Source organism: Hordeum vulgare, chromosome 2H (genome assembly GCF_904849725.1).
Source record: "Hordeum vulgare subsp. vulgare chromosome 2H, MorexV3_pseudomolecules_assembly, whole genome shotgun sequence".
Classification (NCBI taxonomy): Eukaryota; Viridiplantae; Streptophyta; class Magnoliopsida; order Poales; family Poaceae; genus Hordeum; species Hordeum vulgare.
Genome location: NC_058519.1, coordinates 385163948 through 385236036, shown reverse-complemented (window position 1 = coordinate 385236036; position 72089 = coordinate 385163948).

Here is a 72089-nt window from a genome sequence, read left to right as displayed (position 1 = left end):
TAATTATGTCTTCTTGGAGCTAAATGCGCTAATTATCTCATTTTAGAGGAAAACAAGCTAAGTTTGGAGGAGAAACTTACCGTAGTGGTCATCAAGGAGGAGAAACACCACGGTTGCTCGCGCCGGCTTCGTTTGGAGACGGTTTCCCTGGAGAAGGGTCGTGCGATGCCACTCGGGAGTTATTCTGCAGAAAGGATATTTTGCAATCTCAGTTAGCATGATGACACTCAATTATTAATACTAGTTTATAATGAAACTCACCGTGCCAATCGAAGAGAAGACGGGCATCGGCGGAGGGACTTGACCGCTCTTCTCGCACAGACCATGAAGAGTGGGTCGTATTAGTTAGTATTGAAACAGACATTACACACATGATTTGGCTAATGTGAAAAAACATACCACAAAAATCTCATACAGGGCCCGTTGACCCGCCTCATTCCGGGCCCTCTCCTCCTCAAGCAATCGTGCCGTGCTCTGGTCCCTCTCATCAAGAGCAGCCTGAAGAGCAGCCTGGCTTGCCAATCTCTCTTTCTCAAGAGCAGCCTGGTTTGCCGCTCTCTCTTTCTGAAGAGCAGCCTAAAAAACCATTCCTCGTTACCACAGTAATGATCTATGGTGACACACATAATGAAATGGATGAAAGTTTTCTTAGTCCGTACAACTAACCTCGATGGCAAGTTCGACTGGCCGTGGACGACGCGTTATCTCAGGACAGCTGCTCGACTGGCGCGCCTTGATCTCCGGAAGAGTGAGTGGACAACATATTATCCCATCTCCAATGGCTATCGAGCCATGGGGCCTCCCGCCACCAGATATCATCACCAGCTCTGGATCCAAAGGTTCCTGGCTAGGGTTAAAGTCATCCCATTTCGTAGCCTTCCCCGCGTCCCTGTATGCCACGAGCTTCTGGTGGGATGATATGTTGGTGAAGTTACTGGGATCATCCAGGTCAGACTCAGAGAATGCCTTCGCCTTCTTGTACGAGGCAGTATGGGCCATGCCATAAAGGTCGTACAAGTGTGGCATCTGAGTCTTATTGTGATGCGCCTAAAAGAGAGGAACAAAATATTAGCATCAAGAATGAATTGCATGAATCATGAAGCAAATCACATACCCAGTTTTGTCCAAACTGAAGTAAGTTGGCGCTGCCTTGATGGTGTGGCACACCAACCATTTGGCTACGCCGATCCTTCGCATTATCGTGGACGGATCGCCAGCTGCCTGTGCACCACTCATCAACCAACGCCTCCCAACAATCCATCTTATCCGCACACCATCTCGGGGGCACCTGTAAGTTAATAGAAAGAATTTTCAGCGCTACGCCTATGAATGAAATCAAGAAAACTACGTAGAAGGACTTAAGAATAGGTAATTACCTTCATGTATTGTTCCTTCTTCAGAAACTTTCTGCGGCAATCCTTCTTCTCCTTCTTAATACCACGCGTGGCGTAGTAATCTCGAATAGCCTGCGGCCGAGCCTCGTGGCGCAAGTTCTGTAGTAACCGCCTACACTCGACATCGAGAACCCTGACTGCCACCTCCTCATATCCATCCTCACACCTATAGAAGGTCTGCAATCAAACGTGAAAACACCGATTAGTACAATAATTAGGTATATTGTTAATTTTAGATTCTGTAAAAGGATAATTTACCCAAAAGCTCTTGATCACCATCTCGGCCCTCGTGTGGCACAAGACACCATCTATAATCTCCTCCGGCGGGGCCTGCGCAACATGGTAGTGCTCCCAGGTAAATCCTAGTGTAGGAACCTGACCCTTAGCAGGCAACGTGACAAACCCCGGGATATTTGTCCGGCAAAGCACACCAAGGACGGGGTTCGGCCTGCGGACTCCAAGAGGGTGTACCCATTCCCTGCGGTATGATAAGGTTAGCGCATTAGATATTTGAACAAACTTGAAGGCAAAAGCTAAAAAGGGTAAATGTACTTACCTATCTCCTTCAGGTTTAATCACCGGCCTCTGCTCGCGGGTAGCCGGGGCGACCGAGAGACGTGTACTACCACGCTTGTACACGGTGGCCCCGTCCACCTGCACATCGCCCTCGCTATTCGTAAGCTCATCCCCGCCATCCCCGCCCCCTGAGCCACCCGGGCCCTCGGTCCAATCCAGCAACTCGGTACGATTCGGCCAAGGCTCCCATCCGGGCCTCTCCACGTCGGGTGAAGCCTCAGGAACCGTAGTCTCCTCCGGCTGCTCCTGGGCCGAGTGCACCTCGACCCGAGGCTACTCCTGGACCGGAGTCTCATGGGACGAATGCCCGTGAACACCAGGCTCCTAGACCGGAGTCCCCGTAGCCTCCTCCGTAAACGGATCGACCATACTAGTCCGATGCTGGGGTGAATGAGCTGGTGGTGGTGGCGAGGACGGCTCAACAGTCCTCCTGGATCTTCCGCGGCCACCACCTCCCCTTGTACCCTTCCCCTTCCTCCCTACCCGACCAGCACCTCTCCCAGTGGGCAATGCCGCCAACGAAGAAGAACCCCCGGCTGGTGTCGAAAGACTGTCTGCCAAGGCTCTACGGAGAGACAGGGGTGGAAGGGAAGTACCACCCCTCGTGCGGGGCGCCTGGGAAGAACCCGTCGAGCGCTCTGGACCCGCGCCCACCATCTTTCAACACCTGTCATGATAAAGATTAAAAGAAATTAGTACAACATAAAAAAATTGAATGACTGACATGAATAATAATATGTACATGAATAATAATGATTCGAATATATATAATTTAAGTTGTGAATCTTACAAACTAATAATCATCATCAATAAATGCATCATCATCATCACTATCACGCATGTCTTCATGAATGACGTGCTCATCGGGTTCAACGGTGTGAAGTTGTGAAAGGCCTTCCTTTAATCGTTGAAGCATTGACAGGTCATCCGCATCAGTAACCTCTACGAGTTCCAGGTCTTCTGGTTCTGGCTCAGGGCTGGAGTCGGATTCATTGTCGTTGTCTACTTCCATGTTCTTGGATGAAGCACGGTGGTTCTTGAAATGTTTCTTGGAAAGACGTGCTTCCTGGAAGAATTCTCCATCATATGTGTCTGGGTTAATGTGAGGTTCATAATCCTGTTCATTTGGGAGAGATGGTCTGACATGTGGCGGCACTTCATAAACAACATACCAACCTTCCAGATTCTTATCCGTTTGGCATGCCCACGGTAGATAGAAAACTTGGGTCGTCTGTTGAGACGCAATATAGACATCGGGAACATCTAAATGGGTGTTTGGATTGATTTCGACTAGTCCTATATGTTCATGAGTCCTTCTAGTCTTTTTCGGCTGGAACCAATAACATTTGAAGACTATGACGTTCGGTGGGTTTTCACCATAGAATTGAAGTTCATAAATTGCTTCAACTCGTCCATAATACTCGATAACACCTTCGCCGATAGTAGAGATACCACAATTTGTAGATTTCCGGTCGGGCATAGATAGCTCTTTGCCAAAGGTACGAAAGAGATACCCGTTGATGTTGTATTTCTCAAATGAACGGACCTTATAGTCAAAACCATTAACGAGTTGTCTCAATTCGGCGTCCATAGACTCTGAATTAGCCTACAAGTTTAATACGAAATGGTTGTTGCATTAGCCGCAAGTTATACCAAGAATGAAATGGTCCATTATTGATAATTACCGTTTGTTTGAACCAAGAGACGAAACCGGGATAGCCGCCTCCTGTCTTTGACAGAAGCTCATACTCTTCGACGGAATCATTTTTGATCATCGCTCCATCCGAGAATTTGACGACGTAACGGCTGTTTGAAATATCCAGGAATAAGAGCAGTTCAAATGAATTAGAAGTTACGGGAAAATGTGCCGAGAACTCACTCGATGTACGGCCGCACTTCTGTTAGGTTGTTGAAGATAGACAACGAAATTTTCCGCCATTCTTCGATATCCAACGTTATTGGTTTCGAAGCACCGGCTGGTGCGAGCTACCCTTTGAATAGGCTGAGGTTGGACCCACCTTTTTTAGGGTCTCCATCATTGTGCCGAGGCTTCGGATTATGCAAATGATGATTTTTGGCTTCGTAGTGTGCTGTCACAAAGTTTTCCACCTCCTCAGTAATGAATGCCTCAGCCATCGATGCTTCAATTCTACACTTATTTTTACATTTAGCTCGAAGGGTCTTCTGCATCCTCTCAGTTGCATAGCACCAACGATCTTGCACGGGCCCACCCAATCTTGCCTCGGTCGGTAGATGTAAAATCAAATGCTGCATTGGATTAAAGAAGCCCGGTGGAAAGATCTTCTCTAACTTGCACAACAACTCCGGTGCAAACTCCTCCATGTCTTCTACCACGCCAGGCAACAATTATTTCGCACAAAGAACACGGAAAAAATAGCTCAGCTCTGCCAGTACTAGCCATTCATCCTCAGGAATAAGGCCACGTAACATCACCGGCATTACCCGCTCTAGCCATATGTGCCAATCATGACTCTTGAGACCAAAGATCTTTAATTTTTCAAGACTCACTCCCCTCTTTAGATTCGCTGCATACCCATCGGGGAACATCAAGTTCATTTTGACCCACAAGATAATTTCCCTCATAGCTGGCCTTCCAAGATTGAACCAGGCCTTTGGCTTCGACCACTTCTGCTTTCCTTTGCCTTCTCGCATGTTTTGTAACGGTCTATGACATAGTGTCTCTTGATCGACTCTAGCCTTAATATTATCCTTTGTCTTCCCATCTATGTCGAACAATGTACCAAAAATAGCCTCTCCGATATTCTTTTCAGTGTGCATCATGTCGATATTGTGTGGAAGAAGGAGGTCTTTGAAGTAAGGCAGATCCCAGAAGCATGGCTTGTGAGTCCAGGCATGTTTAGAATTATACCCCTTGAAATACCCTAGACGCTCTGGATCAGGCTCGAGGGCATTTAACTGATCCAGGATCTGTTGGCCTGTGAACGCAGGTGGTGCCATGTTTTTGACAACTTTACCTTTGGTAAAGTTCTTCTTGTCTTTTCTGAACTGATGGTCAGGATCCAGGAACTGTCTATGCAAGTCAAAGCAAGAATACTTCCGACCCTCCTGCAACCAATGAAACTGAAGAGCTGCCTTGCATTGGGGGCACGGGAACCTTCCATGCACACACCATCCAGAAAATAGCGCATACACTGGCAAGTCATGCATAGAGTACATGTACTACACATGCATTTTGAAGTTTTCTTTTCTAGCGGCATCGTATGTCTTGACCCCATTTTCCCAAGCTTCTTCCAATTCATCTTTAAGCGGTTGCAGGTACACATTCATATTCTTTCCGGGATAATTGGGCCCTGGAATTATCAACGTCAGAAATATGTTCTTTCTTTGCATAATCTGCCCGGGGGGGATATTCAGTGGAATGACAAATACAGGCCAACAACTGTATTGGGTTGCCGTCATGCCGAAGGGATTAAAACCATCCGTGGCGGCACAGACTCGAGGATTCCTTGGATCTGCCACTTTATCCTGATGCAATCCATCGAAATGTTTCCATGCTTCCCCATCCGATGTGTGTACCATCATCTTATTCCCATACGCATCTAGTTCGGTTCTTTTGCCCAATTTGTGCCATGTCATCTGTCTGGCTGTCTCTTCGACCATGAAAAGACGTTGAAGTCTTGGTACGATTGGCATATACCGAAGAACACTAACTGCGATTTTGGTCTGCCTCTTCTCACCCATACCGTTGTCTACCACAAGATACCTGCAAGACTCGCAATTGGGACAATAGTCCAAGTGTGCATACTCCTTCCTAAATAAGACACATCCTTTCTCACATGCATCTATCTTCTCATAGGGCATCTTAAGTACATGAAGTATTTTGTCCGACTAGTACAGGTTTGCAGGCATGACATGGCCTTTGGGTAGGAAATGTCCAAATAGTGTCATCATCGCGTCGTAGCATTCTCTTCCCAAGTTGAACTGAGCCTTCAGAGCCATTACTTGTGCAATTGCGTCCAACTGAAAGAGCTCAGTGTGCTCATGGAGAGGACGTTTTTAAGACTCCAACATTTCATAAAAGGCCTTTGCAGATTCCTCCATCTCATCTTCCGAATCCCGAGCATCATCAAAGTCTTGCACCATGTCTTCGATCCCAGTACCATGCTCGTCCGTGCGACGATGGACCACCTCAGCTCTTGTGCGTTGTATAGACTCACCATGAAATGTCAACACCGTATAATTAGGCTTAAAACCCCTCCTCTGCAGGTGTTTAATCATTACAACCTCTGTCGTCTTTTTATAGTTGTCGCATCCAGGACAGGGGCAATAGTTTCTTTCCTGTCCATTTGCGAATGCGACTTTCACAAATTCCTTTGTTTTTAAAAACCATTCTTTCGTCATCTCTTTCTGACTAGGGTGACCGGTATACATCCACGCACGATCACTCGTCTTGCGTAGCTACTAAAGACAGAAGAAATATATTTATATACAATTTGGCATTTATATTCATCGGTTAATCAGGTTCGCCATTTTTATTACGTCCAGGCAACCTACACGCTAATAGGTAAAGATAGGTCCTAATCCCACCCGAGTATGTGTAGATTTGGTTCGTTTTCCCATGCTCTGCTCCGGATCCAACACAAAATTTCGGCAGCACCTCCCTGCTGTTCTCCTGATACACGTCTCTGCAATAAACAAAGAGGATGTGTATCCGAAGAACAACAGGGAGGCACTGACGAAATTCCGCATCGGATCCAGAGCACATCATACGGGAAAACGAACCCAATCTACACATACTCGGGCTGTCCATGGATAATGTTGGACAATTCGAAAGGATGGCGGTTATAAATATGCAAAGACATGCATATTTATAGATGTCGCCCTTTCGAACGGGAGACGCATACTGGTCACGCATACTGATAAATTAATTGAATTACCTAAATTTAGAAAGTTTCATCCGGAAACCAAGCCAGAGTAAATGAAGGGGCGGGGACGAGATGAAATTTGTACTGACCCACGAATGCAGGGGTGGAGCTCGTACAACGCATGGGCAGGTCTCCGCACAGCAGACCTCACAGCGACGAGACAACTATCACATGTAAATCCACCCGATCAACACAAATATTCCAATTATATCATTTTAGAGGAAAACAAGCTAAGTATATAATTTTCATGAGCTAACCAAGGTTTTTATGCCATTTTGAGCTTATTATGGTATTTTGGAGCTAAATGGGCTAATTATGTCATTGTTGGGTTAATTAAAGCAAGGATAATATGAAAGAGGAGAAGAAAGAGGAGGAGGAGGAGGAGAAGAAGAAATCAAGAAGAAGAAGGAGGAGGAGCAGGACTAGAAGGTCCTTGGCCTTCTCCTCCTCCTCCTCCTTCTCCTTCTTCTCTACTTCTTCATCTCTTCTTCTTCTTCTATCTTTTCATTTTGCCTATTTCTTCTCCTCTTCTCCTCTTGTTGGAGCTAAATTACCTAATTATGTCTTTTTTGAGCTAAATATTCCAATTATGTCATTTTAGAGGAAAACAAGCTATGTATATAATATTCATGAGCTAACCAAGGTTCTTGTGCCATTTTGAGCTTATTATGGTATTTTGGAGCTAAATGGGCTAATTATGTCATTGTTGGGTTAATTAAAGCAAGGATAATATGAAAGAGGAGAAGAAAGAGGAGGAGGAGGAGAAGAAGAAGAAATCAAGAAGGAGGAGGAGGAGGAGAAGGACTAGAAGGTCCTTGGCCTTCTCCTCCTCCTCCTCCTCCCCCTTCTCCTTCTCCTTCTTCTCTTCTTCTTCATCTCTTCTTCTTCTTCTATCTTTTAATTTTGCCTATTTCTTCTCCTCTTCTCCTCTTGTTGGAGCTAAATTACCTAATTATGTCTTTTTTGAGCTAAATATTCCAATTATGTCATTTTAGAGGAAAACCAGCTAAGTATATAATATTCATGAGCTAACCAAGGTTCTTGTGCCATTTTGAGCTTATTATGGTATTTTGGAGCTAAATGGGCTAATTATGTCATTGTTGGGTTAATTAAAGCAAGGATAATATGAAAGAGGAGAAGAAAGAGGAGGAGGAGGAGAAGAATAAGAAATCAAGAAGAAGGAGGAGGAGGTGGAGGAGGAGAAGGATAGAAGGTCCTTGGCCTTCTCCTCCTCCTCCTGCTCCTCCTCCTCCTCCTTCTCCTTCTTCTCTTCTTCTTCTTATTCTTATTTTCTTTTTTCTTTTTTCCTCTTATTCTTCTTCTCCTTCTTCTTCTTTTCTTCTCTTCTTCTTCTTCTTCTTCTTCTTCTTATTCTCTTTTTTCTTTTTTCCTCTTATTCTTCTTCTCCTTCTTCTTCTTCTTCTTTTTCTCTTCTTCTTCTTCTTCTTCTTCTTCTGCTTCTTATTTTATTTTTTCTTTTTTCCTATTATTCTTCTTCTCCTTCTTCTTGTTTTCTTCTTCTCTTCTTCTTCTTCTTCTTCTTCTTCTTCTTCTTATTTTCTTTTTTCCTCTTATTCTTCTCTTCCTCTCATATTTTTCTTCTTCTTCTTCTTCTTCTTCTTCTTCTTCTTCTTTATTCTCCTTCCCTTCCTTTTCCTTCTTCTTCTTTTCCTTCTTCTTCTTATTTTTTTCTTCTCCTTTCTCCTTGTTCTTCTTCTTCTTCTTTCTCCTTCTTCTTCTTCTTCTTTCTCCTTATTCTTCTTCTCCTTTGTCCTCCTTCTTCTTCTCCTTTTCTCCTTTATTAAATAGGAAACTAACCTAACTAAACCTAAACTAAAGCTGAACCTAAACTAAACTAAAACTAAGCCAAAACCTCAGTAAAACATATAACTAATTAAACAAAAACTATTAAAAAAAGAAGAAAGAAAACTTACCGGGGGGAGGAGGGCCGCAAGGGGAGGAGAGGCCGCAGGGGGAGGAGGGCAGCAGGGGGAGGAGGGGCACGGTGAGGGGCGCGAGGAGGGCGGCGGCGGTGGGGTGGGATGCTGGGGTGGGGGTGGCGTCGGCGGCGGCGGCGGTGGGGCAGGGAGGCCGGAGGAGGGCGCGGCGGCGGTGGTGGTGTCGGGGGTGAGAGAGAGGGGTGTCAGGGTGGAGGAGGGGGCGCAGGGCAGTCGGGGAGGAGGAGGGGGCGCAGGGCGGTGGTGGAGGAGGGTGCAGGGCGGCCGGGGTGGAGGAGGGGGTGCAGGGCGGCGGTGGAGAGGGTGCAGGGCGGCCGGGGAGGAGGAGGGCGCACGGCGGCCGGGGAGGAGGAGGGCGCAGGGCGGCCGGGGAGGAGGAGGGCGCAGAAAGGCGCAGGGATGCCGGAGGAGGGCGCGGCGGCGGTGGTGGTGTCGGGGGTGAGAGAGAGGGGAGTCGGGGTGGCCGTTAGGGGGAGAGAGGCGCGTGGGGGTGGGGCTAACGGCCGTTAGGGGGCACCTTCTTTGCCGTCCGCCTCCCGACGGCAAAGAGCATGCAGGCAGACGGCAAAGAAAGTGGCCGTTAGGGGGGAGAGAGGGGCTGCGGGGTGGGCCGCCCATGCTCTTTGCCGTCTGCCTGCATGCTCTTTCCCGTGAGCTGGCAGACGGCAAAGAGCTGGCTGATGGCAAATAGTACCTTTGGCGTCTGCGTGCTCTTTGTCGTCTGGTTTCTGGTAGCTGATGGCAAAGAGGGTCTTTGCCATCAGCCAGCAGACGGCAAAGAAGCAGCAGATGGCAAATATCTGTTTTCGAGTAGTGAAGACCCCCTTCTTCCTCATCTACGAGGCAGAGGCCATCCTCCTCGCAGAGCTCATATACTGTTCCCCGGGAGTGTTGGCATTTGATGAGGCGCATCAAGCTGACTCGTAGGAAGCCGACTCCTGATCCTCAAGGAGGCCCGTCGTTGGGCCGCCCTTCGCGCCGCAAGATCCCAGCAAGCCCTGCGACGCTACCACAACCTTCACATCCTCCCCCCACCCTCTCTAGGGAGGGCCTTCACAAGCTCTTCCCTATGCGGGAGGGCCCCTTCAGGATAGCCCATGTCTCCAGGCCTAGCGCCGCGCCCCTGGGGACTGAGGCTGGGAGCATGATGGACAACGCATGGAACATTCACCATCTCCAGAGGTTCTACCCGTGACCCTCTCACATATTAACGAGGGGGTTGTAAATGCCCAGGCCTCCTATGTGTAACCCCACGACAAGTCGCGTTGTGGCCTTAGTGGAGGCTCCTCCCACCTGCAACGATGGAAGTCCCTATGCTGTGCGCTGGCAGAATGACTGTCGAACCGCGACTATGTCCATGCCATAATGGAAGCCCTTGCATAGCGCTTGTGATCAATCAAAGAACATGTCTCGCGAGCCGCAGCTAATACTTCTATTACATTGACTAGTACTGAATATGGAAGATGCCCTTTCTTTCTAGGTTGACCCATACTAAATACGGCAACCGATTTTTCTTCTCCCCTTTTACTTGCAAGCACGCTCACCAGACTGACTCATGCAAGACGCGACAGCCGTATCTCCCCTTTTTGGGCTTGTAAACGAGTACGCCTCTGGTTTTAATAAAGATTTGGCTCTTCTCGTTTTCACGGAATTACGTTGGATTTCTATTTTCTCTCCACGTGCGCTCGCTGCCTCTCCTTTGAACGCCATGCGAGCGGGGGCTGGGGCATGGTGCCTATGCCCTGGAATCGGGCTACATTTATGGGTGTGTCAGGCTACGTATACGAGCCCATTCCCGTGCGCGCCACCTCACCAAGGTCTTAGCGCCTAGATTCATCCCATGTCGCACAAAAGTGAGCCGACAAGCGTACATCATGCGGCACCTAGAGAAGGATGACCTATCGGGTATACACCTCGGGAAGGCCCCAACCTACCTCGGGTACTCCCACTACTTGACCCCACGGGGGTGATCACAGCCTGGCCACAGGGTGGGACCAGACCCCGCATAATAGGACAAACGTCGGGCGGCATAAGGTTCAAAACGACAAGAGAGGCACCAAAATTCATGCAAAACAAACATTCATGACATGAATGGGAGGTTCAAGAAAAAGTTTTCGGCTTCACGCCCCAGCGGGATTACATGCCGACATAGCCATGGGGCCAGAGAGGCCAAGAGAGACGCACAACTCTCATCGCCGTTGCCATCGAAGTCTTCCTCCGGCCTCGTCGTCGTCCTCATCGACTGCAACCTTGGCACCCCACTGTCCGTCGAAGTCATCAGGAGCGCAGTGCATGCTCAACACATTGACGTGGTCTCCAACCGCCTTCCCAAAAATGCCGTGGCTCGCCTTCGGAATAGGCACCATCACTACCTCGAAACTAAAGTGGGGATCAGTGTGGACGAGATTGATGAAGACGCGTGTCAGCGCTTGGGATATTAGGACACGACTTCCTCCACTATCTAGGCCCCTACTTCTCGAGTGCCTGTCTCAAGCTGTTCCACGACCTTGGTAAAGAAATCTATGTAACCGGCTTCATCAGGCATGAGGGATATTAGGACGCTTCCCCTGTAGATGAAACCCAGGGTTCGACATGCTCGTCGCTCGAGACCTCGGAACATCTTCAAGCGCTAAAGTTGAAGCCCTCGGGCCTCTTTCGCCTTGTTAGTCACCCGCACCACGATGGAAGCAGCTCCACTCACTTTCCCCTGGAGCGACACAAGATCAGTGCTACGTCAACAAAAGTCCTTCCCCGGCAGTGGTGCCAGAGATCATTCTGTCGTCTCTTGAGCTTCCGTTGGTTTTTCCCTTGAAGAGGAAAGGGTGATGCAGCACAGAAGCAGTAAGTATTTCCCTCAGCTTGAGAACCAAGGTATCGATCTAGTAGGAGGATCTCGCCAAGTCCAGAGTACCTGCACAAACACAAAGAGCTTGCACCCAATGCTATAACGGGGTTGTCAATCCCTTCAAGATTTTTTGCAAAGTGAGATCTGAAGACGGAAAGTGCAACGAAGTAAAAAGTGTAAGGCTGAAAATATGGTGTGGAGTAGACCCGGGGGCCATAGTGTTCACTAGAGGCTTCTCTCAAAATTGCAAATATCACGGTGGGTGAACAAATTACTGTCGAGCAATTGATAGAACCGCGCAAAGTCACGACGATATCTAAGGCAATGATCATACATATAGGCATCACGTCCCAGACAAGTAGACCAATACTTTCTGCATCTACTACTATCACTACTGGAATTCCTATATTTGTCGTCTGCCAAATCTTTGCCATCAGCCAGCAGACGGCGAAGAACCTCTTTACCGTGTGTTGGCAAAAAACAGACGGTAAAGAGGGGGCTGATGGAAAAATACATATTTGCCATCAGCCAACTCACCCCTCCTCAAACTGAAACTAACCTAACTAAATCCCACCCCACCCCTCCTCTCTCCCCATCCCACCCCGGCCCCACCCACCCCTTTGCCGTCTGCCTGACTAGCTTTGCCGTCCGTGGCAGACGGCAAAGGGGATGGACCCCCCAAACGTTAACGGTCGCCGCGCGCCCCACCTCTCTCCTCTCTCCCACGCACTCTCTCTCACTGCTCTCCCCTCAGCGCCGCCGCAGCCCCTCAGCGCCGCCGCCGCAGCCCCCGGCCCCCAGCGCCGCCGCCGCCCCACCGCCGCCGCCGCCGACGCCACCCCCACCCCACCTCCCCACCCCACCGCCGCCCTGCGACCCCCTGCGGCCCTCCTCCTTCTCCTTGTGCCCCCGCCGCCGCCGCCGACGCCACCCCCACCCCACCTCCCCACCCCACCCCACCGCCGCCCTGCACCCTCCTCCACCGCCGCCCTCCTCCCCCTGCGGCCCTCCTCCCCCTGGTAAGTTTCTGTTTCTTCTTTTATTTAATAGTTTTTGTTTAATTAGTTCTTACTTTTAGTTTAGTTTTAGTTTCAGTTTTAGTTTAGGTTTATTAGGTTAGTTTCAGTTTTAGTTTAGTTAGTTTCAGTTTTAGTTAGGTTAGTTTCAGATTTAGTTAGGTTAGTTTCAGTTTTAGTTAGGTTAGTTTCAGTTTTAGTTTAGTTTTAGTTTTAGTTTCAGTTTTAGTTTAGGTTTAGTTAGTTTAGGTTTAGAAGAAGAAGAAGAAGGAGAAAGGAGATGAAGAAGAAGGAGAAAGGAGAAGAAAAAAATAAGAAGAAGAAGGAAAAGAAGAAGAAGGAAAAGGAAGGGAAGGAGAAGAACCAAGAAGAAGAAGAAGAAAAATAGGAGAGGAAGAGAAGAATAAGAGGAAAAAAGAAAATAAGAAGAAGAAGAAGAAGAAGAAGAAGAGAAGATTAAAACAAGAAGAAGGAGAAGAAGAATAAGAGGAAAAAAGAAAAAATAAAATAAGAAGAAGAAGAAGAAGAATAAGAAGAATAAGAAGAAGAAGAAGAAGAAGAAGAAGAAGAAGAAGAGAAGAAGAAAACAAGAAGAAGGAGAATAAGAATAAGAGGAAAAAAGAAAAAATAAAATAAGAAGAAGAAGAAGAAGAATAAATTAGTAGATTTAGTAGGTAGTTTCTGTTAGTTAATTAGTAGATTTAGTAGGTAGTTTAGTGGTAGATTAGTAGTTAATTAGTAGTTTTAGTGGTAGATTCTGTTAGTTAATTAGTAGATTTACTAGAAGAAAAGAAGAAGAAAAGAAGAAGAGAAGAAGAAGAGAAGAAGAGAAGAAATAGGAAAAATGGGCTAATTAACCCAACAATGACATAACCTGAAAAGTAGTATAGGTAACCTGGAAAGTCCTCTGGACCAAAAGGGCAACTTCTGGACCTGCTTAATAGAAAGAATAGGAAGAAGAAGAAGAGGAGGAGGAGGAGAAGAGGAGGAGGAGAAGAGGAGAAGAGGAGGAGGAGGAGAAGAAGAAGAAGAAGAAGAAGAGGAGGAGGAGGAGAAGACAAAAATAAGAAGGAGAAGAAGAAAAGAAGTAGTATAGGACAATGACATAACCCAGCTCATTAATATTATATACTTAGCTTGTTTTCCTCTAAAATGGGATAATTAGCCCATTTAGCTCAAAAAAGACATAATTAGGTAATTTAGCTCCAACATAATTAGGTAATTGTTGTACGAGCTCCGCCTCTGCATTCGTGGGTCAGTACAAATTTCATCTCCTCCTCGGCCCTTCATTTACTGTGGCTCGGTTTCCGGATGCAACTTTCTAGATTTAGGTAATTCAATTAATTTATCAGTATGCGTGACCAGTATGCGTCTCCCGTTCGAAAGGGCGACATCTATAAATATGCATGTGTTTGCATATTTATAACCGCCATCCTTTCGAATTGTCCAACATTATCCATGGACAGCCCGAGTATGTGTAGATTGGGTTCGTTTTCCCGTACGCTGTGCTCTGGATCCGATGCGGAATTTCGTCAGTGCCTCCCTGTTGTTCTTCGGATGCACATCCTCTCTGTTTATTGCAGAGACGTGTATCAGGAGAACAGCGGGGAGGTGCTGCCGAAATTTTGCGTTGGATCCGGAGCAGAGCATGGGAAAACGAACCCAATCTACACATACTCGGGTGGGATTAGGACCTATCTTTACCTATTAGCGTGTAGGTTGCCTGGACGTAATAAAAATGGCGAACCTGATTAACCGATGAATATAAATGCCAAATTATATATAAATACATTTCTTCTGTCTTTAGTAGCTACGCAAGATGAGTGATCGTGCGTGGATGTATACCGGTCACCCTAGTCAGAAAGAGATGTCGAAAGAATGGTTTTTAAAAACAAAGGAATTTGTGAAAGCCGCATTCGCAAATGGCCAGGAAAGAAACTATTGCCCCTGTCCTGGATGCGACAACTATAAAAAGACGACAGAGGCTGTAATGATTAAACACCTACAGAGGAGGGGTTTTAAGCCTAATTATACGGTGTCGACATTTCATGGTGAGTCTATACAAAATACTTCATGTACTTAAGATGCCCTATGAGAAGATAGATGCATGTGAGAAAGGATGTGTCTTATTTAGGAAGGAGTATGCACACTTGGACTATTGTCCCAATTGCGAGTCTTGCAGGTATCTTGTGGTAGACAACGGTATGGGTGAGAAGAGGCAGACCAAAATCGGAGTTAGTGTTCTTCGGTATATGCCAATCGTACCAAGACTTCAACGTATTTTCATGGTCGAAGAGACAGCCAGACAGATGACATGGCACAAATTGGGCAAAAGAACCGAACTAGATGCGGATGGGAATAAGATGATGGTACACACATCGGATGGGGAAGCGTGGAAACATTTCGATGGATTGCATCAGGATAAAGCGGCAGATCCAAGTAATCCTCGAGTCTGCGCCGCCACGGATGGTTTTAATCCCTTCGGCATGACGGCAACCCAATGCAGTTGTTGGCCTGTAGTTGTCATTCCACTGAATCTCTCCCCCGGGCAGATTATGCAAAGAAAGAACATATTTCTGACGTTGATAATTCCAGGGCCCAATTATCCGGGGAAGAATATGAATGTGTACCTGCAACCGCTTAAGGATGAATTGGAAGAAGCTTGGGAAAATGGGGTCAAGACATACGATGTCGCTAGAAAAGAAAACTTCAAAATGCATGTGTGGTACATGTACTCTATGCATGACTAGCCAGCGTATGCGCTATTCTCTGGATGGTGTGTGCATGGAAGGTTCCCGTGCCCCCAATGCAAGGCAGCTCTTCAGTTTCATTGGTTGAAGGAGGGTCGGAAGTATTCTTGCTTTGACTTGCATAGACAGTTCCTGGATCCTGACCATCAGTTCAGAAAAGACAAGAAGAACTTTACCAATGGTAAAGTTGTCAAAAACTTGGCACCACATGCGTTCACAGGCCAACAGATCCTTGATCAGTTAAACGCCCTCGAGCCTGATCCAGAGCGTCTAGGGTATTTCAAGGGGTATAATTCAAAACATGCCTGGACTCACAAGCCATGCTTCTGGGATCTGCCTTACTTCAAAGACCTCCTTCTTCCACACAATATCGACATGATGCACACTGAAAAGAATATCGGAGAGGCTATTTTCGGTACATTGTTCGACATAGATGGGAAGACAAAGGATAATATTAAGGCTAGAGTCGATCAAGAGACACTATGTCATAGACCGTTACAAAACATGCGAGAAGGCAAAGGAAAGCAGAAGTGGTCGAAGCCAAAGGCCTGGTTCAATCTTGGAAGGCCAGCTATGAGGGAAATTATCTTGTGGGTCAAAATGCACTTGATGTTCCCCGATGGGTATGCAGCGAATCTAAAGAGGGGAGCGAGTCTTGAAAAAATAAAAATCTTTGGTCTCAAGAGTCATGATTGGCACATATGGCTAGAGCGGGTAATGCCGGTGATGTTACGTGGCTTTATTCCTGAGGATGAATGGCTAGTACTGGCGGAGCTGAGCTATTTCTTCCGTGTTGTTTGTGCGAAAGAATTGTCGCCTGGCGTGGTAGAAGACATGGAGGAGTTTGCACCAGAGTTGTTGTGCAAGTTAGAGAAGATCTTTCCACCGGGCTTCTTTAATCCAATGCAGCATTTGATTTTACATCTACCGACCGAGGCAAGATTGGGTGGGCCCGTGCAAAATCGTTGGTGCTTTGCAACTGAGAGGATGCAGAAGACCCTTCGAGCTAAATGTAAAAATAAGCATAGAATTGAAGCATCGATGGCTGAGGCATTCATTACTGAGGAGGTGGCAAACTTTGTGACAGCACACTACGAAGCCAAAAATCATCATTTGCATAATCCGAAGCCTCAGCACAATGATGGAGACCCTAAAAAAGGTGGGTCCAACCTCAGCCTATTCAAAGGGAAGCTCGCACCAGCCGGTGCTTCAAAACCAATAATGTTGGATATCGAAGAATGGCGGAACATTTCGTTGTATATCTTCAACAACCTAACATAAGTGCGGCCGTACATCGAGTGAGTTCTCGGCACATTTTCCCGTAACTTCTAATTCATTTGAACTGCTCTTATTCCCGGATATTTCAAACAGCCGTTACGTCGTCAAATTCTCGGATGGAGCGGTGATCGAAAATGATTACGTCGAAGAGTATGAACTTCTGTCAAAGACAGGAGGCGGCTATCCCAGTTTCATCTCTTGGTTCAAAGAAAAGGTAATTATCAATAATGGACCATTTCATTCTTGGTCTAACTTGCGGCTAATGCAACAACCATTTCGTATTAAACTTGTAGGCTAATTCAGAGTCTATGGACGCCGAATTGAGACAAGTCGCTAATGGTTTTTACTATAAGGTCCGTTCATTTGAGAAATACAACATCAACGGGTATCTCTTTCGTACCTTTGGCAAAGAGCTATCTATGCCCGACCGGAAATCTACAAATTGTGGTGTCTCTGCTATCGGCGAAGGTGTTATCGAGTATTATGGAAGAGTTGAAGCAATTTATGAACTTCAATTCTATGGTGAAAACCTACCGAACGTCGTAGTCTTCAAATGTTATTGGTTCCAGCCGAAGGAGACTAGAAGGACTCATGAACATATAGGACTAGTCGAAATCAATCCAAACACCCATTTAGATGTTCCCGATGTCTATATTACGGCTCAACAGGCGACCCAAGTTTTCTACCTACCGTGGGCATGCCAAACGGATAAGAATCTGAAAGGTTGGTATGTTGTTTATGAAGTGCCGCCACATGTCAGACCACCTCTCCCAAATGAACAGGATTATGAACCTCACATTAACCCAGACACATATGATGGAGAATTCTTCCAAGAAACACGTCTTTCCAAGAAACGTTTCAAGAACCGCCGTGCTTCATCCAAGAACATGGAAGTAGACAGCGACAATGAATCCGACTCCAGCCCTGAGCCGGAACCAGAAGACCTGGAACTCGTAGAGGTTACTGATGCGGATGACCTGTCAATGCTTCAACGATTAAAGGAAGGCATTTCACAACTTCACGCCGTTGAACCCGATGAGCACGTCATTCATGAAGACATGCGTGATAGTGATGATGATGATGCATTTATTGATGATGGTTATTAGTTTGTAAGATTCACAACTTAAATTATATATATTTTAATCTTTATTATTCATGTACATATTATTATTCATGTCAGTCATTCAATTTTTTATGTTGTACTAATTTCTTTTAATCTTTATCATGGCAGGTGTTGAAAGATGGTGGGCGCGGGTCCAGATCGCTCGACGGGTTCTTCCCAGGCGCCCCGCACGAGGGGTGGTACGTCCATTCCACCCCTATCTCTCCGTAGAGCCTTGGCAGACAGTCTTTCGACACCAGCCATGGGTTCTTCTTCGTCGGCGGCATTGCCCGCTGGGAAAGGTGCTGGTCGGGTAGGGAAGAAGGGGAAGGGTACAGGGAGAGGTGGTGGCCGCGGAAGATCCAGGAGGATTGTTGAGCCGTCCTCGCCACCACCACCAGCTCATTCACCCGAGCATAGGACTAGTATGGTCGACCCGTTTGCGGGGGAGGCTACGGGGACTCCGGTCCAGGAGCCTGGTGTTCACGGGCATTCGTCCCATGAGACTCCGGTCCAGGAGCAGCCTCGGGTCGAGGTGCACTCGGCCCAGGAGTAGCCGGAGGAGACTATGGTTCCGGAGGCTTCACCCGACGTGGAGTGGTCCGGATGGGAGCCTTCGCCGGATCGTACCGAGTTGTCGGATTGGACCGAGGGTCCGGGTGGCTCAGGGGGCGGGGATGGCGGGGATGAGCTTACGGATAGCGAGGGCGATGTGCAGGTGGACGGGGCCCCGGCTACCGTGTACAAGCATGGTAGTACACGTCTCCCGGTCGCCCCGGCTACCCGCGAGCAGAGGCCGGTGATTAAACCTGAAGGAGATAGGTAAGTACATTTACCCTTTTTTTAGCATTTGCCTTCAAGTTTGTTTAAATATCTAATGCGCTGACCTTATCATACTGCAGGGGATGGGTACAACCTCTTGGAGTCCGCAGGCCGAACCCCGTCCTTGGTGTGCTTTGCCGGACAAATTTCCCGGGGTTTGTCACGTTGCCTGGTGAGGGTCAGGTTCCTACACTAGGATTTACCTGGGAGCACTACCAGGCTGCGCAGGCCCCGCCGGAGGAGATTATAGATGGTTTCTTGTGCCACACGAGGGCCGAGATGGTGATCAAGAGCTTTTGGGTAAATTATCCTTTTACATAATCTAAAATTAACAATATATCTAATTATGGTACTAATCGGTGTTTTCACGTTTGATTGCAGACCTTCTATAGGTGTGAGGATGGATATGAGGAGGCGGCGGCCAGGGTTCTCGAGGTCGAGTGTAGGCTGTTACTACAGAACTTGCGCCACGAGGCTCGGCCGCAGGCTATTCGAGATTACTACGCCACGCGTGGTATTAAGAAGCAGAAGAAGGATTGCCGTGGAAAGTTTCTGAAGAAGGAGCAATACATGAAGGTAATTACCTATTCTTAAGTCCTTCTACATAGTTTCCTTGATTTCATTCATAGGCGTAGCGCTGAAAATTCTTTCTAATAACTTACAGGTGCCCCCGAGATGGTGTGCGGATAAGATGGATTGTTGGGAGGCGTTGGTTGATGAGTGGTGCACAGGCAGCTGGCGAGCCGTCCACGATAATGCGAAGGATCGGCGTTGCCAAATGGTTGGTGTGCCACACCATCAAGGCAGCGCCAACTTACTTCAGTTTGGACGAAACTGGGTATGTGATTTGCTTCATGATTCATGCAATTCATTCTTATGCTAATATTTTGTTCCGCTCTTTTAGGCGCATCACAATAAGACTGAGATGCCACACTTGTACGACCTTTATGGCATGGCCCATACTGCCTCGTACAAGAAGGCGAAGGCAGTCTCTGAGTCTGACCTGGATGATCCCAGTAACTTCACCAACATATCATCCCACCAGAAGCTCGTGGCATACAGGGACGCGGGGAAGGCTACGAAAGGGGATGACTTTAACCCTAGCCAGGAACCTTTGGATCCAGAGCTGGTGATGATATCTGGTGGCGGGAGGCCCCATGGCTCGATAGCCATTGGAGATGGGATAATACGTTGTCCACTCACTCTTCCGGAGATCAAGGCGCGCCAGTCGAGCAACTGTCCTGAGATAACGCGTCGTCCACGGCCAGTCGAACTTGCCATCGAGGTTAGTTGTACGGACTAAGAACACTTTCATCCATTTCATTATTTGTGTCACCATAGATCATTACTGTGGTAACGAGGAATGGTTTTTCAGGCTGCTCTTCAGAAAGAGAGAGCGGCAAACCAGGCTGCTCTTGAGGAAGAGAGATTGGCAAGCCAGGCTGCTCTTCAGGCTGCTCTTGATGAGAGGGACCAGAGCATGGCACGATTGCTTGAGGAGGAGAGGGCCCGGAATGAGGCAGGTCAACGGGCCCTGTACGATCTTTTTGTGGTATGTTTTTTTTCACATTAGCCAAGTCATGTGTGTAATGTCTGTTTCAATACTAACTAATACGACCCACTCTTCAGGGTCTGTGCGAGAAGAGCGGTCAAGTCCCTCCGCCGATGCCCGTCTTCTCTTCGATTGGCACGGTGAGTTTCATTATAAACTAGTCTTAATAATTGAGTGTCATCATGCTAACTGAGACATTGAAAAATATCTTTTCTGCAGAATAACTCCCGAGCGGCATCGCACGACCCTTCTCCAGGGCAACCGTCTCCAAACGAAGCCGGCGCGAGAAACCGTGGTGTTTCTCCTCCTTGATGACCACTACGGTAAGTTTCTCCTCCAAACTTAGCTTGTTTTCCTCTAAAATGAGATAATTAGCCAATTTAGCTCCAAGAAGACATAATTAGGTAATGTAGCTCAAAAAAGACATAATTAGGTAATTTAGCTCAAAAAAGACATAAAGAGGAGGAGGAGGAGGAGGAGGAGAAGGCCAATATTATATACTTAGCTTGTTTTCCTCTAAAATGACATAATTGGAATATTTAGCTCAAAAAATACATAATTAGGTAATTTAGCTCCAACAAGAGGAGAAGAGGAGAAGAAATAGGCAAAATGAAAAGAAATAAGAAGAAGAGATGAAGAAGAAGAGAAGAAGAAGGAGGAGGAGGAGGAGGAGGAGGAGGAGGAGAAGGCCAAGGACCTTCTATCCTTCTCCTCCTCCTCCTCCTTCTTCTTGATTTCTTCTTCTTCTCCTCCTCCTCCTCTTTCTTCTCCTCTTTCATATTATCATTGCTTTAATTAACCCAACAATGACATAATTAGCCCATTTAGCTCCAAAATACCATAATAAGCTCAAAATGGCATAAGAACCTTGGTTAGCTCATGAATATTATATACTTAGCTTGTTTTTATCTAAAATGACATAATTAGCCCATTTAGCTCAAAAAAGACATAATTAGGTAATTTAGCTCCAACAAGAGGAGAAGAGGAGAAGAAATAGGCAAAATTAAAAGAAAGAAGAAGAAGAGATGAAGAAGAAGAGAAGAACGAGGAGGAGGAGGAGGAGGAGAAAGCCAAGGACCTTCTATCCTTCTCCTCCTCCTCTTACTTCTTCTTGATTTCTTCTTCTTCTCCTCCTCCTCGTATTTCTTCTCCTCTTTCATATTATCCTTGCTTTAATTAACCCAAAAATGACATAATTAGCCCATTTAGCTCCAAAATACCATAATAAGCTCAAAATGGCACAAGAACCTTAGTTAGCTCATGAATATTATATACTTAGCTTGTTTTTCTCTAAAATGACATAATTAGCCCATTTAGCTCAAAAAAGACATAATTAGGTAATTTAGCTCCAAAAAGAGGAGAAGAGGAGAAGAAATAGGCAAAATGAAAAGAAAGAAGAAGAAGAGATGAAGAAGAAGAGAAGAAGGAGGAGGAGGAGGAGGAGGAGAATGCCAAATACCTTCTATCCTTCTCCTCCTCCTCCTTCTCCTCCTTCTTCTTGATTTCTTCTTCTTCTCCTCCTCCTCCTCTTTATTCTTGTCTTTCATATTATCCTTGCTTTAATTAACCCAAAAATGACATAATTAGCCCATTTAGCTCCAAAATACCATAATAAGCTCAAAATGGCATAAGAACCTTGGTTAGCTCATGAATATTATATACTTAGCTTGTTTTTCTCTAAAATGACATAATTAGCCCATTTAGCTCAAAAAAGACATAATTAGGTAATTTAGCTCCAACAAGAGGAGAAGAGGAGAAGAAATAGGCAAAATGAAAAGAAAGAAGAAGAAGAGATGAAGAAGAAGAGAAGGAGGAGGAGGAGGAGGAGGAGGAGAAGGCCAAGGACCTTCTATCCTTCTCCTCCTCCTCCTTCTCCTCCTCCTCCTCCTCCTTCTTGATTTCTTTTCTTCTCCTCCTCCTCCTCTTTCTTCTCCTATTTCATATTATCCTTGCTTTAATTAACCCAACAATGACATAATTAGCCCATTTAGCTCCAAAATACCATAATAAGCTCAAAATGGCATAAGAACCTTGGTTAGCTCATGAATATTATATACTTAGCTTGTTTTTATCTAAAATGACATAATTAGCCCATTTAGCTCAAAAAAGACATAATTAGGTAATTTAGCTCCAACAAGAGGAGAAGAGGAGAAGAAATAGGCAAAATGAAAAGAAAGAAGAAGAAGAGATGAAGAAGAAGAGAAGAACGAGGAGGAGGAGGAGGAGGAGGAGGAGGAGAAGGCCAAGGACCTTCTATCCTTCTCCTCCTCCTCCTACTTCTTCTTGATTTCTTCTTCTTCTCCTCCTCCTCCTATTTCTTCTCCTCTTTCATATTATCCTTGCTTTAATTAACCGAACAATGACATAATTAGCCCATTTAGCTCCAAAATACCATAATAAGCTCAAAATGGCACAAGAACCTTGGTTAGCTCATGAATATTATATACTTAGCTTGTTTTTCTCTAAAATGACATAATTAGCCCATTTAGCTCAAAAAAGACATAATTAGGTAATTTAGCTCCAAAAAGAGGAGAAGAGGAGAAGAAATAGGCAAAATGAAAAGAAAGAAGAAGAAGAGATGAAGAAGAAGAGAAGAAGGAGGAGGAGGAGGAGGAGGAGAATGCCAAATACCTTCTATCCTTCTCCTCCTCCACCTTCTCCTCCTTCTTCTTGATTTCTTCTTCTTCTCCTCCTCCTCCTCTTTATTCTCGTCTTTCATATTATCCTTGCTTTAATTAACCCAACAATGACATAATTAGCCCATTTAGCTCCAAAATACCATAATAAGCTCAAAATTGCATAAGAACCTTGGTTAGCTCATGAATATTATATACTTAGCTTGTTTTTCTCTAAAATGACATAATTAGCCCATTTAGCTCAAAAAAGACATAATTAGGTAATTTAGCTCCAACAAGAGGAGAAGACGAGAAGAAATAGGCAAAATGAAAAGAAAGAAGAAGAAGAGATGAAGAAGAAGAGAAGGAGGAGGAGGAGGAGGAGGAGGAGGAGGAGGAGGAGGAGAAGGCCAAGGACCTTCTATCCTTCTCCTCCTCCTCCTTCTCCTCCTCCTCCTCCTTCTTCTTGATTTCTTCTTCTTCTCCTCCTCCTCCTCTTTCTTCTCCTCTTTCATATTATCCTTGCTTTAATTAACCCAACAATGACATAATTAGCCCATTTAGCTCCAAAATACCATAATAAGCTCAAAATGGCACAAGAACCTTGGTTAGCTCATGAATATTATATACTTAGGTTGTTTTCTCTAAAATGACATAATTAGCCCATTTAGCTCAAAAAAGACATAATTAGATAATTTAGCTCCAACAAGAGGAGAAGAGGAGAAGAAATAGGCAAAATGAAAAGAAAGAAGAAGAAGTGATGAAGAAGAAGAGAAGGAGGAGGAGGAGGAGGAGGAGGAGGAGGAGGAGAAGGCCAAGGACCTTCTATCCTTCTCCTCCTCCTCCTTCTCATCCTTCTTCTTGATTTCTTCTTCTTCTCATCCTCCTCCTCTTTCTTCTCCTCTTTCATATGATCCTTGCTTTAATTAACCCAACAATGACATAATTAGCCCATTTAGCTCCAAAATACCATAATAAGCTGAAAATGGCATAAGAACCTTGGTTAGCTCATGAATATTATATACTTAGCTTGTTTTTCTCTAAAATGACATAATTAGCCCATTTAGATCAAAAAAGACATAATTAGGTAATTTAGCTCCAACAAGAGGAGAAAAGGAGAAGAAATTGGCAAAATGAAAAGAAAGAAGAAGAAGAGATGAAGAAGAAGAGAAGGAGGAGGAGGAGGAGGAGGAGGAGGAGGAGGAGGAGGACGAGGAGGAGGAAGAGGAGAAGGCCAAGGACCTTCTATCCTTCTCCTCCTCCTCCTTCTTCTTGATTTCTTCTTCTTCTCCTCCTCCTCCTCTTTCTTCTCCTCTTTCATATAATCCTGCTTTAACTAACCGAACAATGACATAATTAGCCCATTTAGCTCAAAAATACCATAATAAGCTCCAAATGGCACAAGAACCTATGTTAGCTCATGAATATTATGTACTTAGCTTGTTTTTCTCTAAGATGACATAATTAGCCCATTTAGCTCAAAAAAGACATAATTAGGTAATTTAGCTCCAACAAGAGGAGAAGAGGAGAAGAAATAGGCAAAATGAAAAGAAAGAAGAAGAAGAGATGAAGAAGAAGAGAAGAAGGAGGAGGAGAAGGAGGAGGAGGAGGAGGAGAAGGCCAAGGACCTTCTATCCTTCTCCTCCTCCTCCTTCTCCTCCTTCTTCTTGATTTCTTCTTCTTCTCCTCCTCCTCCTCTTTCTTCACCTCTTTCATATTATCCTTGCTTTAATTAACCCAACAATGACATAATTAGCCCATTTAGCTCCAAAATACCATAATAAGCTCAAAATGGCATAAAAACCTTGGTTAGCTCATGAATATTATATACTTAGCTTGTTTTTCTCTAAAATGACATAATTAGCCCATTTAGCTCAAAAAAGACATAATTAGATAATTTAGCTCCAAGAAGAGGAGAAGAGGAGAAGAAATAGGCAAAATGAAAAGAAAGAAGAAGAAGTGATGAAGAAGAAGAGAAGAAGGAGGAGGAGGAGGAGGAGGAGAAGGCCAAGGACCTTCTATCCTTCTCCTCCTCCTCCTTCTCCTCCTTCTTCTTGATTTGTTCTTCTTCTCCTCCTCCTCCTCTTTCTTCTCCTCTTTCATATGATCCTTGCTTTAATTAACCCAACAGTGACATAATTAGCCCATTTAGCTCCAAAATACCATAATAAGCTGAAAATGGCATAAGAACCTTGGTTAGCTCATGAATATTATATACTTAGCTTGTTTTTCTCTAAAATGACATAATTAGCCCATTCAGATCAAAAAAGACATAATTAGGTAATTTAGCTCCAACAAGAGGAGAAGAGGAGACGAAATAGGCAAAATGAAAAGAAAGAAGAAGAAGAGATGAAGAAGAAGAGAAGAAGGAGGAGGAGGAGGAGGAGGAAGAGGAGAAGGCCAAGGACCTTCTATCCTTCTCCTCCTCCTCCTTCTCCTCCTCCTCATCCTTCTTCTTGATTTCTTATTCTTCTCCTCCTCCTCCTCTTTCTTCTCCTCTTTCATATAATCCCGCTTTAACTAACCCAACAATGACATAATTAGCCAATTTAGCTCCAAAATACCATAATAAGCTCCAAATGGCACAAGAACCTATGTTAGCTCATGAATATTATATACTTAGCTTGTTTTTCTCTAAAATGACATAATTAACCCATTTAGCTCACAAAAGACATAATTAGGTAACTTAGCTCCAACAAGAGGAGAAGAGGAGAAGAAATAGGCAAAATGAAAAGAAAGAAGAAGAAGAGATGAAGAAGAAGAGAAGAAGGAGGAGGAGGAGGAGGAGGAGGAGGAGGAGGAGGAGAAGACCAAGGACCTTCTATCCTTCTCCTCCTCCTCCTTCTCCTCCTTCTTCTTGATTTCTTCTTCTTCTCCTCCTCCTCCTCTTTCTTCTCCTCTTTCATATTATCCTTGCTTTAATTAACCCAACAATGACATAATTAGCCCATTTAGCTCAAAAATACCATAATAAGCTCAAAATGGCACAAGAACCTTGGTTAGCTCATGAATATTTTTTCCTAACTTGTTTTTCTCTAAAATGACATAATTAGCCCATTTAGCTCAAAAAGGACATAATTAGGTAATTTAGCTCCAACAAGAGGATAACAGGAGAAGAAATAGGCAAAATGAAAAGAAAGAAGAAGAAGACATGAAGAAGAAGAGAAGAAGGCGGAGGAGGAGGAGGAGGAGGAGAAGGCCAAGGACCTTCTATCCTTCTCCTCCTCCTCCTTCTCCTCCTTCTTCTTGATTTCTTCTTCTTCTCCTCCTCCTCCTCTTTCTTCTCCTCTTTCATATTATCCTTGCTTTAGTTAACCCAAAAATGACATAATTAGCCCATTTAGATCCAAAATACCATAATAAGCTCAAAATGGCATAAGAACCTTGGTTAGCTCATGAATATTATATACTTAGCTTGTTTTCCTCTAAAATGACATAATTAGACCATTTAGCTCAAAAAAGACATAATTAGGTAATTTAGCTCCAACAAGAGGAGAAGAGGAGAAGAAATAGGCAAAATGAAAAGAAAGAAGAAGAAGAGATGAAGAAGAAGAGAAGAAGGAGGAGGAGGAGGAGGAGGAGGAGGAGGAGGAGGAGGAGGAGGAGAAGGCCAAGGACCTTCTATCCTTCTCCTCCTCCTCCTCCTCCTTCTTGATTTCTTCTTCTTCTCCTCCTCCTCCTCTTTCTTCTCCTCTTTCATATTATCCTTGCTTTAATTAACCCAACAATGACATAATTAGCCCATTTAGCTCCAAAATACCATAATAAGCCCAAAGTGGCACAAGAACCTTGGTTAGCTCATGAATATTATATACTTAGCTTGTTTTTCTCTAAAATGACATAATTAGCCCATTTAGCTCAAAAAAGAAATAATTAGGTAATTTAGCTCCAACAAGAGGAGAAGAGGAGAATAAATAGGCAACATGAAAAGAAAGAAGAAGAAGACATGAAGAAGAAGAGAAGAAGGCGGAGGAGGAGGAGGAGGAGGAGGAGGAAGAGGAGGAGAAGGCCAAGGACCTTCTATCCTTCTCCTCCTCCTCCTTCTCCTCCTCCTCCTCCTTCTTCTTGATTTCTTTTCTTCTCCTCCTCCTCCTCTTTCTTCTCCTCTTTCATATTATCCTTGCTTTAATTAACCCAACAATGACATAATTAGCCCATTTAGCTCCAAAATACCATAATAAGCTCAAAATGGCATAAGAACCTTGGTTAGCTCATGAATATTATATACTTAGCTTGTTTTTATCTAAAATGACATAATTAGCCCATTTAGCTCAAAAAAGACATAATTAGGTAATTTAGCTCCAATAAGAGGAGAAGAGGAGAAGAAATAGGCAAAATGAAAAGAAAGAAGAAGAAGAGATGAAGAAGAAGAGAAGAACGAGGAGGAGGAGGAGGAGGAGGAGGAGGAGAAGGCCAAGGACCTTCTATCCTTCTCCTCCTCCTCCTACTTCTTCTTGATTTCTTCTTCTTCTCCTCCTCCTCCTATTTCTTCTCCTCTTTCATATTATCCTTGCTTTAATTAACCCAACAATGACATAATTAGCCCATTTAGCTCCAAAATACCATAATAAGCTCAAAATGGCACAAGAACCTTGGTTAGCTCATGAATATTATATACTTAGCTTGTTTTTCTCTAAAATGACATAATTAGCCCATTTAGCTCAAAAAAGACATAATTAGGTAATTTAGCTCCAAAAAGAGGAGAAGAGGAGAAGAAATATGCAAAATGTAAAGAAAGAAGAAGAAGAGATGAAGAAGAAGAGAAGAAGGAGGAGGAGGAGGAGGAGGAGAATGCCAAATACCTTCTATCCTTCTCCTCCTCCTCCTTCTCCTCCTTCTTCTTGATTTCTTCTTCTTCTCCTCCTCCTCCTCTTTATTCTCGTCTTTCATATTATCCTTGCTTTAATTAACCCAACAATGACATAATTAGCCCATTTAGCTCCAAAATACCATAATAAGCTCAAAATTGCATAAGAACCTTGGTTAGCTCATGAATATTATATACTTAGCTTGTTTTTCTCTAAAATGACATAATTAGCCCATTTAGATCAAAAAAGACATAATTAGGTAATTTAGCTCCAACAAGAGGAGAAAAGGATAAGAAATAGGCAAAATGAAAAGAAAGAAGAAGAAGAGATGAAGAAGAAGAGAAGAAGGAGGAGGAGGAGGAGGAGGAGGAGGAGGAGGAGGAGGAAGAGGAGAAGGCCAAGGACCTTCTATCCTTCTCCTCCTCCTCCTTCTTCTTGATTTCTTCTTCTTCTCCTCCTCCTCCTCTTTCTTCTCCTCTTTCATATAATCCTGCTTTAACTAACCCAACAATGACATAATTAGCCCATTTAGCTCAAAAATACTATAATAAGCTCCAAATGGCACAAGAACCTATGTTAGCTCATGAATATTATATACTTAGATTGTTTTTCTCTAAGATGACATAATTAGCCCATTTAGCTCAAAAAAGACATAATTAGGTAATTTAGCTCCAACAAGAGGAGAAGAGGAGAAGAAATAGGCAAAATGAAAAGAAAGAAGAAGAAGAGATGAAGAAGAAGAGAAGAAGGAGGAGGAGAAGGAGGAGGAGGAGGAGGAGAAGGCCAAGGACCTTCTATCCTTCTCCTCCTCCTCCTTCTTCTTGATTTCTTCTTCTTCTCCTCCTCCTCCTCTTTCTTCACCTCTTTCATATTATCCTTGCTTTAATTAACCCAACAATGACATAATTAGCCCATTTAGCTCCAAAATACTATAATAAGCTCAAAATGGCATAAAAACCTTGGTTAGCTCATGAATATTATATACTTAGCTTGTTTTTCTCTAAAATGACATAATTAGCCCATTTAGCTCAAAAAAGACATAATGAGATAATTTAGCTCCAAGAAGAGGAGAAGAGGAGAAGAAATAGGCAAGATGAAAAGAAAGAAGAAGAAGTGATGAAGAAGAAGAGAAGAAGGAGGAGGAGGAGGAGGAGGAGGAGGAGGAGAAGGCCAAGGACCTTCTATCCTTCTCCTCCTCCTCCTTCTCCTCCTTCTTCTTGATTTCTTCTTCTTCTCCTCCTCCTCCTCTTTCTTCTCCTCTTTCATATGATCCTTGCTTTAATTAACCCAACAATGACATAATTAGCCCATTTAGCTCCAAAAAACCATAATAAGCTGAAAATGGCATAAGAACCTTGGTTAGCTCATGAATATTATATACTTAGCTTGTTTTTCTCTAAAATGACATAATTAGCCCATTTAGATCAAAAAAGACATAATTAGGTAATTTAGCTCCAACAAGAGGAGAAGAGGAGAAGAAATAGGCAAAATGAAAAGAAAGAAGAAGAAGAGATGAAGAAGAAGAGAAGAAGGAGGAGGAGGAGGAGGAGGAGGAGGAAGAGGAGAAGGCCAAGGACCTTCTATCCTTCTCCTCCTCCTCCTTTCTCCTCCTCCTCCTCCTTCTTCTTGATTTCTTCTTCTTCTCCTCCTCCTCCTCTTTCTTCTCCTCTTTCATATAATCGTGCTTTAACTAACCCAACAATGACATAATTAGCCCATTTAGCTCCAAAATACCATAAAAAGCTCCAAATGGCACAAGAACCTATGTTAGCTCATGAATATTATATACTTAGCTTGTTTTTCTCTAAAATGACATAATTAACCCATTTAGCTCACAAAAGACATAATTAGGTAACTTAGCTCCACCAGGAGGAGAAGAGGAGAAGAAATAGGAAAAATGAAAAGAAAGAAGAAGAAGAGATGAAGAAGAAGAGAAGAAGAAGGAGCAGGAGGAGGAGGAGGAGAAGACCAAGGACCTTCTATCCTTCTCCTCCTCCTCCTTCTCCTCCTTCTTCTTGATTTCTTCTTCTTCTCCTCCTCCTCCTCTTTCTTCTCCTCTTTCATATTATCCTTGCTTTAATTAACCCAACAATGACATAATTAGCCCATTTAGCTCCAAAATACCATAATAAGCTCAAAATGGCACAAGAACCTTGGTTAGCTCATGAATATTTTTTCCTAACTTGTTTTTCTCTAAAATAACATAATTAGCCCATTTAGCTCAAAAAGGACATAATTAGGTAATTTAGCTCCAACAAGAGGATAAGAGGAGAAGAAATAGGCAAAATGAAAAGAAAGAAGAAGAAGACATGAAGAAGAAGAGAAGAAGGCGGAGGAGGAGGAGGAGGAGGAGAAGGCCAAGGACCTTCTATCCTTCTCCTCCTCCTCCTTCTCCTCCTTCTTCTTGATTTCTTCTTCTTCTCCTCCTCCTCCTCTTTCTTCTCCTCTTTCATATTATCCTTGCTTTACTTAACCCAACAATGACATAATTAGCCCATTTAGATCCAAAATACCATAATAAGCTCAAAATGGCATAAGAACCTTGGTTAGCTCATGAATATTATATACTTAGCTTGTTTTCCTCTAAAATGACATAATTAGCCCATTTAGCTCAAAAAGACATAATTAGGTAATTTAGCTCCAACAAGAGGAGAAGAGGAGAAGAAATAGGCAAAATGAAAAGAAAGAAGAAGAAGAGATGAAGAAGAAGAGGAGAAGGAGGAGGAGGAGGAGGAGGAGGAGAAGGCCAAGGACCTTCTATCCTTCTCCTCCTCCTCCTCCTCCTTCTTGATTTCTTCTTCTTCTCCTCCTCCTCCTCTTTCTTCTCCTCTTTCATATTATCCTTGCTTTAATTAACCCAACAATGACATAATTAGCCCATTTAGCTCAAAAAAGACATAATTAGGTAATTTAGCTCCAACAAGAGGAGAAGACGAGAAGAAATAGGCAAAATGAAAAGAAAGAAGAAGAAGAGATGAAGAAGAAGAGAAGGAGGAGGAGGAGGAGGAGGAGAAGGCCAAGGACCTTCTATCCTTCTCCTCCTCCTCCTTCTCCTCCTCCTCCTCCTTCTTCTTGATTTCTTCTTCTTCTCCTCCTCCTCCTCTTTCTTCTCCTCTTTCATATTATCCTTGCTTTAATTAACCCAACAATGACATAATTAGCCCATTTAGCTCCAAAATACCATAATAAGCTCAAAATGGCACAAGAACCTTGGTTAGCTCATGAATATTATATACTTAGGTTGTTTTTCTCTAAAATGACATAATTAGCCCATTTAGCTCAAAAAAGACATAATTAGATAATTTAGCTCCAACAAGAGGAGAAGAGGAGAAGAAATAGGCAAAATGAAAAGAAAGAAGAAGAAGTGATGAAGAAGAAGAGAAGGAGGAGGAGGAGGAGGAGGAGGAGAAGGCCAAGGACCTTCTATCCTTCTCCTCCTCCTCCTTCTCCTCCTTCTTCTTGATTTCTTCTTCTTCTCATCCTCCTCCTCTTTCTTCTCCTCTTTCATATGATCCTTGCTTTAATTAACCCAACAATGACATAATTAGCCCATTTAGCTCCAAAATACCATAATAAGCTGAAAATGGCATAAGAACCTTGGTTAGCTCATGAATATTATATACTTAGCTTGTTTTTCTCTAAAATGACATAATTAGCCCATTTAGATCAAAAAAGACATAATTAGGTAATTTAGCTCCAACAAGAGGAGAAAAGGATAAGAAATAGGCAAAATGAAAAGAAAGAAGAAGAAGAGATGAAGAAGAAGAGAAGAAGGAGGAGGAGGAGGAGGAGGAGGAGGAGGAGGAGGAAGAGGAGAAGGCCAAGGACCTTCTATCCTTCTCCTCCTCCTCCTTCTTCTTGATTTCTTCTTCTTCTCCTCCTCCTCCTCTTTCTTCTCCTCTTTCATATAATCCTGCTTTAACTAACCCAACAATGACATAATTAGCCCATTTAGCTCAAAAATACTATAATAAGCTCCAAATGGCACAAGAACCTATGTTAGCTCATGAATATTATATACTTAGATTGTTTTTCTCTAAGATGACATAATTAGCCCATTTAGCTCAAAAAAGACATAATTAGGTAATTTAGCTCCAACAAGAGGAGAAGAGGAGAAGAAATAGGCAAAATGAAAAGAAAGAAGAAGAAGAGATGAAGAAGAAGAGAAGAAGGAGGAGGAGAAGGAGGAGGAGGAGGAGGAGAAGGCCAAGGACCTTCTATCCTTCTCCTCCTCCTCCTTCTTCTTGATTTCTTCTTCTTCTCCTCCTCCTCCTCTTTCTTCACCTCTTTCATATTATCCTTGCTTTAATTAACCCAACAATGACATAATTAGCCCATTTAGCTCCAAAATACTATAATAAGCTCAAAATGGCATAAAAACCTTGGTTAGCTCATGAATATTATATACTTAGCTTGTTTTTCTCTAAAATGACATAATTAGCCCATTTAGCTCAAAAAAGACATAATGAGATAATTTAGCTCCAAGAAGAGGAGAAGAGGAGAAGAAATAGGCAAGATGAAAAGAAAGAAGAAGAAGTGATGAAGAAGAAGAGAAGAAGGAGGAGGAGGAGGAGGAGGAGGAGGAGGAGAAGGCCAAGGACCTTCTATCCTTCTCCTCCTCCTCCTTCTCCTCCTTCTTCTTGATTTCTTCTTCTTCTCCTCCTCCTCCTCTTTCTTCTCCTCTTTCATATGATCCTTGCTTTAATTAACCCAACAATGACATAATTAGCCCATTTAGCTCCAAAAAACCATAATAAGCTGAAAATGGCATAAGAACCTTGGTTAGCTCATGAATATTATATACTTAGCTTGTTTTTCTCTAAAATGACATAATTAGCCCATTTAGATCAAAAAAGACATAATTAGGTAATTTAGCTCCAACAAGAGGAGAAGAGGAGAAGAAATAGGCAAAATGAAAAGAAAGAAGAAGAAGAGATGAAGAAGAAGAGAAGAAGGAGGAGGAGGAGGAGGAGGAGGAGGAAGAGGAGAAGGCCAAGGACCTTCTATCCTTCTCCTCCTCCTCCTTCTCCTCCTCCTCCTCCTTCTTCTTGATTTCTTCTTCTTCTCCTCCTCCTCCTCTTTCTTCTCCTCTTTCATATAATCGTGCTTTAACTAACCCAACAATGACATAATTAGCCCATTTAACTCCAAAATACCATAAAAAGCTCCAAATGGCACAAGAACCTATGTTAGCTCATGAATATTATATACTTAGCTTGTTTTTCTCTAAAATGACATAATTAACCCATTTAGCTCACAAAAGACATAATTAGGTAACTTAGCTCCACCAGGAGGAGAAGAGGAGAAGAAATAGGCAAAATGAAAAGAAAGAAGAAGAAGAGATGAAGAAGAAGAGAAGAAGAAGGAGCAGGAGGAGGAGGAGGAGAAGACCAAGGACCTTCTATCCTTCTCCTCCTCCTCCTTCTCCTCCTTCTTCTTGATTTCTTCTTCTTCTCCTCCTCCTCCTCTTTCTTCTCCTCTTTCATATTATCCTTGCTTTAATTAACCCAACAATGACATAATTAGCCCATTTAGCTCCAAAATACCATAATAAGCTCAAAATGGCACAAGAACCTTGGTTAGCTCATGAATATTTTTTCCTAACTTGTTTTTCTCTAAAATAACATAATTAGCCCATTTAGCTCAAAAAGGACATAATTAGGTAATTTAGCTCCAACAAGAGGATAAGAGGAGAAGAAATAGGCAAAATGAAAAGAAAGAAGAAGAAGACATGAAGAAGAAGAGAAGAAGGCGGAGGAGGAGGAGGAGGAGGAGAAGGCCAAGGACCTTCTATCCTTCTCCTCCTCCTCCTTCCCCTCCTTCTTCTTGATTTCTTCTTCTTCTCCTCCTCCTCCTCTTTCTTCTCCTCTTTCATATTATCCTTGCTTTACTTAACCCAACAATGACATAATTAGCCCATTTAGATCCAAAATACCATAATAAGCTCAAAATGGCATAAGAACCTTGGTTAGCTCATGAATATTATATACTTAGCTTGTTTTCCTCTAAAATGACATAATTAGCCCATTTAGCTCAAAAAAGACATAATTAGGTAATTTAGCTCCAACAAGAGGAGAAGAGGAGAAGAAATAGGCAAAATGAAAAGAAAGAAGAAGAAGAGATGAAGAAGAAGAGGAGAAGGAGGAGGAGGAGGAGGAGGAGGAGAAGGCCAAGGACCTTCTATCCTTCTCCTCCTCCTCCTCCTCCTTCTTGATTTCTTCTTCTTCTCCTCCTCCTCCTCTTTCTTCTCCTCTTTCATATTATCCTTGCTTTAATTAACCCAACAATGACATAATTAGCCCATTTAGCTCAAAAAAGACATAATTAGGTAATTTAGCTCCAACAAGAGGAGAAGACGAGAAGAAATAGGCAAAATGAAAAGAAAGAAGAAGAAGAGATGAAGAAGAAGAGAAGGAGGAGGAGGAGGAGGAGGAGAAGGCCAAGGACCTTCTATCCTTCTCCTCCTCCTCCTTCTCCTCCTCCTCCTCCTTCTTCTTGATTTCTTCTTCTTCTCCTCCTCCTCCTCTTTCTTCTCCTCTTTCATATTATCCTTGCTTTAATTAACCCAACAATGACATAATTAGCCCATTTAGCTCCAAAATACCATAATAAGCTCAAAATGGCACAAGAACCTTGGTTAGCTCATGAATATTATATACTTAGGTTGTTTTTCTCTAAAATGACATAATTAGCCCATTTAGCTCAAAAAAGACATAATTAGATAATTTAGCTCCAACAAGAGGAGAAGAGGAGAAGAAATAGGCAAAATGAAAAGAAAGAAGAAGAAGTGATGAAGAAGAAGAGAAGGAGGAGGAGGAGGAGGAGGAGGAGAAGGCCAAGGACCTTCTATCCTTCTCCTCCTCCTCCTTCTCCTCCTTCTTCTTGATTTCTTCTTCTTCTCATCCTCCTCCTCTTTCTTCTCCTCTTTCATATGATCCTTGCTTTAATTAACCCAACAATGACATAATTAGCCCATTTAGCTCCAAAATACCATAATAAGCTGAAAATGGCATAAGAACCTTGGTTAGCTCATGAATATTATATACTTAGCTTGTTTTTCTCTAAAATGACATAATTAGCCCATTTAGATCAAAAAAGACATAATTAGGTAATTTAGCTCCAACAAGAGGAGAAAAGGATAAGAAATAGGCAAAATGAAAAGAAAGAAGAAGAAGAGATGAAGAAGAAGAGAAGAAGGAGGAGGAGGAGGAGGAGGAGGAGGAGGAGGAGGAGGAAGAGGAGAAGGCCAAGGACCTTCTATCCTTCTCCTCCTCCTCCTTCTTCTTGATTTCTTCTTCTTCTCCTCCTCCTCCTCTTTCTTCTCCTCTTTCATATAATCCTGCTTTAACTAACCCAACAATGACATAATTAGCCCATTTAGCTCAAAAATACCATAATAAGCTCCAAATGGCACAAGAACCTATGTTCGCTCATGAATATTATATACTTAGCTTGTTTTTCTCTAAGATGACATAATTAGCCCATTTAGCTCAAAAAATACATAATTAGGTAATTTAGCTCCAACAAGAGGAGAAGAGGAGAAGAAATAGGCAAAATGAAAAGAAAGAAGAAGAAGAGATGAAGAAGAAGAGAAGAAGGAGGAGGAGAAGGAGGAGGAGGAGGAGGAGAAGGCCAAGGACCTTCTATCCTTCTCCTCCTCCTCCTTCTCCTCCTTCTTCTTGATTTCTTCTTCTTCTCCTCCTCCTCCTCTTTCTTCACCTCTTTCATATTATCCTTGCTTTAATTAACCCAACAATGACATAATTAGCCCATTTAGCTCCAAAATACTATAATAAGCTCAAAATGGCATAAAAACCTTGGTTAGCTCATGAATATTATATACTTAGCTTGTTTTTCTCTAAAATGACATAATTAGCCCATTTAGCTCAAAAAAGACATAATTAGATAATTTAGCTCCAAGAAGAGGAGAAGAGGAGAAGAAATAGGCAAAATGAAAGGAAAGAAGAAGAAGTGATGAAGAAGAAGAGAAGAAGGAGGAGGAGGAGGAGGAGGAGGAGGAGGAGAAGGCCAAGGACCTTCTATCCTTCTCCTCCTCCTCCTTCTCCTCCTTCTTCTTGATTTCTTCTTCTTCTCCTCCTCCTCCTCTTTCTTCTCCTCTTTCATATGATCCTTGCTTTAATTAACCCAACAATGACATAATTAGCCCATTTAGCTCCAAAATACCATAATAAGCTGAAAATGGCATAAGAACCTTGGTTAGCTCATGAATATTATATACTTAGCTTGTTTTTCTCTAAAATGACATAATTAGCCCATTTAGATCAAAAAAGACATAATTAGGTAATTTAGCTCCAACAAGAGGAGAAGAGGAGAAGAAATAGGCAAAATGAAAAGAAAGAAGAAGAAGAGATGAAGAAGAAGAGAAGAAGGAGGAGGAGGAGGAGGAGGAGGAGGAGGAAGAGGAGAAGGCCAAGGACCTTCTATCCTTCTCCTCCTCCTCCTTCTCCTCCTCCTCCTCCTTCTTCTTGATTTCTTCTTCTTCTCCTCCTCCTCCTCTTTCTTCTCCTCTTTCATATAATCCTGCTTTAACTAACCCAACAATGACATAATTAGCCCATTTAGCTCCAAAATACCATAATAAGCTCCAAATGGCACAAGAACCTATGTTAGCTCATGAATATTATATACTTAGCTTGTTTTTCTCTAAAATGACATAATTAACCCATTTAGCTCACAAAAGACATAATTAGGTAACTTAGCTCCACCAAGAGGAGAAGAGGAGAAGAAATAGGCAAAATGAAAAGAAAGAAGAAGAAGAGATGAAGAAGAAGAGAAGAAGAAGGAGCAGGAGGAGGAGGAGGAGAAGACCAAGGACCTTCTATCCTTCTCCTCCTCCTCCTTCTCCTCCTTCTTCTTGATTTCTTCTTCTTCTCCTCCTCCTCCTCTTTCTTCTCCTCTTTCATATTATCCTTGCTTTAATTAACCCAACAATGACATAATTAGCCCAGTTAGCTCCAAAATACCATAATAAGCTCAAAATGGCACAAGAACCTTGGTTAGCTCATGAATATTTTTTCCTAACTTGTTTTTCTCTAAAATGACATAATTAGCCCATTTAGCTCAAAAAGGACATAATTAGGTAATTTAGCTCCAACAAGAGGATAATAGGAGAAGAAATAGGCAAAATGAAAAGAAAGAAGAAGAAGACATGAAGAAGAAGAGAAGAAGGCGGAGGAGGAGGAGGAGGAGGAGAAGGCCAAGGACCTTCTATCCTTCTCCTCCTCCTCCTTCTCCTCCTTCTTCTTGATTTCTTCTTCTTCTCCTCCTCCTCCTCTTTCTTCTCCTCTTTCATATTATCCTTGCTTTAGTTAACCCAACAATGACATAATTAGCCCATTTAGATCCAAAATACCATAATAAGCTCAAAATGGCATAAGAACCTTGGTTAGCTCATGAATATTATATACTTAGCTTGTTTTCCTCTAAAATGACATAATTAGCCCATTTAGCTCAAAAAAGACATAATTAGGTAATTTAGCTCCAACAAGAGGAGAAGAGGAGAAGAAATAGGCAAAATGAAAAGAAAGAAGAAGAAGAGATGAAGAAGAAGAGGAGAAGGAGGAGGAGGAGGAGGAGGAGGAGAAGGCCAAGGACCTTCTATCCTTCTCCTCCTCCTCCTCCTCCTTCTTGATTTCTTCTTCTTCTCCTCCTCCTCCTCTTTCTTCTCCTCTTTCATATTATCCTTGCTTTAATTAACCCAACAATGACATAATTAGCCCATTTAGCTCCAAAATACCATAATAAGCTCAAAATGGCACAAGAACCTTGGTTAGCTCATGAATATTATATACTTAGCTTGTTTTTCTCTAAAATGACATAATTAGCCCATTTAGCTCAAAAAAGAAATAATTAGGTAATTTAGCTCCAACAAGAGGAGAAGAGGAGAATAAATAGGCAACATGAAAAGAAAGAAGAAGAAGACATGAAGAAGAAGAGAAGAAGGCGGAGGAGGAGGAGGAGGAGGAGGAAGAGGAGGAGAAGGCCAAGGACCTTCTATCCTTCTCCTCCTTCTTCTTGATTTCTTCTTCTTCTCCTCCTCCTCCTCTTTCTTCTCCTCTTTCATATTATGCTTGATTTAATTAACCCAACAATGACATAATTAGCCCATTTAGCTCCAAAATACCATAATAAGCTCAAAATGGCATAAGAACCTTGGTTAGCTCATGAATATTATATACTTAGCTTGTTTTCCTCTAAAATGACATAATTAGCCCATTTAGCTCAAAAAAGACATAATTAGGTAATTTAGCTCCAACAAGAGGAGAAGAGGAGAAGAAATAGGCAAAATGAAAAGAAAGAAGAAGAAGTGATGAAGAAGAAGAGAAGAAGGAGGAGGAGGAGGAGGAGGAGGAGGAGGAGAAGGCCAAGGACCTTCTATCCTTCTCCTCCTACTCCTTCTCCTCCTCCTCCTCCTTCTTCTTGATTTCTTCTTCTCCTCCTCCTCCTCTTTCTTCTCCTCTTTCATATTATCCTTGCTTTAATTAACCCAAGAATGACATAATTAGCCCATTTAGCTCCAAAATACCATAATAAGCTCAAAATGGCACAAGAACCTTGGTTAGCTCATGAATATTATATACTTAGCTTGTTTTTCTCTAAAATAACATAATTATCCCATTTAGCTCAAAAAAGACATAACTAGGTAATTTAGCTCCAACAAGAGGAGAAGAGGAGAAGAAATAGGCAAAATGAAAAGAAAGAACAAGAAGAGATGAAGAAGAAGAGAAGAAGAAGGAGGAGGAGGAGGAGGAGGAGAAGGCCAAGGACCTTCTATCCTTCTCCTCCTCCTCCTTCTCCTCCTTCTTCTTGATTTCTTCTTCTTCTCCTCCTCCTCCTCTTTCTTCTCCTCTTTCATATTATCCTTGCTTTAATTAACCCAACAATGACATAATTAGCCCATTTTGCTCCAAAATACCATAATAAGCTCAAAATGGCATAAGAACCTTGGTTAGCTCATGAATATTATATACTTAGCTTGTTTTCCTCTAAAATGACATAATTGGAATATTTAGCTCAAAAAGAAGGAGAAGGAAGAAGAAGAAGAAGAAGAGAAGAAGAATAGAAGGAGAAGGAGAAGAATAAGGAGGAGGAGGAGAATAAGAAGAAGGAGGAGGAGAAGAAGAGAAGAAGAAGGAGAAGGAGAAGAAGAAGGAGAAGAAGAAGGAGAAGGGCTCCTTCTCCTTCTCCTTCTTCTTCTCTCCTTCTTCTCCTCCTTCTTCTACTTCTTCTTCTCTTCTTTTTTCTTCTTCTCCTCCTCCTTCTCCTTCTCCTTCCCCTTCCCCTCCTCCTCCTCCTCCTTCTTGTTTTTCTTCTCCTTGTTCTCTTATTGCTTCTTCTCTTTCTTCTTAAATTTAGCTTATTTGTCATATATATGTTGTTGTTCTTCTTCTACTTACTTTCTTATTCCCATTTTGCAGATTGGATGTACTACATGCATGGAAGCTGGCGTTGGAGTGCTTTAGTTTCCGTTTTTATTTGAGTTGATGAACAATGTGTTGGTTCTTTGTATGTGTTGATGAACAATATATGTGCAACTATATATATGTATATATGGATGAAACTTCGTATGTGTTGGTTCTTTTGATATATGGGATGTACGTTGATGAACAAATGGCATTGATGAGCTTTATATGTATATCATATATGTGTTGTGATCTATTTATGATATATGTGCTCTGAATTATATGTATATGTGATGTGAAATAGAAAAAATAAATAAAAATGGGACAATATAGGATCTTTGCCGTCTGCCAGCTGATGGCAAAGGGCTTTGCCATCAGCCAGCAGACGGCAAAGGTGCCACGTGGCGCCCAGCTGTGCAACCTGGGCAGTAGCAGCTGGCCATATAGTCTCTTTGCCGTCTGCCTGCTGGGTGGGCAGACGGCAAAGAAGAGGGCACAGAGGAGGGGGCAGAAGACAAAAGTGGAGAGAGGGGGGAGGGGAGGACACGGCAGACGGCAAAGATAGTCAAGGGGGCAGACGACAAAGCTAGAGGGGGGAGGGGAGGGGAGGAGAAGGCGGACGGCAAAGCTTGACCGGGAGGCAGACGGCAAAGATTGCCGAGGAGGCAGACGGCAAAGGCTCTCGGCTGCCGTCCCAAACTCTTTGCCGACTGCTCCTCAGCAAAGCTGACGGCAAAGAGCTTTGCTGTCCGCTTTAGGGGGGTAGACGGCAAAGAAGGTCCTATGCCGTCGTAGGCTGACGCAAAAAATTTGCCGGCCGTGACAATCTTTGCCGTTTGTGGTACTGTCTTTGCCGTCCGGGTATTTGGCTTTGCTGTCTGTGATGGCGGACGGCAAAGAAGGTGATTCCTGTAGTATATTACTCCACACATCGACCGCTATCCAGCATGCATCTAGTTTATTGAGTTCATGAAGAACAGAGTAACGCCTTAAGAAAGATGACATGATGTAGAGGGATAAACTCAAACCAATGATGAAAACCCCACCTTTTTACCCTTGATGGCAACAACATGATGCCTGCCTCGCTACCCCTTCTGTCACTGGGTGAGGTCACCGCACGGTATGAACCCAAAACCAAGCACTTCTCCCATTTCAAGAATCATAGATCTAGTTGGCCAAACAAAACCCACAACTCTAAGAGAATTACAAGGATATGAAATCATGCATAAAAGAGATCAGAAGAAACTCAAATAAGATTCATAGACAATCTGATCATAAATCCACGATTCATCGGATCTCGACAAACACACCGCAAAAGAAGATTACATCGGATAGATCTCCATGAAGATCATGGAGAACTTTGTATTGAAGATCCAAGAGAGAGAAGAAGCCATCTAGTTACTAGATATGGACCCGTAGGTCTATGGTGAACTACTCATGCATCATCGGAGAGGTCATGGTGTTGATGAAGAAGCCCTCCGTATCCGAATCCCCCCTCCGACAGGGCACCAGAACGTGACCCAGATGGGATCTTGCGGAGAGAGAAGCTTGCGGCGGCGGAAAAGTACTTTCGATGATCTCCTGATTTTTTGTGGAATTTTTGGGGATATATAGGTGCAAAACCTGGGGCAGAGGACGTCCAGGGGGCCCACAAGCCTGTGTGTCGCGGCCTCGCCCCTTGGCAGCGGGGTGGGGGCTTGTGGGGCCCCTGGGGCCCACCTGCCTTGGTTCTCAAGTCTCCTGATCTTCTTCCGTTACAGAAAAAATCTTCTTGGGGATTTTATTCCGTTTGGACTCCATTTCAAAATCTCCTCTGAAAGGGGTCAAAAACATGGAAAAACAGGAACTGGCACTTGGCACTATGTCACACCCTGTTTTTGACTTCCCTGACTAATTAACTTATTTCAAAATTTAGAACAAATTAAAATTTTTGTGAATGCTTGTGATGCTTGGAGTGACTATTGTCTGCGTGTTTGTTTAATTGCATGCGATTGATCCCCATTAATTCTTGCCATCCTCCTAATCACCTCCTTATTCCATGATCTCCTGCCTAATGATCATGCCACGTGTTTAGGATAAAATATCTATTTTCGCCAATATTTATTTTTCCCAAAAAGCATTTCTTTAAATTAAAATTTCAAACCCCTCAGATGAGGTTTGTACTACAAGTCCTCAGATTAGGGAATTTCTTTTGCACCAATACTATTATTTAAAGACTGCTTGTGATATTATTATTTTAAAAGTTATTTTATTATTTTATTTAAAAGCCCTTCTGTGAGGCCACAAATGGTTTCCTATGAAGGAAAGTTATTTTTATTACCTTCAAAATATTTCAGAAAATTTAGGGAAACCCAGTGGATATATTTATTCCATATTTATGAGTTTCAACACATGGTCATGTTCAAAATATTGGGCAAACCCCTCCAAAACCATTCCTGCCTAATTCAAGCTTTTGGAATATTTCTTTAAGAAATATTCTCAATAAATTCCAGTAAAATTCTAGCATGTCATCTATGATATTCTTGATGATCTTGCCAAGTTTCATTTCAATCCAAGTTGATTTGACTCCCCTAATCACTGTAAAACCCTGTCTGTCCAGAATCAAATTTGAGAAACTCTACATTGTGAAGTGTCTCCAATTGTGCTCAAATTTGGTAGACATGTTCGAGTACTCCAACGAGACATCCACACCAAGTGGTACACCAAGGAGAATAGAGGAACTTGTCCTAAGACACTCAAACCCCTCTTTGTTGATTTCTCACTTTGGTATACTTTACATTATAAAGTTTCTCCAATTATCTTCAAACTTTTTGTGCATGCCTTAATGCTCAAATAATGCCCCTACACCAAATATTGGATTTGTGGGAATTCATTTGAATAGGGTTCTAAGCAGAAACCCATTTTTGCCCCTTTCTGGAGTTTTTCAAGTCTACATTGGAAAACTTCTCTAGCAAATCACAAATTTGGTGCGCAAGCCTATTTTCCTATACTATTTGACCCTGCTAAGTTTCATAGCCATTGGAATCCATATGGTAGCCTAACAACAGATCGAACACCTTGTGTGCACTCACTAATTTGGTTTCTTTTCCACTTCCACTTTATTCCTTGAGCTCAACTTTCTACCACAACCTCACATAGTCACATTTCACCTCCAGTAACATTCCCATGGCCACTGGTCAATTATTGGAGAAGGACCCTTTGTAACTTTCTCTTATTTTTACCCTTGGCAGCACTGTTTTACCCTTCTTCCCATTCTTCTGCTTAAGCTATCACTCCCAACTCTTTCCAGAGCATCTAATATATGCCAAGGCTTCATTTAGAACCAAGATATGGCATGCTCATGTGGAGAAAATGAGCAGCACCTCCTCAAGTTCACTTCTGTCTGAAAAGTAGCTTTGTACAGCAAGTACAAGCTACCCTTCACTCCTTGAGCTCAAACTTGGCAGTGTTTTAGTTCCTGCATAGTTAACACTGCCAGACATAATTTCTCCCCAAGGCTTCCCTCCTAAGACCCAGTTTTGTCATCTCTATGTTTGTTGTTAGAAACTTGGCAGCAGTCAAAACTAGTTCAAACTGACACCACTAGTCACCAAACTCCAGAGTCCCTTTCGAGATAGCATGCCCCGCTTCCCAGACATGTTTTACTGGTCGTTTGGAACCTGTGGGCGTGGGTGGCCGTGGTGACCACCACCCTGACCTGCAAACCGGGTGCTCTGCACCTAGTTTCTCTCCTCCCGACCGTTTCTCGGCGAAGCAGCTTGTCCCAGTATGTCTCAGCCCTTGCTTTTCACCGTTCAAACCGCTTCCCCCCATCAGCTAGCCTCCAAGACCCCTCAGGCATGCGTGGCGACAATGCACCGAGAGCTCCAGAGAACTCTCGAGCTCTCTCGTCCCTTCCCTCTCCTATCTCCTTACCCCTGAGCCCTCACTTGCTCTCCCTCATTCTTCCTATCTCCCTCGAGCCCCTCGAGCTCCCGTTTCCTTTCCTAAGCCCTCCTCTTCCTCCCTCCACGGCCATGGCGCCGCCTCGGCCCCCCTTGCACCCGAGCCAACCAGCTTCTCTCCGGCCCTAGGACTTCCCTCCAGCGAACCCCCGTGGCTCCCCCGTCCTCCTAGACACCTCGAAGGCCCCTCCCAGAGGTCGTGCCTTGCCCTCCACGTCGGCCAGAGCCGTCAGCCGCCTCTCATGGCGGGGCGCTCGCTTCGGCCACTCCCCGCGGCCGCCAAGACCTCCCTCAGGCTCAGCAGGGAGCCGGGCAACCGCCCGCAACCTCGGCTCGGCAGCTGAGCCGACAGGCGTGGGAAGCCGCGGCAGCCAGCCCCCCCATCTACCCCTGTCGCGAGGTAGAAGAAGGGCAGGGGAGAGAGAAGGCGTCGGGTGGGCCCCAGCTGTCGGCGACCTGCGAGCCGGGCCCGACAATAAGTGGAAGCGCACTAGCGCTGTGCGCCTTCGCCCATCCAAAGGCGTATTCCAAGGAGTACGCCTCCTGCGTAGCCTTTGCTGGTGACCCGAGCCATTGGGCCGGCCCAAAGGCTTATCTGGCGCTGGTGGCGCAAGATAGCCTTCCCCCCAGAGGATGAGCTATTTTCTTTTTTTTATTTCCCTCTTTAACTTATAAATCCATTATAAAATCATACCAACTCCAAAATTCATGATTCAAATTTCTGCAGGATCCTAAAAATGAGGCCTATCCAAATAAGTGCTTTGCACCTTTTTCCCTACCCACTTTCTGTGATGTTTTATTTAAAATCCCAATCTTGATATAAAATATCCCACCTTTCAAAATTCCTAGCAGATTCAAATCAACTCCAAATGGAGTGATTCAAACTCCCAGAGCCTTCTAAACTTCTTCTCTATTTTTAGAACCCTCGTCAGCATTTTTGTGTGACTTCTTTCTGTTGCAATAAACAAATAGCTCCTATTTCTATTTAATCCTCATTGTTAAATCCCTAGAATATTCATTTCAACTCCAAATCCAGTGAAACAACTTCCTAAATATTTCTAAAATCATTCTCTGTTAAATGGGTGCCTCCACTCATTTTTTAACAGAATGATTTCTGTTGGCTTATTCAATGGCCACCTATTGCTCCTTTCACCTATTCAAAAATCCTTGATGATTCAAATCTCCTGTGAGAAGCTTCAGGTATTTTTCTTATGACCAGAGAGGTCCAAGAAAAATAAAACTTCTATTTATAGAACACTTTTATTCTGCTTGATGTGTGGCTTACTATGGTTATTTCCGACGATAGTTGACGGTAGACGGAGTATTCGGGGACGGAGCGGAAGACCTCGAAGACCCCGAGAAGTTACGTGAGAGAGGGAAGCAGCCCTTTGACCATGACTTAAGCATATGAATTGATGCAAGTACTTTTCCGTTTTATGAGATCACAGTGCCGGTTCCTCATTGGTGTGATGGTACCGAAGGCTTCTTCGAAGCACTTGCATGATAGTAATGTTATACATATGGCTCCTCGGAGCACAAGCATGATGAGCTTGACCCTACCATCTATGAGGATCATGCTACTGTCATGCTGACTCGTACAGTAAGATCATTGCATTGAGCTTGACCCTACCCGTTGAGGGTCATGTTAATACCATGTTGACAAGTAAAGATAGAGAATATTATCATGAGCATGATGAGCAGTTAAATAACGTGTTTATGAAAACCCCGTCGGGTGCCACTAATTCCCGAGGGTGATGATGAGTTGGTGATCACTTTTGGTGAAGTGATGCACCGGTGTTTTGTGTGAGTATGGTTTCGGAAATGGGATTAGATTTATGATGTGTCGACCGTCCCAACCTTACCACTACAACCACGATACCCCTTTATGGGACAGGGATTTGTTGATTACTCTGGAGGGTGCTAGAAAAGAGACAGATTACTAGTGGCAGGAGTGATTGTCGTCACTCTCGTGATGGGGTCGTGCCAGGTAGGACGACTATGCCATTATTATGAGTTCCAGGCACACCGTTGGTCCCCGCATGGCTGATACTATCCAGTGTCGATGCTCGTAAGACGTACAACATGTGGGCTGGGTACCAATCGAGTGGACCTCTTTGTCTAGTATCGTCAGGGGAAAGATGATGATCGGGTACTTACGTCGGGTATATGTGATATACCGCGAGTCGTGGATGACACGGAAGTTTCCCGTTTCTCGTGGGTCCAGCGTACTACCTCTGCAGAGTGGCAAACTATTCGTATCGCCGTGTCCACGGTCAAGGACAGTTGGGTGGTGCTGCTTAAACTACGTCCAGCGTTTCCGCATAAACCAAGTGTGTGTGTGTGTGAGTTCGGTGAATGGTGTTAATAACCGGAGTTACTTGAGGAATTGATATGACCAAGTTCGGTGACTTGGCATATAGGGTGAACCCGGTGTGTTCAACCCTTGTCAGATATGTCGATATCTGTAACTTGTTCTTCAAGAGTAGTTCTTTAACTTGATGCATATTCATGATCATTCCACTCAGATGAGTTCCACTAAAGATGCATGATACTGTTACCCTTCACTTTGATTGTTCGTATCATGGGCTGTTTGCGATTACATTCAAAGTACTCATTAGCTTGCCACTGGTTATTTCATTGACGAGGTGTGAAAGACAGGATATGGTGAAGATTAACTCGGTGACGTTCTTGCGAGCTATGACGCTTCCCAGTCAGAATGCCTGTAGGTTAAGGTTGATGGCATGGGTTCACGCTTTCAACCAATAATTCCGCTATTGGTCTAGTTTGGTGCTTTGGCCTTTAAGGCCCTATGTATGTAAGACTCGACCGAAGTGGTCATTTATTGTATCAAATGGTATGTATGGATGTAAGACTCTATTATTCAGTATCTGTGTTCAGTGAGCATTGATCCTTGGGATCACTGGGCATGGCGATCTCGACTTACCAGTCGGGGTCCCCACAGAGCTGGTATCAGAGCCATCGTGACTGTAGGAAGCCCTTAGTTAGCACGGACGTTAGTTTAGGATAAAACTGCTTTCCAGATCTTTCAAAATATTTACAAAATCTATATAATTTCTCGGCTCTCTTAAATCTTCAAAGAAATTGAAGGTTATGATCTAGCCTTCCACTCTAGTTTTCTTGACACTCCTCGTCTACTTTTTCAAAACTTGCTAATGGTCGCTAGAACCTTATGCCCTTTGACCACGGGATAAATTGAAATCCTCGTGGGCAGCCCGGAAGGAAGTAACCTTTCCAGGCAAACACCTATGCTGAAGGACAGAAAAGACAACTCTACAACCAGACGACACCAACAGTAGTACCTCCATGAGGAACAAGGTTATCGAGGTTTAGAAGATGGTGAAACCCTGGGCACTGCTCTAGAGTGATGACACTTCCGCCTATGATAATCTGGACATAATTTATGCAAACCTTGATCTGCATCACTAGTAGGGCGACCCTTTCAGTTATAAGTAATTGTGTCGACCACCACCGGTGGATGAGAAGCTTTCCATTTGGTCCGCCTCACCTTAGTGAGCAGGAAAACGGTTCTCTTCATCCCCTGTTCTAGGTGTTGATATCGCAATTAGTATGATTGACAGATCAGAACTCTATCATGTCTTGCAAATATCGGTGCATGAAGGTGTCCACTTGAGACCCTCGAAGCCCCTGAAGACAAGAAGACGATGACAAGATCACGAAGACAAGGAAGACCCTGTCAGTGACAGCAATGAAGAACCACCTTCGTCAGCAACTTTGCAGACGAGAAGACAACAAGAGTTCTCTACAACTCAAGCAAATTGCTTCAGCAAGCGACAACAAGAGGCGTGACAACACCCTGAGAAGGTCCAGAAGACATAGTGGACTCCTCTCCGGAGCAAGAAGCAAGCATGACTGTCGAGTCGCTGAACCTAGGAGAGGATGAGTCGTGAATCCCCTATGCGAAGTCGAGTCCGTGAAATGGTTCGGATGGACCATGTTGTGTGTTGTTTGTTTTTGTTGTTTGTGCTTGATATGATTATCGCTTTTTCTTAGGAAACAAGCATGCAGTTATATCACTTGCCTTATTTTGATGTTCAAAATAATTTTTGCACTTGTTTGAGTTCATTTTTCAACGCTTGTTTGATTGCACTAAGACCCTTAGACCTTCCCCTTGGTGCTCTCTCTCTCTCACACCCCTCTCGACAACTGAAGACGGCAAGGCAGATGCGCCAAGGATCCGCTTCAAAGGACGGCTGACGTTGAAGACACTGATTGTGCTACGTTTAACCACACGCAACCCGTAGTAGTGATGTTTTTCCCTCAAGACGTAAAAACCACACCAGACCAGACTAACCTGCACAAGCCTTTCCGGCTCAAATTTTCTGGTCACGTGTCTAGTACACAGACTTGCCAGAACTCGTGTAGGTCCCCGATAAACCCCGCTGAGCACCGGGTTCTTAATGGAACGAGTGATCACAGCAAACCAGTATCCTTGAATCTTAAGCTAGCACTGTAACCTTGATGCCATAAGAGGACCGTTCTCGGATATAGAGTATTAGACTAAAGATTGTTGTGATGATAACAGATGTCTTGAGGATATAGCTAGACTATTTTGGTGGATCATGAGACCCTTATAAAGGTAGGTAAACTTGGTGGAACAAGTTGGTATTAGCATAATCTTCATAATCTAGAGTAAGATTGGATTTAGTAGGATGATTATGATCGCGAACATTATTCTTGGTGGTATACATGACTTTAGCCAGTAGTTGGCATTGTTTGGAGATACTTACCTTAATGAATTCGAGTATCAAGTAGACTTCTTATTGGATTTGAGTCTTGGATTTAAATAGGTAATCTTAATAGAGTATTGAGGATGACAAAGACCACGTGGTTCGGAGTAAATTGGATTTAGCTCATTAATCTCGATCATGATACCATGTTTCTCGGTGGATATAGAGTACGTATACTTGGAGTTGTCAAATAGATTTACAACCTATGTAGTTTGGCCTTGGAGATTATATGGCCATGATTATTGAAGTTGGTGGATATACTACGACGCAATTCTTGCAGTAATACGTGAGTTATGAGGACTCTAAGAGATTATGTAGAACCCCATCCGTGTTGGATTTGTAAGAGTGATAGGTCTAGTAATGATTGATCAGATTTATGGATCACTTGATCGGATTCATAGGAAGGAAACAAAATATTGGATTGGTCTACTACGTGTTTCCTTAATATAGTAGTGTAGTACCCTGTCCATTGGATGACTTAGGTGGACAATTGGATTTGTTGTGCCTCAGATTCAATCGTGGTAGCTGTATGTCTCCCCAAGGTCCTTGCATAGTAATGCATGTACAGTTGGGGCTACGCCATACTTGTAAGTGTTTGGGTTTAGTTCTTCCCTCAGCCCGGAGGTGACTAGCTTGAGCGGTGTGGAGTTGACGCACGTAGGATGATATCCTTGATGAGATGAGGTGATGTTGTCTCAAGTTAGCGGTCGAACTATTGGCATCTAAGGAATGTGCTTAGAGATAAGATCATAACTGTTCGCCCACATCCTAATTTCCTTAAGACCCTAAAGCTTTGCTTAGCCACAAGATGGACGAGCTACGACCATAGAAAACGACACTAAGTCGTTAAAATGTGGCCAGTACCCGCCCATAGCAAGTCCCCGTTCTCCTCGCCTGACCCATGCGCACTGTGCTTATGTCGTCTTTGGGGAAGGTATGATGTCATCCTCACTGATGACATCCTTACTCACCCAGTAAGAGGAAGAACACCTTAGTCCTGTTTGGACGAACCCCAGGAACGCTGATTGTTATGCCTCTCGAGGGTACCGTGATATCTCGAGAAGGTGGACGTCTCGAAGCAATCCCAAGACGACGGAAGTCTATCCTACTCAAGTTAAGACGAAGAACTGCCGTGACGAGGAAGCCACGACAATGACGATGAAGCAACATAAGTCAACCACCCACCACGCACCGACTACATCAACGACGTCAAGAAGCCTCGACGATTCAAGATGACGAAACCCTTGGACAAGGGAAAGAATCGGACGACCTCTCCTTGATCCATATTAAGGACGCAAGTAGTAGTAGGTCGTGATGGAAACCTGTTAAAGGTGATTTCCGCTTGCCGAGTCGCAGACCTTGGGAATGGATGACTGGTCTATACTCTTGGGTAGCCAGCTTATCCAGAAACCCTCGCAACTCCCAAGATGGCACGACCTGTTGGGGACCTGAGCCTCCGAGCTTAGACTCATAGGTGAGACCCAGCCCAGACCCTTTCAAGAGAAGCCTTCGAAGACTATTTGCGACCATAGCTTGACTGCTGAAAGGAAGTCAAGGACTTCCCCGTAAGTAGGAAGCCATGCGAAGACTTTGGCAGTACGTTCTAACACGAGACATCTTGATGTCACTAACCGACATGTGAAGCCAGGACCAGATCCTAGACACACTATGTTGCCACGTATTCTCACTTGGAATACACTTGCAAGCCAGAACCTTGCACAGACTTAGCTCACCAAGCCCTTGACCTCGGTCAAGCATAACTTATTGCCAGATTCCGCTCACGATCAGTCGAGGAATTGTGAACATTCGAAGTTGTATCATCAAGCACCTCAAGACCACCACAGCAACATGGGGACATGAAGACTACCTCCGACTCAAGATTTTGTATCTCACCAACCCCTAGCCAAGAAATCTCGGGGACGAGATTTTCTTTAGAGGGTAAGGTTTGTCACACCCTGTTTTTGGCTTCCCCGACTAATTAACTTATTTCAAAATTGAGGACCAATTAAATTTTTTGTGAATGCTTGTGATGCTTGGAGTGACTATTGTCTGGCTGTTTGTTTAATTGCATGTGATTGATCCCCATTAATTCTTGCCATCCTCCTAATCACCTCCTTATTCCATGATCTCCTGCCTAATGATCATGCGATGTGTTTAGGATAAAATATCTATTTTCACCAATATTTATTTTTCCCAAAAAGCATTTCTTTAAATTAAACTTTCAAACCCCTGAGATGAGGTTTGTACTACAAGTCCTCAGATTAGGGAATTTCTTTTGCACCAATACTATTATTTAAAGCCTATTATCAAAATTTCTTCCAAAAGCCTATTATTATCTTAAAAGTTATTTTATTATTTTATTTAAAAGCCCTTCTGTGAGGCCAGAAATGGTCTCCTATGAAGGAAAGTTATTTTTATTACCTTCAAAATATTTCAGAAAATTTAGGGAAACTCAGTGGAAATATTTATTCCATATTTATGAGTTTCAACACATGGTCATGTTCAAAATATTGGGCAAACCCCTCCAAAACCATTCCTGCCTAATTCAAGCTTTTGGAATATTTCTTTAAGAAATATTCTCAATAAATTTCAGTAAAATTCTAGCATGTCATCTATGATATTCTTGATGATCTTGCCAAGTTTCATTTCAATGCAAGTTGATTTGACTCCCCTAATCACTCTAAAACCCTATCTGTCCAGAATCAAATTTGAGAAACTCTACATTGTGAAGTGTCTCCAATTGTGCTCAAATTTGGTAGGCATGTTCCAGTACTCGAACGAGGCATCCACACCAAGTGGTACACCAAGGAGAATAGAGGAACTTGTCCTAAGACACTCAAACCCCTCTCTGTTGATTTTTGACTTGGGTATACTTTACATTATAAAGTTTCTCCAATTATCTTCAAACTTTTTGTGCATGCCTTAATGCTCAAATAATGCCCCTACACCAAATATTGGATTTGTGGGAATTCATTTGAATAGGGTTCTAAGAAGAAACCCATTTTTGCCCCTTTCTAGAGTTTTTCAAGTCTACATTGGAAAACTTCTCCAGCAAATCCCAAATTTGGTGTGCAAGACTATTTTCCAATATTATTTGACCCTGCTAAGTTTCATAGCCATTGGAATCCATCTGGTAGCCTAACCACAGATCAAACACCTTGTGTGCACTCACTAATTTGGTTTCTTTTGCCACTTCCACTTTATTCCTTGAGCTCAACTTTCTACCACAGCCTCACATAGTCACATTTCACCTCCAGTAATATTCCCATGCCCACTGGTCAATTATTGGAGAAGGACCCTTTGTAACTTTCTCTCATTTTTACCCTTGGCATCACTGTTTTACCCTTCTTCCCATTCTTCTGCTTAAGCTATCACTCCCAACTCTTTCCAGAGCATCTAATATATGCCAAGGCTTCATTTAGAACCAAGATATGGCGTGCTCATGTGGAGAAAATGAGCAGCACCTCCTCAAGTTCATTTCTGGCTGATAAGTAGCTTTGTACAACAAGTACAAGCTACCCTTCACTTCTTGAGCTCAAACTTGGTAGTGTTGTAGTCCTTGCATAGTTAACACTGCCAGACATAATTTCTCCCCAAGGCTTCCCTCCTAAGGCACTGTTTTGTCAGCTCTAAGTTTGCTGTTAGAAACTTGGCAGCAGTCAAAACTAGTTCAAACCGACACCTGTAGTCACCAAACTCCACAGTCCCTTTCCAGATAGCATGCCCCACCTCCCAGACATGTTTTACTGGTTGTTTGGAACCTGTGGGCGTTGGTGGCCGTGGTGACCACCATCCTGACTTGCAAACCGGGTGCTCTGCACCTAGTTTCTCTCCTCCCGACTTGCAACCAGGTGACCACCATCCTGACTTGCAAACTGGCAAAGCAGCTTGTCCCAGTATGTCTCAGCCCTTGCTTTTCACCGTTCAAACCGCTTCCCCCCATCAGCTGGCCTCCAAGACCCCTTAGGCATGCGTGGCGACCATGCACCGAGAGCTCCAGAGAGCTCTCGAGCTCTCTCGGCCCATCCCTCTCCTATCTCCTTACCCATGAGCCCTCACTTGCTCTCCCTCATTCTCCCTCTCTCCCTGGAGCCTCTCGAGCTCCCCTTTCCTTTCCTAAGCCCTTCTCTTCCTCCCTCCACGGACATGGCACCGCCTCGGCCCCCCTTGCACCCGAGCCAACCAGCTTCTCTCCGGCCCTAGGCCTTCCCTCCAGCGAAACCCCGCGGCTCCCCCGTCCTCCTGGACACCTCGAAGGCCCCTCCCAGAGGTCGTGCCTTGCCTTCCACGGCGGCCAGAGCCGTCAGCCGCCTCTCATGGCGGGGCGCTCGCTCCGGCCACTCCCCGCGGCCGCCAAGACCTCCCCCGGGCTCAGCAGGGAGCCGGGCAACCGCCCGCACCCTCGGCTCGGCAGCTGAGCCGACAAGCGTCCGAAGCCGCGGTAGCCAGCACCCCCCCATCTACCCCTGTCGCGAGGTAGAAGACGGGCAGGGGAGAGAAGGCGTCGGGTGGCCCCCAGCTGTTGGCGACCTGCGAGCTGGGCCCGGCAATAAGTGGAAGCGCACTAGCGCTTTGCGCCTTCGCCCATCCAAAGGCGTATTCCAAGGAGTACGCCTCCTGCGTAGCCTTCGCTGGTGACCCGAGCCAGTGGGCCGGCCCAAAGGCTTACATGGCGTTGGTGGCGCAAGATAGCCTTCCCTCTAGAGGATGAGCTCTTTTCTTTTTTTATTTCCCTCTTTAACTTATAAATCCGTCATAAAATCATACTAACTCCAAAATTCATGATTCAAATTTCTGCAGGATCCTAAAAATGAGGCCTATCCAAATAAGTGCTTTGCACATTTTTCCCTACCCACTTTCTGTGGTGTTGTATTTAAAATCCCAATCTGGATATAAAATATCCCACCTTTCAAAATTCCTAGCAGATTCAAATCAACTCCAAATGTAGTGATTCAAACTCCGAGAGCCTTCTAAACTCCTTCTCTATTTTTAGAACCCTCGTCAGCATTTTTGTGTGACTTCTTTCTGTTGCAATAAACAAATAGCTCCTATTGCTACTTAATCCTCATTGTTAAATCCCTAGAGTATTCATTTCAACTCCAAATCCAGTGAAACAACTTCCTAAATAATTCTAAAATCATTCTCTGTTAAATGGGTGCCTCCACTCATTTTTAACAGAATGATTTCTGTTGGCTTATTCAATGGCCACCTATTGCTCCTTTCACCTATTAAAAAATCCTTGATGATTCAAATCTCCTGTGAGAAGCTTCAGGTATTTTTCTTATGACCAGAGAGGTCCAAGAAAAATAAAACTTATATTTATAGAACACTTTTATTCTGCTTGATGTGTGGCATTTCCGATGATAGTTGACGGTAGACGTAGTATTCGGGGACGGAGCGGAAGACCTCGAAGACCCCGAGGACTTACGTGAGCAAGGCAAGCAACCCTTTGACCATGACTTAAGCATATGAATTGATGCATGCTAGAATAGCAAGTACTTTTCCGTTGCATGAGATCACAGTGCCGGTTCATCATTGGTGTGATGGTACCGAAGGCTTCTTTGAAGCACTTGCATGATAGTGATGTTATACATATGGCTCCTCCGAGCACAAGCATGATGAGCTTGACCCTACCATCTATGAGGATCATGCTACTGTCATGCTGACTCGTAGAGTAAGATCATTGCATTGAGCTTGACCCTACCCCTTGAGGGTCATGTTAATACCATGCTGACAAGTAAAGATAGAGAATATTATCATGAGCACATCAGTTCAATAAAGAGTTTATGAAAACCCCGTCGGGTGCCACTAATGCCCGAGGGTGATGATGAGTTGGTGATCACTTTTGGTGAAGTGATGCACCGGTGTTTTATGTGAGTATGGTTTCGGAAATGGGATTAGATTTATGATGTGTCGACCGTACCAACCTTACAAGTACGACCACGATACCCCTTTATGGGACGGGGCTTTGTTGATTACTCTGGTCGGTGCTAGCAAAGAGCCACATTACTAGTGGCGGGAGTGATTGTCGTCACTCTCGTGATGGGGTCGTGCCAGGTAGGACGACTATGCCATTATTATGAGTTCCAGGCACACCGTTGGTCCCCGCATGGTTGATACTGTCCAGAGTCGGTGCTCGTAAGACGTACAACATGTGGGCTGGGTACCAATCGAGTGGACCTCTTTGTCTAGTATCGTCAGGGGAAAGATGATGATCGGGTACTTACCTCGGGTATATGTGATATACCACGAGTCGTGGATGACACGGAAGTTTCCCATTTCTCGCGGGTCCAGCGTACTACCTCTACAGAGTGTCAAACTATTCGAATAGCGGTGTCCACGGTCAAGGACAGTTGGGTGGTGCTGCTTAAACTATGTCCAGCGTTTCCACATAAACCAAGTGTGTGTGTGTGAGTTAGGTGAATGGTGTTAATAACCGGAGTTACTTGAGGAATTGATATGACCAAGTTCGGTGACTTGGCATATAGGGTGAACCCGGTGTGTTCAACCCTTGTCAGATATGTCGATATCTGTAACCTGTTCTTCAAGAGTAGTTCTTCAACTTGATGCATATTCATGATCATTCCACTCAGATGAATTCCACTAAAGATGCATGATACTGTTACCCTTCACTTTCATTGTTTGTATCATGGGCTGTTTGCGAGTACATTCAAAGTATTTATTGGCTTGCCACTGGTTATTTCATTGACCAGGTGTGAAAGATAGGATATGGTGAAGATTAACTCGGTGACGTTCTTGCGATCTAGGATGCTTCCTAGCCAGAATGCCTGTAGGTTAAGGCTGATGGCATGGATTCACGCTTTCAACCAATAATTCCGCTATTGGTCTAGTTTGGTGCTTTGCCCTTTAAGGCCATATGTATGTAAGACTCGACCGAAGTGGTCATTTATTGTATCAAACGGTATGTATGGATGTAAGACTCTATTATTCAGTATATGTGTTTAGTGAGCATTGATCCTTGGGATCACTGGGCACGACGATCTCGACTTACCAGTCGGGGTCCCCACAACACTAGGTTAATAAGTTAGTCCCAAAAATTATATAAAAGGCATGCAAAACATCCAAAGTTTGACAAGATAATAGCATGAAACCATTAAAAATTATAGATACGTTGGAGACATATCAAGCATACCCAAGCTTAACTCTTGCTCGTCCTCGAGTACGGAAGTGATAAAGAATGAATTTTTGATGTGGAATGCTACCTAGCATAATTGTCCTTTGCAACTTCTTTCACGTGACATGAATGTTCAGATCCGTAAGATTCGAAACAGTAGATTTCTATTGACATGAAAACAATAATACTTCAAGCAAACTAGCAAGGCAATCATGAACTTCCAAAATAACAAGGCCAAGGAAAGTTATCCCTACAAAATCATGTAGTCTGGCTATGCTCCATCATCCTCACACAACTAATGTAAATCATGCACAACCCCGGTATTGGCTAAGTAATTGTTTTCTCACCCTTACTTTCTCAAACTTTTTATAACTATCACGCAATACATGAGTGTGAGCCATGGATATAGCACTATAGGTGGAATAGAGTGTGGTGGTGGTTGCGAGACAAAGAGGAGATGGTCACATTGACTCGACGTATCAAAGGGCTTTGGAGATGCCCATTAATAGATATCAATGTGAATGAGTAGGGATTGCCATACAAGAGATGCACTAGAGCTATAAGTATGTGAAATCTCAAAAGGAGAACTAGTGGGTGTGCATCCAACTTGCTTGCTCACGAAGACCTAGGGAAAATTTGAGGAAGCCTATCATTGGAATATAGAAGCCAAGTTATATAATGAAGATTCCCACTAGCATATGGTAGGGACAAAGCAAGAAGCTCTCAATCATGAAGAACATGTTGCTATTATGAAGCACAAGTGTGGAAAAAGATAGTAGCATTGTCTCTTCTCTCTTTTTCTCTTTTTTTTAATTTAGGCTCTTTGCCTCTCTTTTTTTCTCCCCTTTTTTTGTTTGGGCTCTTTGGCCTATTTTTTTATTTCCTCACATGGGACAATGCTCTAATAATGATGATCATCACACTTTTATTTACTCACAGCTTCAAAGCTCAAAATGATGATGACTCTATAGGAAATGCCTGTGGCAGTGTACCGGGATGTGCAAAAATCTAGCATCGCGTGTGACGTTGAAAACATCTCGCTAGCTATATTACGATCATGCAATGGCAATATGAGAGTGACGGCACAAGTCATGAGACGGAACGGTGGGAGTTGCATGGCAATATATCTCGGAATGGCTATGAAAATGCCATCGTAGGTAGGTATGGTGGCTGATTTGAGGAAGGCATATGGTGGGTTTGTGTACCGGCGAGAATTGCGTGGCACTAAAGAGGCTAGCAATGGTGGAAGGTGAAAGTGCATCTATACCATGGACTCACATTAGTCATGAAGAACTCACATACTTGTTGCGAAAGTTTTTATTAGTAATCGAAACAAAGTGCTAAACGCATACTCCTAGGGGAAGGGTTGGTAGGTGTCAATACTCCTAGGGGCTGCAGGCTATGGGCTAGACGATGGCTGCCCTGCCTTGTTATACCCGGGCACCGTGGGATGCGCGCTCGAGGCCCCACCCGGGTCGGTTAGCCCCACCAAATCCTCCACGGCGTCTAGAAGGGTGTTGAGGGCGACTGGGGCTTCGGACACCTCGGCACATTGTCACCCATAGGTCTCCCCGTGGGGGACGACGGTAGACTTATCCCCCTTCGCCCCACGGCCTCGGTAGGCGAGGACCGGGCCATTCCGCGAGCAGGCTCATCACTCGCATGAAGATCAGGCATGCCAAGTTTGCTTCAACCATCCCTCGCCAGTGGCAAGGAACTAAGCGTGGGCCAGGGGCTTGCCAGCCCTCTTCCCCACCGGAAGCCTACATGGAGGGGGTTCGGTCACACCTGAAGCAAGAATAAAAGGAAAGTGGAGGGCTGGTGCTTACTCAACTTTGGGGGTCCACCTTCTCCTCTTTGTCAGCGCCGTTGGAACAACCCCAGTGCTACCCTCGGGCCAGGCCTGAGGCGCATGCCCGTCACCTCCCGCTACCGCATTTGGGGGGCCCTGCACCAACTCAAACCCTCAACTCATAGGCCACCAAGACATGCACATCCCGAGGCCCCTTGTGGCTTCCGAGAAGCATCCCCCTCTGGTCGAAGTGGGGCATCCCTCGAGCAAAGTCTTCCCCACACTTGTACATGTATAGGGGACACCCCTTGCGGGGGAGGCCACCAGCCGAGCAGAAGCTAGAGCACTCCGTCGAGCGTGTCACCCGGCAGGCGCCTGGGGTGAAGCTACATGGGGTCGTTTGGCCCAAAGAAGGACCAAATTAGGCGGAAGTGACGTTGAAGCGGGGCAATCCGCCGCCTGAGGAATTCCCTCATGATCAGCGTGATGGTCACCCCTACTTCCTTCAAAGTATCTAGTCCCCCCCCCCGACACCGGCGACGAGCCCGCGTCGACAAGTGGTGCATGCTCCCACGTGGAGCTCCGCACCGCCGGGGAAGATGGGGTCAGCGGCAGGGGGATATGCTGCCCCGTGTCCACAAACACCCATTGCCGCATGAAGCCTTCGGCGAAGTGACCGATCTCCATATTGATGCACTCGTTCGCTGTCGTGTCTGCTTCCTGGAGAGACACACACCCGGAGCGTTGTTCGGGCGCGGTCAGCTGGAGGAAGAAGTGCTAGAGGAGTTCCACCGAAGGAGAGACACCAAGGAAAGGCTCACAGAGAAAGGTGAAGGACGAGAGGAAGAGAACAAACATGAGATCAAGGTGTAGCGCATGAATCTGGTAATGCACGAGCATGACATCGAAGAACTCTGATAATGGAGGGAGAAGGCCGAAGAACAGTGGCAGAAGGTGATGAGTGATGGAATTCGCTGACAGCTCAATAGTAGGAGTCGAAGCCGGCACGATCCTAGTTGGCCCCCACTCGCTCGAGCTGATCACGACCATGGGGAGGATCTTGTCGAGCCCTTCGTGATTGAGCACCGTGGAGCTGCCCAACGCGGGTCCCGGAGCCTAGCCTACACCTTCATCCGCCATTCCCTCGTTCTCCCCTCTTGGGGGGATGCGGCGGTTGCTGAGTGGGGAGGGGTGTCGACTGTTTAGCGGATGGAAGCAATCTTACACGAAAAGAAGGCGTAGGGACGCGACACAAGGCAAGGGAGAATAGTAACGGGCCAACTACGGGCGCATGCCTTATGCCAGCCCGGGGTAGATATCGAGACGTCCTAGGAAGTAGCAACGGCGTCACACTAGGTCCATAAGCAATTGGGCCCCACATCGCCTCATCCCTCCCATTGGGAGTTGTCGTACCCAATGCGGGCCCGATAGCTACTATCGAGCCCATGGGACCGGGGGTGCCCAGGCATGTTGGCCTGCGGCCCTGAGTGCAACGCAGCACGAGCTGCCTTGCTCAGCCCATCGGTAAGCTTGGAAAGAAGGATCCTCCTAAGGGCCCTTGCCTCACGACGCGAGACCCTGAAGATCATTTCCTAGGGTCTCGGGAAGACGTCCGCCGCGAGGTCCTTTCCCTTGAGGCCCCCGCAGAGCAGGCCCACCGAGGATGCCTTGGTAGGATCACACGACTGAGCTTCTCCTCATGTATGAGTTAGGTTGTGCAGGCGGCGCACGAGGGGTGCGAGCGATTGTGTACAGGGAGGCTTTCGCCTTCCGTGCTAAGTATGGGAGGACAACTGGCATGCACCCCGAAGTGATCACATGGATTTCCCATTCGGTGCAAGGAGACTAAAGCTGGAGGCTCCGCAGGGTGGAGGTCATCCCTGAGCCCACTAGCGCATCATGGACGAGAAGCTTTTGTAGGCGAAGACTACCTTTGCCAGGGTGCATTGCAGTCGTCTCCCCTTTTGAAAATGGTCGTTGTGGCAACCCTTCCCGCCAATGTTTTTGGGGGAAGAGGACCAACGCCCATATATAGGAGAGTGTCACATCCCTGACACCTTAAGCAAGTTAGCTTTGTGCTCATGTTTTCTTTGCATTGCATCTAAGAAATTTTCAACAAGAACAAAGCAAGTGGTGAAGGAAAATGCTAAAACCCTAGCCACTTCTCAAAATAAGGAAAATACAAACTAGTTAAAATCAATGAACCCAAAATGGTCTCAAGAAAAGTTCAATCTTTCTGATAAATCATGAAAGTAAATGAGCAATGAAGAAAACCATTTTCTTGACACTTTAAGCATTTTAAATAAATGCAAAAAGCTACTAGTTTCAAGTTTTAAATTTGAAATCAGAAACTTTAAACTTTCAAAAATATTGAAAACTTTGGGAATGGTTGGAAATATTCCAACAAATATTCTGCTGTGTTTAAAATAGTTTTTACAAACTATTTGGGAGCTGAAATAAATAGCAAGTGAATGAAATAGCAAAACAGAAACAAATCAGAAACAAATGGGAACACTCTTACCTGACGCTTACCTGGCCCAGCCCAGCTGCTCCTGTCGTCTTCGTCCTCGCCAGTAGGAGCAGGAGGTGGCCGCCGCGTCGCCGCACGCCTCCACGCAGCTCCCTGGCTGCCTGGCCGCCGCCTCGCGCTGGCAAGCACGGGGATAACCTCCCCGAGGCCGACCCTATCCATTCCCCAGCTCCAGTTCCCCCTCCTCTCGGATCTCTCCTCCCTCCTTCTGCCGCCATTGCCACGAGCTCGAGCTCGAGCCGCCGCGCCTCTAGCCACAGGAACCTCCCTCCGAGTAGTCCAGTAGCTTCGCCTCGTCGAGCTGATTCTCTCTGCAACGGCCGAAGTCTCCCCGAGCTATACAACGTCCCCAACGCCATCGTCTTCAACCTTCGGTCGCCGGAAAATCGACGGTGAAACGCAGGCAACAGCCTTTCCCCGAGCCGTCTAAGCCCTGCTCTGCACTCCCCGTGAGCCTGCGGTCATTTCCCCTCTCTTGCCCCTCGGATCCGAGCCCCCTAGCCATTGGACCATCGAACCCGTACTTCGGCAGCCGCTCCGGCTCGTCGCCGGCTCACTCCGGCCACCTGTAGCTCTCTCTCAGGCCAGCGCTGGATGTGGTCAAGCCTGGAGAGCACTCCAGTGCTCTCAGCATTCTTTTCCGAGCACCACAACACGTTTTAGCGTGTCTCCGGCTAGGTTCTGCCGCGGATCTGGTCGCCGCCGGCCAGGCTCCGGTGAGGGCCGACGTAGCCAGCCTAATCCAGAAGTTTTATGCTTAATCTCTCGCTGACAGTGGGCCCAAGGCCAAGTCAAACTCAGTTAGGGGCTGGTCAGCGTGGGATAAACCCCTGAGAGGCTGACCAGTGGGCCCCCCCTGTCAGGTTTGACCTGACCAGGTCAGTTGACTGCTGATGTCAGGCTGACGCAATAAAGGGATTTTCCAGTATAGAAATAAATCCAGAAATGTTTAAAACTTCAAAAATTCATAGAAATCAATCTGTAACTCCAATGAAAATAATTTATATATGAAAAAGTATCAGAAAAATTCAAGGAATCTGAATATGCCATTTTAAAACATGTTTGAAAATGTTACGGAACCCGAACATGTAGTTTAATGAATAAGTCAATTCTTATTAATATTTTATAAATGGAATTTGGAAAATATTTAAATTTCATTATGAATGACATGATCAAACACTGTTCTAATTACAAACCAGCAACCTAACATGTCATTCCATGCATGTGAACATCAAGTTGATCTGAGCATCAGGTCGAATCAATTAAAACGGTATCCGAGAATACCTCGTTTGAAGTGATATTTGAATTTGATTGAAATCAACTTCAAACCGAATACATGCTAGCTATATTAGTTTGTCACCTTGGATTCTCATGCCATGCTCATGCATCATCTTGATTGCATATCTTTCTTATTGATTGTTTTCATTCCTTTCGGTAGGCTCCGCTCCCCCGGATTCCACCGAATATCCGTCTGACGGATATTGTCACTCCTCTGAGGAACAAGGCAAGCAACCATTTTGATCATTCCGATAAATCCCATGTTCTTGCTCCTGCACTTACTTATTGCATTAGGATCAAATGCTTCAAATGCTTTTGCCACGTTAGTTGAACCCACTTCCTTTGCATGACCTATCCTTGTCACAGTAAATAGCCGAACCTTGCAACCTAGCATACCTGGTAGTTGCTTGAGCCATGATGTGTCTTATCCTGCTATGCATGCTATGCTTAGAGTTGTGTATGGTCTGTCATCTGGGAGATGAACAGGATTGTGAGAATGTGTTCGGTAAGCAAAGGTTGTGTGTTGAACCTGATTTGGTAAAGGTACCGGTGAAAGGCTGTGTAGGAGTACATGGCGGGTTGTTTCATTGGAACCGTCCTTAGGAACTGAGTTCCGTGTATGTAATCCAAGACTAAATACTACCACACGTTGGGATACTTAATTGACCCTCTCGACTTATTAATCGCTTAGTACTCGGTCCAGGAGTTGCAAGTAGTTTCTGGTGTTTATAGTCATGCTGGAGGCCGTGCATAGTGCTGACCTGAGAGGTGGGCTATGATGCGGTAGGCAGTGGCACGGTGTACCAAGTGGCACCCGGATGGTGGGCTTGGGAACCTTGCGCACATCGTTTGAGGCCGTGGCGGAAACCTCGGCCGGACTTCCGTATGGGTTACTCTTAGATAGGCGATAAACCTGGACTAGGTACTAGTGTGGTTAACGGTCGTGGCCGACTCCCTCGCTGGGCTTCCGCTTGAAGGTTGCCGAGGTGCATGACGTGCACATGGCGATAAGTGGCGAGAGCATGTGTGACGAAGTACACCCCTGCAGGGTTATTATCTATTCGAATAGCCGCGTCCGCGGATATGGACTGCTTGGAGACATATGTTGTTCATAGATAACTACAATGGCTACTCATAAAATTGTCAAGATAAGCGTGAGTGTCGTGGACGGCATTTCCGTATGGAGACGGAATGATTCCACGATGGTGTATTGTTGTGGTGTTAGTGGACTCGTGTGCGAGAAATCAAGTTGTCAAAATTATTTTCAACTGCAGGTTGTCTAGCCACGAGTCAAATGCTGGCTTTCTGCATGAAACCCCACAATACCTTATTGATACATTGCATGAGTAGATAGTTATCCTAAAGTCTTGCTGAGTACCTCCGTACTCATGTTTGCTTAATAAATGTTGCAGAGGTTGCTAATGACCCTAACGGAGGGTTCTTTGTAGACATCGACGACGACGAGTAGCTGGTGTCCCAGCTACGATCTGGCCCTACGTTGGGTCTGTAGTATAGTCAGGCCATGTGCCTTCTAGTTGCACCTGTCTGTACTCACACAGTTTTAAACTCTTCCGCTGGCTTGTAACTGAATGACTGCTATTATGGGCGGTGAGACCCTTAATGTGTCATATTATGTGTGTGGCTCTTCCGAGCCTCTTAAATAAAGCTTGTATATTTATGGGTATGTTGTGATGCCATCGATGTATCTATACATATCGGTATGCCATGCGTACGTGTGTCATACTTGATATGTATGGGGTTCGATTACCTATTCGTGAACTTTAGTAGCACTCCTTACAAGGAAATGCCCCTTTGTGATCCAACGAGCCTTGGTAGTTCTCTACTGCTCAGGACACATTGGTTGACCGACATGTGTCCTTCTTAGCTGCTGTGTCTGTCCCCTTTGGGGACATGTCACGTTATGTAATGGAGTCCTTGTAGCTTGCTACGACTCGTCTACAGTCGCTGGTGACCGACACCTGCTTTGTTGGGTCATGTATGCATGTCCTTGTGCGGTACTGCCACTTTGGTTTGTGACTAGACTTGTCGATGCGGGTTCTTTGACATTGGAATGCTAGCGATACTATTGCATACGTGAGTGAAAAGAAGCAAATGGTCCCGGCTAAGGTAAGGCTGCAGCCGTGGAGTTAACCGTGTGTGAGACCGCAAAGGGATGCGATGTGTTACAAGCTGGATTCCTATGACTTAGGATCGGGGTCCCGACAGCGTTGGTATCAGAGCCTGACTGACTGTAGGATTACTAAGCCAAACTGGTCGAAGTTGAGTCTAGAATTGCTTTAGTTATATATAAGGGAATTGTTTGTGGAAGGGAACGTAAGACTCTTGTTCTGTTCTCAAGTTATTCTACTCTGGTCATCCTCGTCTTTTCTGCGGGAATTAAGGACTAGGTTACTCATCTTCTTCTAGGCTCTTGTTTCTGATCGGTAGATTATAGGACTATGGGTCAAGAGATATTTGGGTTTCTTTTATTCCTAGGAAAAAGGAAGTAAGTTTGATGATCGGAGAGTTGAACTTGATAGTTGAGTGGTTACGCTATTCCATTTTGGGTTGTCTCAAAATTTGTTTTTGAGCATTTACAGCCGTTATGCTGCCCAATTTTGCATTCAGAGCTCTAATGCTTTTGCATTACTCTCTATTTACAGATGCCTGGCCGTCCTTCTCGTCAGATGGTACGTCTGACCAGGTGCATTGATGTACCGGGTCATACGGCCATGCTGGTCAGGGTGATGTCGGTGTGCGGTTACCGCTGGTACCCCGAGTACACAGTGGAGGAACAGTATCGAGACTTCAACCAGAGCCAGTACATATGCACTGTTACGGTATTTCCAGACTACCCTGGAGCTGAGGAGCCAATCCATTGGTCCTATGGATTGGGAGTCACTGTTGACATGGCAGTACAAGATGCTGCCTATTCAATGCTGACCATTATGAGAGCGAGACATGCACTGCTACAGAATTCAGAGTTCTGCTATGTTCCGGCCTCTCAGCCTGGTGAAGAGGGATACCTCAGTGGAGTGTCTTTTGATTCTTCTATGGAGGATCCACTACTGCAGTCCACTGTTGAGATGCTAGAGAATAGAGACAGGGATGCTCGTGCTCTCCATATGGAGCTTTATGCTACCCGTGCCCGTCTGTGGATGGCTTTGATGCAGCTGGCACCGGTAGTCCAGACAGGGTACGGAGATATGGAGATGCTGAACCCTGTTAGGAACCATCTTCCGGCCCACGTTGACTGGCCAGCTATAGGAGGAGTCACCCCTCTTCGGGGACCTCTCTTACCACCAGTCAGGGGACCAAGGCCACATCCGTGTCCTTATGGATCCCAGGGATCTCAGGCTAGAGTGTTTCCTGATCCGCAGGTTGAGCTTCCAGGTCATGGAGGTAATCTCTATGAGATGTTCTATGCGGATGCCTGAGCTGTGAGCGGAAGGATAGTATGGTAGTAGCCGTACGTTCACAGTCCTGCGTGACTTGTGAAGTATTCCTGTGATGTGAAATGTATTCTGGAGGCCTAGATAAATAATGTATAGGAAGCTTGTAAGCCTGTGATGAATAGTTTCATAATTCCAGTAGTTTGCTCTTCGAGTAAGTTTGTACTGAACTATGTAAGGGTGTCTATGAACTATGGTGTATATATAGCAGTTGCTTGTTACCATGCTGTTCGGATATTTATTTCCGCATTCGGTGTGTTCAGTACATTCTTAATGCATAGCTAGTATTGATATGATATTGGTCTAAGCTGTGAGTTTGTTTGTCAGGATGGTGTTCACCAGGTTGAACCGTGCCCCTGGTCATGAGCAAAGCGAGGGTAGTCAAGCGTCGCAGGAAGACCTGCCTCACCCGCCCTCTCTGGCGGAAGTTATGCTTGAGGCAGAGAGAAACAAAAGGGAGACCAACCGACTGTTAGAGCGTATTGAGCAGAATACGGCTCGTCAGCCTAGGAATGCTGCAGTGTCCCTCAACGACTTTGTGAAGCTGAATCCTCCAAAGTTTCATCTTTTCGTCGATCCCCTCGACGCTGATGACTGGCTATGCAGCATCTCACGCAAGATTCGCTCTGCGAATGTTTCTGAGGCCGACAAGGTGACCTTTGCGGAATATTTCCTGGAAGGACCCGCCAATCTGTGGTGGGAGAACTTTGAAGCTATGCGTCCTGCTAAACCAGCAGCCACATGGGCAGACTTCAGTGCAGCCTTTCGTCTGCACCATATTCCAGAGGGCCTGATGGATAGAAAGAGAGAGGAGTTCTGTGCCTTCACTCAGGGCAAGTTGACTGTGGATGCCTATAGCCGCGAGTTCGGTAACATCGCCCGCTATGCAACAGAGGAGGTGTCTACTGACGACAAGAAGCAAGCAAGATTCCGTAAGGGTCTGAGCCCTGAGCTTCGTCGTGATCTCCGCCTCCACGAGTGTGCAAGCTTTCAAGCCCTGGTCAACAAGGCGATCAGTGCCGAGACTGGTCATACTGACTTTGAAGCCACAAGGAAGCACTCCCGTGACTTTGGCTCGTCTTCTGGTTCCGCGCTCCCAAAACGCAGGCTGTGGGTTCCAAACAGTTCTCTGCCGCCAAGATACACTCCGAGGCCATCCTACGTGGCGCCTCAGACGAATCAGACCAACCCTCCAGCAAAAACTTATGGTTGTCCAGCTAGCAATGCTGCACCACGTGTCAACCAAGTTATATGCTACAAGTGTGGAGAACCAGGGCACTATTCCCGTGAGTGTCCTCAAAATGTGGGTGCCAAGCAACCCGGAAAGTCTGTCGGGCAAGGCAAGTCGGGCAAGGCTTACTACGTGAAGCCAACTCCTGCAGGTGGCCGTGTAAACTATGTGTCAACAGAAGAAGCTGCACAGGATCCCGACATCATGCTGGGTACGCTTCTTGTTAATCATCACCCAGCGTGTGTTCTCTTTGACACTGGGTCTTCTCATTCCTTTATTTCAGAAAGTTATGCACAGTTGCATAACATGTCTTTATGTGATATGCAATTCCGTTGGTTGTCCAAACTCCTGGTAGTAAATGGCAAACCTCTAGGATAACCTATGACAATGAAATTCTAGTAGACAGGCTAGTTTTTCTAGCCTCATTGATAGCCTTGAAATCTTCGGATATCAATATCATCTTGGGCATGGACTGGATGTCATCTCACTATGCCAAGATTGATACCCATTCTAGAACTGTCCAGGTTACCCATCCCTCGGGTGAGATAGTAAATGTCTCTACTCGAGTTGCCAAATGCCAACTCTATTCCTTAAATGCCAACCCACTTCCGGAACTTGAAGACATTCCGGTAGTCCGTGACTTTTCCCGGATGTTTTTCCAGAGGAACTGCCAGGAATTCCACCTGACAGAGATGTAGAGTTCGTGATAGATCTTGTTCCGGGAACTGTCCCAATAGCCAGAAGACCATATAAGATGGCACCCCTAGAGCTAGCCAAACTTAAGAAGCAACTAGATGAGGTCTTGAATAAAGGTTTAATCCGTCCTAGCTCTTCTCCTTGGGCTTGCCCCGTCCTCTTTGTCAAGAAGAAAGACGGAACGGATCGGATGGTTGTAGATTACCGACCAGTTAATCTGGTCACCATAAAGAACAAGTATCCGCTCCCCAGGATCAACGATCTGTATGATCAGCTCGCTGGATCCTCAGTCTTCTCCAAAATGGATTTGAGGTTGGGATACCATCAAATCAAGATCAAGAACGGGGACATTCCAAAAATGGCTTTTGTTACTCGTTATGGCCAATACGAGTACACCGTCATGTCCTTCGGGTTAACCAATGCCCCAGCCACCTTCTCTCGTCTAATGAATTCAATCTTCATGGAGTATTTGGATAAATTCGTCGTGGTATACCTCGATGATATTCTCATCTAATCGAAGAACGAACAAGAACATGTCGAGCATCTAAGGCTGGTATTGATGAAACTTCGAGAGCATCGCCTTTATGCCAAGTTTTCAAAATGTGAATTTTGGTTACCAGAAATGACCTATCTAGGTCACGTAATCTCTGGTAAGGGTATTGTTGTCAATCCCAAGAGAGTTCAAGCTGTCCTTGATTGGACTCAACCTGAATCGGTTAAGCAAGTTAGGAGTTCTCTTGGTCTAGCGAGCTATAGTCGCCGCTTTGTCGAGAATTTCTCCAAGGTTGCAAAGCCTCTAACTGAACTCCTCAAGAAGGATAAAAAGTTCGAGTGGACACCACAGTGTGAACATAGTTTTCAGGAACTGAAAAGACGCCTGACCTCCGCACCTGTGTTGCTACCACCAGATTTTTCTAAGGACTTTGTTATCTATTGCGACGCCTCGCGACAAGGATTAGGTTGCATTCTCATGCAAGATCGTGATGTGATCGCATACGCATCTCGACAGTTGAGTCCACATGAGGATAATTATCCCACACATGACCTTGAGCTTGCAGCTGTTGTCCATGCACAAAAAACCTGGTGACATTACCTTTTGGGTAATCGTTGCGAAATATTCACTGATCACCAAAGTCTGAAATATATCTTCACCCAGCCAGATTTGAACCTCAGGCAAAGACGGTGGATTGAGTTGATCTCGGATTACGACTTAGGGATAACTTACACCCCGGGGAAGGCCAATGTTATGGCCGATGCACTAAGTCGTAAATCTTATTGTAACAATTGGATGCTACAACAAGCTCAACCACATCTCTATGAGGACTTTCGGAAGTTGAATCTTCATATTGTTCCTCAAGGATTCCTTTCTACCCTGGTGGCGAAGCCTACTCTTAGGGATCAAATCGTAGCCATGCAGGCTTATGATAAGGGTATATCCCGGATCAAGGAGAATATCTCTAGCGGCAACGCTAGGGATTTCTCCATCAATGAGAAAGGTGTCGTGTTCTTTTAGAACCGTTTAGTGGTTCCCAAGAGCAAACGTCTGCGGCAATTGATCCTTAAGGAGGCCCATGACTCTCCTCTCATCATTCATCTCGGTAGTACTAAGATGTATCAGGACCTACGCCAGAGGTTCTGGTGGACTAGGATGAAGAGAGAAATTGCTGAGTTCGTTGCTAGCTGCGACGTTCGTCGTCGAGTTAAGGCAGAACATCAAAGGCCTGCTGGCACCCTTCAACCTCTAGCTATTCCTGAATGGAAATGGGATAAAGTCAGTATGGATTTCATTACCGGATTTCCCAAGACCAAGAAAGGAAATAATGCTATCTTGGTGGTCATTGACCGTCTTTCCAAAGTGGCTCATTTTCTTCCCGTTCGTGAGAGTATAACAGCTAGCCAGCTAGCAGAATTATATGTCTCTCGAATAGTGTCTCTTCATGGTGTTCCCCTGGAGATTAACTCGGACCGTGGGAGTATCTTTACTTCTCTCTTCTGGGAAGTTTTCAGAATGCCATGGGGACTTACTTATCTTTTAGCACTGCTTTCCATCCCCAATCAAGTGGTCAAGTAGAAAGAGTGAATCAAATCCTAGAAGATATGCTCCGATCTTGTGTTATGTCGTTCGGTATGAATTGGGAGAAGTGTCTTCCATTCACCGAATTCGCTTATAACAATAGTTACCAATCAAGCATGGGCAAAGCTCCTTTTGAAGTTCTCTATGGACGAAGATGTCAAACACCTCTTAATTGGTCAGAAACCGGAGAGAGGCAACTCTTTGGCCCGGATATGATCCAGGATGCAGAAGAGAAGGTTCGTATTATTCGTGAAAAGTTGAAAACAGCCCAGTCTCGTCAAAAGAGCCAATATGATCGTCATCATAAGGCTGTGACCTTTGAAGTTGACGAGAAGGCTTACCTTCGGGTTACACCTTTGAAGGGTACCCATCGATTCGGTATCAAGGGCAAGCTGGTTCCTCGTTACATTGGTCCTTTTTGCATTCTTGCCAAACGAGGAGAAGTTGCCTACCAGTTGGAACATCCTCCGCATCTTTCCAAGGTTCATAATGTCTTCCACGTCTCGCAACTCAAGCGTTGCTTTTCGGATCCTATCCGTGAAGTGGACCACGAAACACTTGATCTCCAAGATAACCTTTCATACCGAGAATACCCTGTGTGTATTCTTGATCAAGCTGAGCGTACCACTCGACATCGAAACCTCAAGTTTCTTAAAGTTCGATGGTCAAACCATTCTGAAAAGGAGGCAAGTTGGGAAAGAGAGGATCGTCTCCGACTTGAGTATCCTATGTTATTCCCGACGACTTCGAAATCTCGGGACGAGATTCTTTTGAGAGGGGGTGAGTTGTCACATCCCTCACACCTTAAGCAAGTTAGCTTTGTGCTCATGTTTTATTTGCATTGCATATAAGAAATTTTCAACAAGAACAAAGCAAGTGGTGAAGGAAAATGCTAAAACCCTAGCCACTTCTCAAAATAAGGAAAATACAAACCAGTTAAAATCAATGAACCCAAAATGGTCTCAAGAAAAGTTCAATCTTTCTGATAAATCATGAAAGTAAATGAGCAATGAAGAAAACCATTTTCTTGACACTTTAAGCATTTCAAATAAATGCAAAAAGCTACTGGTTTCAAGTTTTAAATTTGAAATCAGAAACTTTAAACTTTCAAAAATATTGAAAACTTTGGGAATGGTTGGAAATATTCCAACAAATATTCTGGTAGTCCAGTAGCTTCGCCTCGAGCTTCGCCTCGTCGAGCTGATTCTCTCTGCAACGGACAAAGTCTCCCCGAGCTCTGCAACGTCCCCAACTCCATCGTCTTCAACCTTCGGTCACCGGCAAATCGACGGTGAAACGCCGGCAACAGCCCTTCCCCGAGCCGTCTAAGCCCTGCTCTGCACCCCCTGTGAGCCTGCGGTCATTTCCCCTCTCTTTCCCCTCGGATCCGAGCCCCCTAGCCACTGGACCATCGAACCCGTACTCCGGCAGCCTCCCCGGCTCGTCGCCGGCTCACTCCGGCCACCTGTAGCTCTCCCTGAGGCCAGCGCTGGATGTGGTCAAGCCTGGAGAGCACTCCAGTGCTCTCAGGATTCTTTTCCGAGCACCACAGCATGTTTTAGCGTGTCTCCGGCGAGGTTCTGCCGCGGATCTGCTCGCCGCCGGCCAGGCTCCGGTGAGGGCCGATGTGGCCAGCCTAATCCAGAAGTTTTAAGCTTAATCTCTCGCTGACAGTGGGCCCAAGGCCAAGTCAAACACAGTTAGGGGCTGGTCAGCGCGGGATTAACCCGTGAGAGGCTGACCAGTGGGTCCCCCGTGTCAGGTTTGACCTGAACTGGTCGGTTGACCTGCTGATGTCAGGCTGACGCAATAAAGGGATTTTCCAGTATAGAAATAAATCCAGAAATGTTTAAAACTTCAAAAATTCATAGAAATTAATCTGTAACTCCAATGAAAATAATTTATATATGAAAAAGTATCAGAAATATTCAAGGAATCTGAATATGCCATTTTCAAACATGTTTGAAAATGTTACAGAACCCAAACATGTAGTTTAATGAATAAGTCAATTCTTATAAATATTTTATAAATGGAATTTGGAAAATATTTAAATTTCATTATGAATGACATGATCAAACACTGTTCTAATTACAAACCAGCAACCTAACATGTCATTCCATGCATGTTAACATCAAGTTGATCTGAGCATCAGGTCGAATCAATTAAAACGGTATCCGAGAATACCTCGTTTGAAGTGATATTTGAATTTGATTCAAATCAACTTCAAACCTAATACATGCTAGCTATATTAGTTTGTCACCTTGCATTCTCATGCCATGCTCATGCATCATCTTGATTGCATATGTTTGTTATTGATTGATGTCATTCCCTTCGGTAGGCTCCGCTCCCCCGGATTCCACCGAATATTCGTCTGACAGATATTGTCACTCCTCTGAGCAACAAGGCAAGCAACCATTTTGATCATTCCGATAAATCCCATGTTCTTGCTCCTGCACTTACTTATTCCATTAGGATCAAATGCTTCAAATGCTTTTGCCACGTTAGTTAAACCCATTTCCTTTGCATGACATATCCTTGTCACAGTAAATAGCCGAACCTTGCAACCTAGCATACCTGGTAGTTGCTTGAGCCATGATGTGTCTTATCATGCTATGCATGCTATGCTTAGAGTTGTGTATGGTCTGTCATCTGGGAGATGAACAGGATTGTGAGAATGTGTTCGGTAAGCAAAGGTTGTGTGTTGAACCTGATTTGGTAAAGGTACCGGTGAAAAGCTGTGCAGGAGTACATGGCGGGTTGTTTCATTGGAACCGTCCTTAGGAACCGAGTTCCGTGTATGTAATCCAAGACTAAATACTACCACACGTTGGGATACTTAATTGACCCTCTCGACATATTAATCGCTTAGTACTCGGTCCAGGAGTTGCAAGTAGTTTCTGGTGTTTATAGTCATGCTGGAGGCCGTGCATAGTGCTGACCTGAGAGGTGGGCTATGATGCGGTAGGCAGTGGCACGGTGTACCAAGTGGCACCCGGATGGTGGGCTTGGGAACCCTGCGCACATTGTTTGAGGCCGTGGCGGAAACCTCGGCCGGACTTCCGTACGGGTTACTCTCAGATAGGCGATAAACCTAGACTAGGTACTAGTGTGGTTAACGGTCGTGGCCGACTCCCTCGCTGGGCTTCCGCTTGAAGGTTGCCGGGGTGCATGACGTGCACATGGCGATAAGTGGCGAGAGCATGTGTGACAAAGTACACCCCTGTAGGGTTATGATCTATTCGAATAGCCGCGTCCGCGGATATGGACTGCTTGGAGACATATGTTGTTCATAGATAACTACAATGGCTACTCACAAAATTGTCAAGATAAGCGTGAGTGTCGTGGGCGGCATTTCCGTATGGAGACGGAATGATTCCACGATGGTGTATTGTTGTGGTGTTAGTGTACTCGTGTGCGAGAAATCAAGTTGTCAAAATTATTTTAAACTGCAAGTTGTCTAGCCACGAGTCAAATGTTGGCTTTCCGCATGAAACCCCACAATACCTTATTGATACATTGCATGAGTAGATAGTTATCCTAAAGTCTTGCTGAGTACCTCCATACTCATGTTTGCTTAATAAATGTTGCAGAGGTTGCTAATGACCCTAACGGAGGGTTCTTCGTAGACATCGACGACGACTTCTAGTTGCACCTGTCTGTACTCGCACAGTTTTAAACTCTTCCGCTGGCTTGTAACTGAATGACTGCTATTATGGGTCGTGAGACCCTTAATGTGTAATATTATGTGTGTGGCTCTTCCGAGCCTCTTAAATAAAGCTTGTATGTTTATGGTTATGTTGTGATGCCATCAATGTATCTATACATATCGGTATGCCATGCGTACGTGTGTCGTACTTGATATGTATGGGGTTCGATTACCTAGTCATGAACTTTAGTAGAACTCCTTACAAGGAAATGCGCCTTTGTGATCCAACGAGCCTTGGTAGTTCGCTACTGCTCCGGACACATTGGTTGACCGGCATGTGTCCTTCTTAGCTGCTGTGTTGTCCCCTTTGGGGAAATGTCACGCGATGTAATGGAGTCCTTGTAGCTTGCTACGACTCGTCTACAGTCGCTGGTGACCGAAACCTGCTTTGTTGGGTCATGTATGCATGTCCTTGTGCGGTACTGCCACTTTGGTT